Raw genomic sequence first — 71,705 nt, forward strand, 5'->3', positions numbered from 1 at the left:
TGATTTTCTAGCTGACCCAAGCGATATTCTAAATAGATGGAAGAACTACTTTAATGACCTTTTAAATGTCCATGTAGGATATAAATCAGAAGTGAATGAAGTACACACAGCAGAACCTAACATGACTTAAGTTAAAGATGCTATTAAAAAGCTAAAGAATAACAAAGCACCTGGCATTGATTTAATACCAGCTGAGTTAATTAAATATGGAGGAAATTCGTTAATATGTCAAATTCATAAATTAATTTGTTTAATATGGAATAAAGAAGAAATCCCTCAACAGTGGAAAGAATCCATTATTGTTCCTGTGTTTAAAAAATGTGATAAAATGAACTGCAATAATTACCGTGGAATTTCTCTACTCTCAACAATATATAAAATATTATCTAACATTCTTTTAACAAGACTAACCCCATATGCTAATAAAATTATAGGTGATTATCAATGTGGATTTAAACGTAACAGATCAACTACAGATCAAATTTTTCACATCAGACAGACACTTGAAAAAAAGTGGGAATGTAATCAAAATGTTCATCAGCTATTCATTGATTTCAAAAAAGCATATGATTCGGTGAAAAGAGATAAATTATACAATATGTTAGTAGACTTTTGGAATACCTAAGAAGCTTGTTAGTATGATAAAAATATGCACCAGTGAAACAGAAAGTAAAATTCGTGTGGGTATTAATATGTCTGACAAATTTACAATTCATGATGGGTTAAAACAAGGAGATGCATTACCTCCTTTGCTCTTTAATTTTGCCTTAGAATATGCTGTTAGGAAGATAAAAGAAACTAAAGAAGGACTAAAATTAAATGGTGTGACTCAGTTGTTAGCATATGCAGATGATGTAGACTTACTGGGGGATGATGTGAATACAATTAAGAATAATGCTAAAATATTTTTCAAAACTGCTAAAGAGATAGGTTTGGAAGTTAACAAAGAGAAAACTAAATATATGCTTACAGGCTGAAACCAAGTGTTAGTTAATAATCAAAATCTAATTATTGATAACAACTCGTTTGAACCAGTTTCCAAATTCAAATACATAGGAGTAATATTAACAAATGAAAATTATACTAAAGAGGAAATAAAAAGTAGGCTTAATTCAGGAAATGCATGTTACTTCTATCTTCATAAACTTTTGTCTTCTCGTTTAATATCTAAGAAACTAAAAGTTAAAATATACAAAACAGTAATTTTGACTGTAGTATTATATGGATGTGAAACTTGGTCCCTTACATTGAAAGAGGAACATAAATTGAGAGTATTTGAAAATAAGATCCTTAGGAAAATCTTTGGACCTAAAAGGGATGAGGAGACAGGTGAGTGGAGAAGGTTACATAATTTAGAACTACATGATTTATATTCATGTCCAGATATTATTAGAATAATTAAATCAAGAAGACTTAGGTGGGCAGGCCATGTGGCACGAATGGGAGAGGAAAGAGGAGTTTACAGGATTCTCGTTGGGAGACCTGATGGTAAGAGACCTGTAGGGAGGCCAAGACAAAGATGGAGGGACAACGTTGAGATGGACCTAAGGGAAATCGGTAGGGATGGAAAAGAGTATTTAGAACTTGCTCGAGATAGGGAAAGATGGAAGGCCTGTGTTGCTGCAGCCATGAACCTTCGGGTTTAAGAAGGCTAGAGCGTTAGTTAGTTAGTTATATTTTGATCATTTAAAGAGCATATTTGAGCATTTTGAAAGCATACGAGGGTGTACCCAAAAGAAAGCGGATTTTTTTGTTATTATTATTACAAAACAACCGTATCATCTTCAAAGTACTCTCCATGACACTTAATATATTTGTCCAATCTGTGATTTCATTCTTGGAAACCCTTCTGTTGTGATGGTTGACAGATCCTTCCTCGTTTTTTTCTTCACCTCTTCTATGTTGTCAAATTGCTGTCCCATCGTGTTCCTCTTCATTCGGGGAAACAAAAGAAAGTCGCATGGAGCGAGGTCAGGTGAGTAAGGGGCTTGGGGCAAGAGAGTCGTGCTGTTCTCTTACATTGGCCATCACAAAAAACGAGGTGTGAGCGAAACTGTTTTTACGAAAAAAATCACCGTGACCAGAGACAACCTTCCCCAGCAAAGCCACTGAGTGTACTGAACTCACAATGAGTTGCTCGATGCTTGCCTAGCGGGAAAAAATCGTACTATGGATGCTCCGCCCAGCGCAGTGCTATTCCGTTTATTTTTGGGTACCCGCTCGTATTTGGATGCATAGTTAAAGGTTTTTTAGTGCATAACTATCCGAAGCCTAGTAATTATTAACACAAAAACTTCATTAACCTGTTTTGCACAAGCTACTTTGGAAGATGCATCACAGGTTAATGAATATTGTGTCTATTTCTAAACTTCTTTTGCCAAACGTGTGAATGTATTGGCTTCATACGAGGAGGTACCCAAAATAAAATGGAATTTTGTCACCTTGTTTTATTTTGACCGTACATGTACATGTTGTAGGTACATTCAGGTAAGCATGTCTACTCTAGTCACCTTCAAAGTATTGCCCATGTGCTTTAATGCAATTGTCCCAACGTTTTTCCCACTGTTGAATACAGTTTTGAAACTCCTCTGGCGCAATACTCTTCAAGGTTTTATCCGTAATGTCTTTGACCTCATTGACGTCATGGAATCGCTTCCCTTTCACATTCCTCTTCATCCGCGGGAACAAAAAAGAATCACAGGGTGCTAAATCGGGTGAGTAAGGGGGATGGGCCACAAGCACCATGTTGTTCTTTGCCAAGAACTGTCGCACTGACATGGCCATGTGAGCTGGGGTGTTGTCATGGTACAGTAACCACAGTCCACTTCTCCACAGTTCTGGACACTTCTGTTGCACATTTTCACGCAGTCTTCTCAAGACATTCAGGTAAAATTGCTGGTTCACTGTTTGTCCTTGGGGAAGAAATTCCCTGTGGACAATCCCATTCACATCAAAGAAACAAATCAACATTGTTTTCACATTGGATCGAACTTGACGTGCTTTCTTGGGACATGGTGAATTTGGAGTCTTCCACTGGCTGGATGCTTGTTTTGATTCAGGATCGTACCCATAGCACCAGGACTCATCCCCAGTCACAATTTGTTTGAGAAAATTTGGGTCCTTGTGCAGTTCAGCCTTCAAGTCGCGACAAACATTCACTCGATTCTTTCTCTGCTCCTCTGACAGCAAGCGAGGCACAAATTGAGCAGACACCCGTCTCATCTTCAAATCGTCAGTTAAAATTCACTGGCAGGTACTCCAGGACAACTCCACTTCTTCAGAAATTTGCTTGATGGTCTTTCGACGATCTTCATTAATGGCATCTCGAACTTTTCCAATGTTTTCTTCATTTCTGCCTGTCGAAGGACGGCCAGGCCTTGGCAAGTCTTCAGTTGACATGTCTCCATCTTTGAACCGGGAAAACCCCTCGTAGACTTGTGTCTTTCCCAAAGCAGCTTCATTAAAACTTGGCGAAGCATAAAAACGGTCTTAGCAGCCATTTTTCCCAACAAGAAACAAAATTTAACACAGGTCCTTTGCTCCTTGTGGTCCGCCATCTCAACAATCACTCAAAAATCGCCAGACTCTTGCCGCAACACCACAAACAATGCAACACTACGAACAAACCGCTCAGCACTGAATAATGCCAATTTGTAGATTGATGCAAGATATCCTACACTAATGACACCTAGCGGCAGAAGCCGTAACTACATCGGTAATCTGCGCAACATTATGATTCCAGTTTTTTTTGGGTACCTCCTCGTATATTATGTACTGTAATATGTTTTTTTTTTTCCAAAATATATTTAACTCCCAACAGAACTCTGTGACTTTGGTTCTTTATTAGGTCTTTCTTAAAAATGAACAAGGAGATGATATATAGAAAAATTAAATTCTTTCAAAATTTGTAAAAATAATGAAATATTGTCCTTAAAGAACATAATCAAATGCTAACCTTGGCCAAGATCATTTGCTTCTATAGCTCTTTTCAGTTCTTATGGCGGCCGGTCCTAGTTCTGCCAAGGGAAGTGCGGAGCGGGGATTACGCAACAGACCAACCAGACAACAGCAGTGGCGCCGAGAGACACGTGAAACTCGTTCTACTGGCCACTACGTTTCGTATCATGCTGGATTGGTTGCTTCCCCGCTCCCCACTTCCCCTGCCAGCTTCTAGAGCGCCCGCCATAAGAACTGAAAGAGCTATAGTTAATTGTAAAATTAAAATGTGTAAAATTGTTTTTTTCCACAAAGGGGACTTTCATCTCCATAAAGTGAATTTTTAAGTCCTTGGAGTGGATTTGTGTATTATTTCCCTTTTAAGCAACCAAACTTTTTCTGTACCTAAACTATTCCTTGGTGAAAAGTAGACTTGAACTTTATTTCTTTTTGATCATAAAATTTTCATCGAAGTGAAAGCTCGATCTCATGGTATTCGTAATTTTTAACATCTTTCATGTTAATACTTGCAGTATAGCTACTTTCTTCTTTGTATAAACTTGTTTCTGGAAACGTTTCATTATCTGGTCTGATGACTTCACCAAACAAAAGGTGTTTTTTTTTCTTCTTTTCTTTTCAGTGTTATTTGTTTCTAGGCAAAGTCATCACTTCCTTCCTTGGGGTAGCAAGATATGAAATAGATATGCAGTATGAACTTTGTAATATTTGCAATCGCTGGTATTTTTCAACTTTCTGTCATAATTTTTCATTTTCCTTTTCCAAATTAGTCTTCTGTTTCAGGAATTCCATTCATATATATCATGCCCCCCCTTTTTTTTTTACCATTTTCCAAACTACTTGTTTCTGTGAAACTTGACAAAGTGGAGAAGTTTGAGTACACAAAATGTCCATATTCTATGCGAGTTCCTGGGTCTTCTTTGCTCCTTGACATTTATTTCTTGGTCCGTTGACCAAGTGCTTGATTTAACTAAGGGGTTTGGAATTTGATGAGGAGCAGAAATACTTTTCATGTTTGAAGGCAACACTTGTCAAACTCCAGGAAAAATAAATTTTAATTGCAAAACGTTACTGTGCATGTAAATAAAAAGGTACAAATCATGGCTGTATTTAGAGGGGGTGGGTTTCTAGGGTTGAAACCCCCCACCCCCTGAAAATTTTGGCATTTTTTATTAATGGAAGTTCAGAAACCAAAACCTATAACCCATTTTCAAAAAAAAATATTCGAAACTTCACAAAAATACAACAGGGAAACAATGCTGAAATGATTGAGCTAGAATTTTCAGACATTTGGAATTCTGAAACTTGATTGAAACTGCATTTATTTTCGGAATCACAGCCCACCCACGACATCTCCATTTTTACACCTGTTCTCCTGTTTCACGTGTTGTTCCTGAGTGAGACTGAAAATTCTCTTATGATTGACCCAAAATGTTCTATCCAACTTTTAAATTCCCTGTCTGATAAAGTTGAAATTCGTCCCCTTGACAGGAGTTCAAACCTAGAATCTCCAGTTTCATAGTGTATTTATTACGTTAGCGATTGAGGTTACAGTAGACACACAGTTTTCAAAATTCAAAAAATTAAGTTTTAACGTCAAACAGGAAGAACTTTATGACTAAGATTTCCATCTAACTTTTAAAGCTCTATCTTGAAGGTATTTTAAATGTAATAACAAAATATAATAATTTTGCATTTCAGTACACACTAAATGAAACATTAAAAAGAAACAAAAAAAAAAACGTGCTGGATATTCACTCATATTATTCATGATATCTCTGCTGGATTGAGTAAGCCTCCTCAAGGATATAACAACAGAAATAATAAGGTTGGAATAAAGTTGGTTTATTATTATGAAATTTTAATTATATAAGTATTGTTATTTCTTCTATTATTCAAATTTCTGGCAACGTCCATGAGAACAATTATGAATGAAATTCCCCCGAAATTTCTTTCTGTCTACCGCCATGGTACAAAGAACATGTACTTTGATTAATGGAAGTTGAAGTGTATAAAACTGAAGAGAACATGATGTAAAGTCCAGTTTAGAGGAAATGACACCACTACCTGGCATACAACAGAAAATTGATTTACCTGGTTTTTCCTCTGACCCTTGAATTTATTTAGTTTCTTACTCAGAATTAAGTAATTTTAAGAGAGTAGTCAGTTTCAGACACATTATTGTAATATGTTAAATTATCGCAGATTAATTATTTAATTATCAATAAGTTATCTTAAGCCCGCATCACACTGAACTGGATTTCCAGTAGGTATGCCCTAGTTGGCGCTGGACTTGATATCAATTTGCTAGTTTTCGCCTCTCACGATACTTATCAGTGTACTTGTCGATAGACTTTTGTTCCCATACGAGGGAAGTTGTAATGGCGGGAGCGTGAGAAGTAAACAATGTCACTTCACACTTTTAAAAGCCGATAACTATTCAACCGAGTGGAATAACGTTTCGTATAAAACGTTATTAGGTACAAAACAATTGCGCTGCTTAATTACATACTTTACAACGTTTACTGTACGCGTATGGAAGCATATTTTAGTTGTTTGAAATGTAAACACCGTGCACTCGGCATGGATGGTATAATAACTCAACGCGCCTTTCATGCTGTATACGTTATTCATTGCTGGAGTATGCAACTAAGCTGTAAAGAAAGGCCCATTTACTCATATTCGACACGCTCAACCTCAACTGCATAAAGCAGGATCTAACATACAGAGGGACAGTGAAAGCAAGCTGTTATCAGAGTCCATTATTCTAGGAAATTAGTTACGAATTCAAGACCAGAAACTTAGATCTTTTCCTTTTTATTTTAACAGTGTAAAGTACTTTTATAGAATGGTAACAATCAAAAAGTAAATATATTCTTTTTCTTTATAAATCCATAATCAGACAACTGTATGATATTCAAATTAAATTTATATTCTACAACTTAATTGATTAATAATTGGGGATAATACGTGAGTAGTGAATGCGGCCATACGACCGAGAATTCTAAGAATAGGTTCCTCAATACTCAAACTAATATTAATTTAATTAGAAGTTAGAATAACCAAAACCTAATATAGGGTAAAGAAATGAACAAATAAACTATAGAATTTAAAGGAACCATACTACATAAATTCCCCATCATATCGCCACACTTACCATACACGTTTACAGTCAGAGCCACTCCACTCTTTTCCCCTTAACGGATGCCTCCCGACTGAGCAGGCTTGATTCTTCCTCATGGCTCTGAGCATGCTAGCCAATCAAAATGAGGCAAGACGTCATACAATGATACCAGCACCTTTAGTACATTTGTGGGCAGAGGGTTATAAGTAACACTCGTAAACCACAGACAAAAACGCTCCTTTGCACACTCGCAGATTATCTTCACATAGTTCAGCACCGACTAGGGCATTCCTACTAGAAATCCAGTTCCGTGTGATAGGGGCTTTATTTATTTGGTGAACAAGAAAATAAATAAATATATTTGGATCCACAAAAACTCACTGTAAAGGGAAAACTGGGTCTAAAATTACAGTTTTCTTGTTTGTTTCAACAAATGATAAAAACATGAAATTGTCACTTTGCATTTCAGACATTCCTGAGTGTATATGTGAAGATTGACGTACTTACGGGAGCTTCCTAAGTGTGTGCGTCTTGTAACAAGACTATTAATCGGGAAATTCCACTTAGCCAACCAAGCAGTACACGTCACATGACATTCCCGAGCCAGTATTATTGATGTGACATTCTTAACAGGTTAATGCCCACACATAGCTGTAAGTGCATCAATCTCTACGCACACACTTAGAAATGTTTGGAATGCAAAGAATTCTTGTAACAAAACAAGTAATCGGGAAATTCCCCTTAGCCAACCAATTAGCACAAATCACATGACCCTCTCTCTCTTTTTTATAGAGAAAAGAGAAGGGCATAACATTCCCAAGACAGTATTTTTGATGTAACATTCTTAACAGGTCAATGCCTTAATGTTTACACACATACATAAGCGCATCAATCTCTACACACTCACACATACACACACACAGGAATGTTTGGAATGCAAAACTATTGATTTGTCTGAGTAAAAACAACTAGGTTACATGAGAATTCATGCCAACGTTTCTGTTAGTATTCAATTTGGTTAAAGTTACTGGTTAAGGAAAAGTTTTTTTTTAAAATTAGAAAAAAAAACACTACGAAAACCTATGACCTTACTTAGATTCATTTCATTCTTAACAGGTCATTGCCTCAATATTCACACGCTCCCGTAAGTACGTCAATCTTCACACACGCTCCCGTAAGTACGTCAATCTTCACACATACACTCAGGAATGTCTGAAATGCAAAGAATTCTCGTGACAAAACTATTGATTTTGTCTGAGCAAAAATAAAAAAACTAGGTTACATGAGAATTCCTGCAACATTTCTACACATTTCAAACGTAAAATTAATCAGAATACACACATTTGAAAAATAATTATATACAGCACTGTACAGCATTGTAAAATAACTCAAAATCACTATCAATATATCTATTTCTCTCAAAAAATGTAATAATTGTAAATACATGCTCAAAATATACTGATATAGGCTCAAAAAGTAAATTTTTCCCCCTATGAGTTGAGCTTTGATAAAGAAAACATAATTATTTTTTATACTATAAAAATGGTAAAAATTGGATTTTTTGGATCTTTTCCCCTTAGAAAATTAGCTGAAATCAGGGTAAAATAAATAAATAGCAAATAAATGTTCACCGACGAACCATTACCTCTACTGTGCTGCTCTCGCAAAACTCCGGAACCCACAGGGTGGAACTGGTGTCTGCCACAGAAACTGTGGACCTAAGTACTGTCGGATAGCTCCTAGGATTCGAGAATGGCACCAAGCTTGAACCTGGCATGAAGCACATCGGTGCCAACATTCCTAAATTTCTAGCCATCGAGACTCTGAACGTACACTGCAACGTTGCAGAAGGCAGACTAACCCCATATGCTAATGAAATTATAGGTGATTATCAATGTGGATTTAAACGTAACAGATCAACTACAGATCAAATCTTTCACATTAGGCAGACACTTGAAAAAAAAGTGGGAATATAATCAAAATGTCCATCAGCTATTCATTGATTTAAAAAAAGCATATGATTCGTTCAAAAGAGATAAAATATATAATATATTAGTAGAGCTTGGAATACCTAAGAAGCTTGTTAGTATGATAAAAGTATGCACCATTGAAACAGAAAGTAAAATTCGTGTGGGTATTAATATGTCTGACAAATTTACAATTCATGATGGGTTAAAACAATTAGATGCATCATCTCCATTGCTCTTTAATTTTGCCTTAGAATATGCTGTTAGGAAGGTAAAAGAAATTAACGAAGGACTAAAATTAAATGGTGTGACTCAGTTGTTAGCATATGCAGATGATGTAGAATTATTAGGGGATGATATAAATACAATTAAGAATAATGCTAAAATATTTTCAAAACTGTTAATGAGATAGGTTTGGAAGTTATCAAAGTGTAAACTAAATGTATGCTTACAAGCCGAAACCAAGTGTTAGGTAATAATCAAAATCTAATTATTGATAACATTTGAACCAGTTTCCAAATTCAACTACTAAGGAGTAATATTAACAAATGAAAATTATATTAAAGAGGAAATAAAAAGTAGGCTTAATTCAGGAAATGCATGTTACTTCTCTCTTCATAAACTTTTGTCTTCTCGTTCAATATCTAACTAAAACTTAGAATGTACAAAACAGTAATTTTGCCTGTATTATTATATGGATGTGAAACTTGGTTCCTTACATTGAAAGAGGAACATAAATTGAGAGTATTTGAAAATAAGATCCTTAGGAAAATCTTTGGACCTAAAAGGGATGAGGAGACAGGTGAGTGGAAAAGGTTACATAATTTAGAACTACATAATTTGTATTCATGTCCAGATATTATTATAATAATTAAATCAAGAAGACTTAGGTGTGCAGGCCATGTGGCACGAATGGGAGAGGAAAGAGGAGTTTACAGGATTCTTGTAGGGACACCTGATGGTAAGAGACCTGTAGGAAGGCCAAGACGAAGATGGTGGGACAACGTTGAGATAGATCTAAAGGAAATTGGTAGGAATGGAAAAGAGTATATAGATCTTTCTGAAGATAGGGACAGATGGAAGGCCTGTGTTGCTGCAGCCATGAACCTTTGGGTTTAAGAAGGCTAGACAGTTAGTTAGTTAGTTTGTTGGAAGTGCAAATTCCTACTGAGACTGTTTTTTATACAAATTACTCCTACTATATAAAAGTAGCCTACATCAACGCTTACTCAGTCTCAAATTTCACACGTCTCTTGCAAAATTTCTACAGCAAGGAGCAAAAGAGACTGGAGCTAAGAACAAACATGTTTTTATTTTCCTGATTAGGCAGAGAATCATGTCGGGCCCGACCGATTCACCTCCTTACAAAAAGTCACAACAAAACTCCGAAGAAGTCATACCTTAAACCCATAGTTCCAATTTCAATAAGAAATGTAAAAAGAAAGTCTTAAGAACGTCCGAATAATTTTAAATTCCTCAAAAACTGTGTCAATAAAACTCATACACTATTTTCATGTTTATTTTATGAATTTAATTGCAATAAATTTTGTAAAAATTGTTTTGCAATATTGTAAAAAATATATATCCTTTTAAATTACAATATTATTTAATAAAAGTGTCTCTACCCCATCTGTTGACAAAAATAATACTACGGAGAAAGATTTATATTGAAAGCCTCGTTATTCTGGACAACGAGTATGATTTTTTTTTCTAATTTTGTGAAATACATTGTATGTACTAATCAAAATGTTACAAAACTTAAGAAAATGAGTTGAAATGAGGGGGCAAAGATAGGTATTTATATATATATTTTTAGATGATCTTATAGTCCCCACTCCAATTTTTGTTTTGTGTTCATAACAATAGTTGTACCCAGTGCTGCTATTTTTTCATCTAATGAGGCATCTCTGCTGATCAGTCTTCCAAATTCCGCTTGCTCCAATTTTTGATCAGCTTCATGATGGGCATCAAGGTTAGTGTGAGTATTGTAGGCAATATCATGGTCTTTACAAGCTTTATCCAAAGGATTGATTCCTCTGTCTCCTCTCTTCAGTTGTTGTTCTAGTATTGGTAACCAGGTAAGTGCATCTGAAAAGGAAGTTGGGTGTTGATGTCATTAACCAAATCCTTACCCTTCCAGAATTTAGGGGGTAGAGTATTAATAATTTTAATTAAGTATCCTATGCCTTGACTAACATTTACAATTACATTGGCTAGTTTACTACTAATCATATCCTCAATGCCTATTTTTTTCATTATGAAAATTATTGTTGCCAACATTTTCCTCTCCTGCTATGACCAGCAATCTGTGAGTTTTCTCACTTCAGCTACCCACACAAACTCTGGGTAGAGTATTGTAGTGTTTGATGCCACTACCTTTTTTTTTTCTATATAGGTTTGATCAGATACTTGTATTTGTCCCCACTACAAGATTTAACTCTGTTCTGACTGGCATCATTGTTTTGGTACAGAGCATCAGACAGTATCAAAATTTCTGAGTAACTCTAAAAAAGGTAAAGTGTTCCCCTGTGCATAGCACCACGCCATGAAGGCGTATAGGGGTGCTCTGGTAATCTTTATCTGTATAATCTTTGGGGTGTTTCTCAGTAATGAGTTCCCACAGTCCAACAGTGCTGGGATATCTGGAACAGCTAATATTTCACCCAAATTGATTTTCACATCATCCCCGTTAGGGGATATATTAGGCTCCATGGTTGGATACAATCCAAACACCTCATCTTTGTCAACTTCCCCAGTACTCAGGTAATCTCTTGCCATGGGACCCAACTCAATTTTCTCAGCTTCTCCTATGGCCTTAGTAGGTGGTTGTTGGAGTACTAGAGGAGTGTGAATACTGGATAGTGGTGTAGCAGGAAAATCTGCTTAATTTCTATCAAAAAGAGGTACCATCTCATTTATGAGATCTTTATTTTGATCTGTAACACCCATAATTTCTCTACCAAGATTGCTAATAGCATAAATAATTGGTTGGTCTTGACGCTTGTTTTGTTCATAGTATCCTCGATTTTCGGATTTCCAGGCCTTAAATCTTTGGGCTAGATAGTCACGTAATTTAAAATTGTCTTCAATTTTATGTTTTGTCATTTTTGTTTAGAGGCTATTTTTAATGTCACAACGTATCTCATATTGTCTCAACATTTATAAAATTGTTGAATTTATTTCTGTATTTACCATTGTTTGGTTTTCGAGTCATATCAATTGTACCAAATCCAAAATCATATTTGTTTCATCAGAAACAGCAGAATTTCGAAAATTGACTGTAGTTTAAATCTCCTCCTACATAGTCATCATAGACATGTTTAAGATTGGTGTGGTCCTGACGAAACAAACAAATTAGATTTATATTATCACGAAGTAACTGTTTGGGAATCTTGAAAAAAGTCTAAACCAGATAAAAACAGTCTATTCCCCTGTGAAGGCCCTGAGTGAAAAAAATACGAATTTCATTTTGATTTTCCAAAATTACATCATCAAGGACTACAACTGAGTTCTCGTGACAATGGTCAAGTGGCTTTATTTTTTATTCAAAAGTGGCTATGCACAGTACCTCATACAGTTTCATAAGCTGCTGGTATTTTGGTTGCTCCGAACTTTTTGAGAAAACATACAAGTGTCTGTTTTTCTAGTCTAACCAATTGGGAGCAAACAGAAAATTATCTACAAGAAGTGTAGTTTTTCCACAACCAGATGGGCCTACAATAAGGCATCTAATATCAGGAAGCAATTCACCATTTATTTTTTTCCTAATTTCTAATAAATCAGGCAAGCGTCTCACCACATTCCGTGTTTCTGTCATAGAATTATCTAGTCCGTGTTGATCAAACTTTTGTCTGGAAGAGACAGCCATTTTACTAACAGCTTATTGTTTTTTCTATGAAATACTTTGTCAATAAGATATGTATCTGTGTATTTTGTTTTGCTAAGCTCCTCTTCATAAAATCTTCCTTTTAATATTTCATTGTAATTGTCTTTTATTATATATGTATGCCTGTTCCCTGGTAAATGTTGAACCACAGTGAACAAATCTGTGCTCCAATTTTTAGTGAAACCCTTTTAAAGTGGTGTTTCAATTTGCTAACCCTTACTTGATCATCTATTTTGTACTTGGTTGTATGTTAGTATTTGGGACAGTAAACAGTGAAAATTAATTGCATCTCATCAGATTTGCTCACCTCAGCAGGCTTCATATGTATGGTTCTATGTATAGAGTTATTATAATTATGAACAAGATCAGATAAAATTGTTACCCACGTATAATTACCCTGCAAACTAAACTGCTTCAACATATGATTTTTTAGTGTTCTGTTGACACGTTCAGTTATGCTGGCTTTCAGATCACTGTATGTGGAATAGTGCTGAATATTATGCTGATTCATTAATTTAGTAAACATAGAATTGTAAAATTATTTTCCTCTGTCTGTCTGTAAGTAATGGCGTATTCTGCCTTACTCAAAAATAGATTGAGGCCTCAGTGACACAAACCCCTGTTTTAGATTTCAGAGGAACAGCCCAAGCATATTTACTAAAAGTGTCTATTACAGTAAGCAAATACTTAAAACCATGATTTATTTTATGCAAATTTTTCAAATTTCCTGTGTTCATTTCAACCAGATCTGCTTCCAATAGATCATCAATTCCTTTTGTTACCACAGATAATCGTTTGTAGTTACGACGAGCTGGTCTGTGTAGTTCATTGACTATATCTAGTCTAGACATTGAGTCTGGTGAGAGAAGATTACATAAATGGGATTATCCTCAGGGTACAATTGTTTGACTTCAAATAATAATTGGTCACCAGTTTCAAGATAAAAAACAGACAATTGACTACCCTCATGTATTTATATTTGTTGGTGATATTATCCCAATATGCTATTGGTATTTGAAGTGCACTGAACACACCACCTCTTCTTTGTATGGTGAAGAGTGGCACCTCAGATTGTTTTCCCTTTTTCAAATATCCAAACTTTCAAAACCGAACAGTACCACTAACAAGAAACTCATGAGTCTGTAAATAAGGATATAATTTGTAAATATTACCAGCCTTTACATATGTCCAGTGCCTCCAGAATTTGGAACATTGTGAAGTCTAACAATCTCGACAGAGAAGAATTGACGAGATTCTGCTTCATCCAATCTGCTTAGTACTGGTTCTAGGTTTTACCTATGATGCGAACAACCTCATCATAGCTGGGTTTGATTTTTACATCGACGTACAGTTGGAGCTGGGTGGTAAAGCTTGATAATGCTGATTTTTTATTTGTTTCCATGGTCCCGATTTGAAGATTAATGTTTGAGATAATCTGTTGTCAGCTCTCCTCGAGCCTCAATTTGGAGCTCACGCTAGATAGATCATGTACTTGGCTTCGGGTTTCCATAAACAGTGAGTGGAGTTCACTGACAATCTGGTTGGTGGGCAGAGTGGTTATAGTCTTTTGAATTTGTGCAATATCCACCTGAATATTTTTGATATCCTCAGATTTGAGTATTCAATTTATTGCTCTTTTCACAGCTCTCAGTTCCTAAGAAATAGGTAAGTTAGCTACAGTATTCTGGATTGTCATCAGAGCTTCTTTTGCAGCATCTAATTTAGTGGCATCATCTACAGTACTCAGGCTATTTTGGAGTTTTGTTATGTCATTTTGTGTAGGTGTTGATTGCTGCAGTGTTTCCAATTTATTCTGTATGTCATCTATCAGATGATGGAAATGAGATAATTCAGATTCAGTATGCAGATTTTCCAGCTTAGAAATCTGTTGCTGGATTATATTCAAAGTTTCATTGATGCCAGGTATATTTGATTCCAGTGTTTCCTGGATACTTGTCAGTTCATTTTTCATGGTTGCCAGAGTATTCTCAATGTGGGCTATGGTACTTTGAATTTTCCCAAAATCCCCGTAAGCTTCAAGCTGAAGTTTGATGTTGGTAACATTACGAGCAATGGCATTGAGTTCACTGGAGGAGAGCAGATTGTTTATAAAATTTTCTAATGTTTGAAGTTTGGCTTGGACTTCAGTTATAGCTGTGTGCAGCTCATCTGTTTGTAGTTCAATTTTTATATTTTCCAGTGTAGGAATCTCAAAAGATCGAAACTGCTCTCGCAAATTAGTAATTACACTATCATAATCCTCTTGAGTTTTGATACTCTGGATGATGGGTTGTAGTTCTGTGTGAATACTGTTTGTTTGATCATTTAATTGTTGTTTCAATTGTTCTGCATTGGTGGTCTGGGTTTGTCAAAACCTCTCAAGCTCACTTTTTTAATTTGCCTACACTCTTCTCTAAGTTTTGAAGATTGTCCATTGAGGTCAAATTAGTGTATTTTTGCAGTAGGGATTTAAGTTCAGCATCGATTTTGAGAATAGGATCCAGACACTGAGACTAGAGACTAGTTATCTCAGATTGGAGACTGGAATTGAGAGTTTCCTGTAATACTAGCAGATCAGTGCGTAATTTTTTTACTCTAATATCGAGAACAAGAATCTCATTGGTGTGATCATTGTGTTTTGTATGACCAAAAATATCATTAGGCATTGTGGTGATGTTTATTTATTATAGAATAAGTGATTCTCAGGTCCAAGAACAGAGGGATTAGTTTGTCGTAATTTCCCAGCAACTCTTTATATAGACAATGATTTGCAGATATATCATATGTAGTGACAGTATCCATCTTATCATATTTAATACGATAGATATTACTTCCAGTAAATATTCTTATCTCACTCAAATTCTCACGATTTATAGTAAATTGTAGTTTTCCACCAATGGGGAATTTGTAATAAGTTAGATTGTTTTTGAAAATATAAAATATTTTACCAGTATCATCATTGTCTTCTGTTAGGATACTGTTCAGGTGGATAATTAGCAGTCCATTTAGTTTAGACAAAAGATCAGTGAGATTTATTTGGTGGGGCTATTTGAACAAGCATTTCCATAGCTTGTTTTCTAAACCCAAACAGATTCATGGTTATTTTATTGGCAAATATCCCATTGTTTGTTATTTCCCAGGCAATAGTGACCCCACGGTAATGTGTGTATCTCACATGAGAGAATCTGTCTCTTGTCATCCTTTGAATGCAGGACAATTTTCCTCACTTTATTTGTAATCAAAATGTGAACAACACTTTGGATTCTCCTTTCCACCCTCAGTTTGGGAGACTTAGTTGTGAGGCAGTGAAAATAATCGTGAAAGGAAGTTTTTTTCTCTACAATGGTTCTACCCACTCCCTTGGCTTTTCTAATAGTGTTTATCTCTGATCTAATTGTATACATCTTTGCTCGCAATCCAATAAACTCTATAATAATATAATTATTTTTCTCATCTTTTAGTTTGTCCGGTACCTTTTTGTTGTGGGAGGGGATACCAAAACTAGGATTATATGAAGATGTGTCGAAATATTCGAGCAACTCAGGGTGTCTTATGTCTTCATACAGATTAGATGTTTTAATATGAGATATAAAACTATCTGTATCCATATACAAAAGATAAATGTCACCCTTATAATAGGGCTTTTTTGTATTATAGTGAAGCTCCAGCATATGTAGCTTGGACATAATCAGGACCGCAGCTCCCACATAGATTGGTTTGTTGAATTTGAGTATTGCCTGCTTCATTTGGAAGAGTGACAAATCTTCATTATATATTTTGCGTGATTTGAATCTTGGATTTCCAACCAATTTAATACATTTTCTATGATTGGACACCAGTCTTACATATACACACTTCCTAATATTCTGCTTTTTCTTACCATAGACCGCATTATTCACCAACTTAAAGAAATCCCTATGCAAATCTTATTTGGCAGCTTTTCTGTGTCTTGTGTTGATTTCAATATAAGGCTTCAACCACTCCTTATGCCTGAATCTGAGTACTCTTCGGATTTGTAGTATATTGACCCCTTGTCCATCAAGAATCTGATATTCTTTAGACTTGAGAGTCATAATGAGCTTTTTCTGTTTTGATTTGGGTGGACATTTAAACTCGGGAGCTGGTGGCAAATTGGAAAACAGATTGTGTAAATTATAAGGGAAAGCAAGATCCATCTCGGCAAAGAAACCATGCTTGGTGTCGTCAAAATTTTGAATATCTATTGATGTGGGATCTATCCACTCGAAACCACCATAGGGGAGTTTCCGCATCATCGAATAACCATACTAATTATTTACATCTACATAGAATATATACCTGGAGGGTTTATCTGGTTTATACTCTTCTGTCATATGCGTATTTTTGGCCCTCGCGTATCCCTGTGTGCATTGTACCATACCTTCTCTATGAAGAGAAGCAGGTCCACGTCTGTATTTAGCTCGAGTTCGATTTTTGTTTTGAGCAACATAGGTGACCATGCTAACCCAGGGAGAGTATAAAATGTGCTGGATCCAATTTATAGATATCATGGACAATTTTCTAAAAGCATGAAATACGTCAGCAAGAATTGTCACATCCAATTTTAGATAAGCATCATGGTAATCTCCCAGTGTCCTACACTCTAATTTCTCAAACATTAGTTGTGCATGATGCAAATTCTGATTTGTGATATTTTATTCTCTAAGTTGGCTGTAAAACGTATCTTGAGAAGGGAGAGATTCATCATCAAATGTAGTATGGTCAGTTACAGCCGCCATCTTGGATACAAGTCTAGTTTTGTAAATGGGAAGGTAGGTATGCGGTACATGATTTTAGGCTAGAATTTGATAAGGAAAACAATGGTGAAGTCGTAATGTTGAAATCTTCATTTGTTAAAAAGTTACAGGCATTCAAATGTTGGAATCACACTTTTACATATGGTGCTCTACATGCTCTACGTGAGCGCCCTCCAGCGCCACGCACGTGTGTAGTCGTTCACCCCAATTGTCCATGACCCTGCTAAGTGTGTCAGGTAAAATATCAGCACAGGCTGCAAAGATACTTTCTTTCAGGTGAGCAACATTCCTGATCTTCTCGGCGTATACCTTGGCCTTTAAATGACCCCACAAATAAAAATCCAATGGAGTCAGATCGGGTGAACGTGCCGGCCACTCAATGGGACCACGACGCCCGATCCACCGTCCAGGAAATTGTTCATGCAGATAATCACGGACGTTTAATCCATAATGGGGAGGTGCACCATCCTGTTGGAAAAATAAGGGAAATGTGCCATCCTCGGACAACACGGACGGCAGGGTGAGATCACGCAACATTGCCAAATAATGATCAGCATTAAGGATACCAGGAATGACGAATGGACCAATTAGTTTGGTACCCCATAGGCCGCACCACACCATAACTTTACCAGCTCCTACCAATTTACAGGGGTCAACCCAGTGAGGATTGGTAGCGGACCAATACCGACAGTTTTGTTTGTTGACCTCTCTTTGCACATAAAAATTCGCTTCGTCGGAAAACAGGATTTTTGAGGCGAATGTGGGATCTGCTTCAAGTTGGGCAACTGCCCAGTCAGAATTCCAGGCGTCGATCTGGGTCGTCTTCTGATAAATAATGTTGAAGTTGCAATTTGTACGGATGCCAATTGTTTTGTTTTTCTTTAGGATGCGTCTGATGGATGTACGGCTGACACCACATGCCGCTGAGAGGCGACGAGTACTGCGGTGTGGTGATGTTGCAACAGATGCCAACACTGCTATGGTTGTGCCTTCGTCTGTTGCAGTAGTGGGTCTTCCTGACCTGGGTTTGTCCGCTACTGAACCAGTCTCCATGAATTTCTGGAAGAGGTTGGCAAGACTCACATGAGACACAGGATGTCGATCTGGGTGCCGTTCATTAAATTCAGCTGCTACAACCCTTGAACTCCTTCCACCCCATGCCCTTATTAACTCTTTCCTCTTCTGTGTGGTTATAACATTAAAAAGAGTATTTTGGTTTTGAAATGAGTTTGCCTGCTTTCGTTCAAGATACAAGCAGGATTTTTCAGTTTTTTTTTACAAAACCTGATTAAATGAGTGAAGCAAAGATGAAAATTACATTTCACATGTTTTTATTTCTCAAATTCTATTTTTACTTAAACAATCGCAAGGAGGCCCTTGTTAAGTCTCCTTCACCTGATTTACACCGGAAAATCCAGATACAGGGATATACAGAGAATGCCCTGATTGTCTCGGAGAAGTTTCAATGTACAAACCTTGAATGAAATGAACACAAAATAAAAACAATGTAACACATTGGAAATATTACTCACGGTTTTAGCTAGCTTTTTTGTAGTTCAGCGCTGTACTTGTTTACCTTATACTGATCGACGCTAATAATCCATAAACCATATTCTCGAGAGCTCTCGACACTTAAACAAGGCTCACTTATCACTAACAAAACCACTGTTGATGTATCTTCCTAATTTCTGAAATGCACTTCCTGATCATTCCGCTTTAGTCTGTAGAAGGCGATCCGATCCGGTTACGCTGCAACTCTTCCTTCTTCCAGGCTGCAAGTTCACCGTTCAAGTTCCTTTTTGGGATCGAACTCACTATCCAATTCAGCATTTCAACGTAACGAAATATCAAAATGTCAACTGCTCGCGTCACTGCAAATTTTCCAAGTTTTGCCAGCAACGAGCGCGCGAACACGAACCGCAATGACGCGACGTTATAACATCTAACCGCCGACTGCAGTCTTTGTGCGCCAAAAGTCCAGAACAGTCTATTACTTAAGAGGGGTGTGAAGTGTTCTTTCTCCTCATTCGTTCCGGAGGAAAAGTCTTACATTAATCGGTTATAGATGCCCCTTCCCCAAAAAAGGCATTAGATGGACTGATCAAGGAGAGCTAATGTCTTTCCAAGTCTCTTTATCTCCTTAAATATTTGACCAGCCCTCGTATATACATTTTTTTTTAAAGAAAAAAAATTCAGGTTACAATTTCAAAACATCTTATAACATAGTAAACACATATAAATTTTCCTTCAATTTCACATATTAATTCTGTTCAATCGTTTCTTACAATCACATAGTAAGAATAATCTCAAGAAAATATACACAATTACAATTTGTAAACATTGAAGGATAATAGGTTAAACATATTACTCAATTTCTTTTTTTTTCATTACATATATATCTTCATAGATTACATAAAATCAACTTTGAATCATTACTACATAATTTATCAATATACTACAAGTAACTTCAGTCTTTTACATATTGTCTTGCAGGTTTTCTAATTGTTTTAACTGATTTACATAAATTCTCCTCTTACTGTTTCTGCAATTCCATAATTTTAAATTTTCTAAAAGTTGTGATTCAATTATTTACTAGAGCGGGTACAGGCGGGTAAGTGTAGAACATTATAAAAATATTTTGATTTCTATCTTTACAAAATATCATCATACTCATGAAATTAATCTAACAGTAAACCTCCTTTCTCTTGCAATGATCTTTACCTTTCTTTTCTTCTTTCTTCTTTAGTGTATCAGCATGCTCAAATTACTAATTTCAGGAAATTACATCATACAATACGTCGTTTATCTCTTTAACAAACTATTTCTTAACTTGCAACAGAATTCTGGACATAATCTTTCACTTAAATATCAGCATGTTCTTTATTACATAACAACAATGATTTTCGGTTCGCCTTCGACCTACTATTTTTCATTTTTTGGTCCGCCTTCGACCTTATATTTATGTGCCTCTCTCGCACTATATCTTAATACATACTGACTTTTACCTCATATAGCTATGTCCAAGAACTCTCATCACTTCATCATTCTATTAATGCTATTTAACATTGCTTTCCAAAGAATTTCCTCAAATAACTTTCTTCTGAGCATGACTGTTCTATCTTCTTTCTCATTTGTTCTTCATTATTCTTAACGATTTTGAGGCTTACTTCCATTTTTTCTATCTTATTACTTTTCTTTTTACAAAGCTATTTTTCAATTTTACAATATCTACCCGCTCATTGACAATAATAATATTTACCAGCACATTTACTAACCATCAATACTTTTTTTTTTCATCGAACCACAACTAGTTTTCACATAATTTATACAAAACAACTGACATTAAATAACTTTTTCTTTTCATTTTCTCAATTTTCAATATACTTGGCTCATAACAACATACAAACATTTTTTTTGACAGCTTATTTACATTTGAACAATTTCCATCATTTTATCAAAATTTACATAAACTAGTGATTATCAACATTTCTACAAGTGAAATGGAAATTTCGATATTTTACATAAGATGTACCAACTTTAGGAAAACATCATTATCAATCGACTACTCAAAATATCTCTTCTTGAATTATACGTCTTGGTTGTTATTTTCACTTCTAAAGATCCCTGTTCGTCGTAGCTATCATGCCTTTTTTTCCTATTCTTCTTCTTCTTCCCTTCTCTCTGCTTTTCATTTTTCATCGTCTTCTTCCAACTTTCGTGAAGTAGAGAAACTATTAGTCTGCCAAAACTATTTGTATTATCTCTTTTTCTTAAAATCTTTTCTTTTCGTTTCTTGTTGTCCATTAGTATATTTTCCTCACTATGAGAATCATCACTAGCAACTTTCTTCTTAACTTTCTTCCATTCTATCCTGTCTCGTTTCTTTTGGGACTTTCTTTCACCCTCATCAGATGAATGCATTGCTCTCTTTTCTTGTTTCATCTTTTTCATACTTGTGTCTGATCTTTCTGCGCTAACATTCTTAGATGTTTTACGAACTTTCTTCTTCACTTTCATTGACGCTTTCTCAACTTTCTTTGCAGATTTCAATTTCTTTCTCTTCGTTTTCTTCTTTTTCTTTACAGAAATATATCTAAGCCTCATTTTACTTCTCTTCCTTCTACTGATCAGAGTCATTTCCGGTACGGTCACGTCTAAAGTTACACATTCTTTCAGTTCAGGAAACATATAATTTTTCTCAGGTTTTTCGTGAAAACTTTCTTCTTTACTTATCACTTCCTGAGATTGCTGTATTCCGAGTGACTCATCTTCAACTTGTTGATTTTTCATTCCCAACACGCACACTCGTTCCTCTAGAACCTGCACTTTCCAATCTGTCTCCCTTTGTTTACTTTCTATAGCCACTAGTAATTGATCAGAACTATCTTCTATCTTCTCACTGTTGTCACGGACCTTATTACAATCATATTTTACTTCATTAATTCCGGTCTGAAATTGACATGATACTTTATCTTCCTTCATAACGTCCTCCATTTTTTCTATCCTAGTGACTTGCACCTCCAAAACGCCTAGTTTTTCCTCAATCTTGTCATTTATTTTTTGCATGGAAGCATTTATTATTTCCTTGAGTTCCAATTTATTCTGTTCCTCTTTCTGCTCCAATTTTCTGTATAAGTCTTCCTGCAGGAGCCTATCTTTTTCCTCTTCCTGTCTCCGTTCTAACTTATTTTGTTCCATTTGTTCGTATAATCTCTCCCATTTTAGATTATCTTGTTCCTTATTTTCTTCCAATTTTAGGCAAAAGCTCTCCTGCCCTAGCCTACTCTGTTCCATAAGCGACAAAACTTTACTTAAAATTTCATTTTTCTTTCCCCGATCAATGTCAACTAGACAACCAAATTCGTCACTTTCTTTCGAAACACCCCCAGATAGCACGTAAGTTAAGTGCAAGTTTGCACTTGATTTGCATTTCTCTTGCGAGACTTGCTTGGCACTTCAAGTTGAATGCAAGTTCACTGTAAGTGTGCAGGAACCATGAGTTTGCATTTTAAGTGAATATAAGTTTGCAGCAGGTGTATAAGTGACAATTTGCATGATACTTGCGTATCACACTTGCAGCAAGCCTGGAGTTCAAGTCGTCATTAGAACGTATTGCGTACTCCGAAGGGTGTAACATTTTTACATTTTAGCTATCATTGATGCTTCTTGGCTCAACGCAGAGGTATCTCTCAGCAAGGGGACCTACAGAAGGGGACCAGGGGGCCACTTACCCCTTTGAGATATCTGGAAATATTTCATGGAATTCGAATGGTTAAATTGAAGCGATATTTAATCAAAATATTTTTTTCTGTGATTTACAGGCTGTAAAGTTTCAGCAATTTGCTACCATGTCCTACAAAATCTTGGGAGACTGTTTTCAGCTGTTATTAGAATCATGTTCACTGCTGTAATGGCATTGGGAAGGGATTTTTTAAATATAATTCTGATTTCCGATATTGAGAAAATCTCCATTTCCCCGACTAGGTAGTAAATTTTTCGAAATTTCCCAACACTGTGAAAATCTAGAATTGAACTTCCCCCCAAAGTGATTGATTTTGCACATCTGCAATAAAAATTGGCCATTTAAAGAAATTCCAGACCTTTTAAGTGCAGAAACTACGCAAGATTTGGTCACTGTTATATATGATAATTTGGAATTTCTCGACTGTTTGGAATCCCGAACACAGATTCTCGATCTCGCCCCCTCGTTTTGAGGGTGCTGTGATCAGCACCACGCTCCGGCCGCCTTTACTCTCTCTCCCAGAGTTGCTCGTTTACCCCGTTACCCATTTATTGTTATTTAACATTTACTCGGCCTATGGGTCACATGTAACCCATAGAAAATATAGGCGTAGTTGGCCGATGGTCACTGGTGCAGGAATCAAAACACAAAAGGCAATAAAAGAGGTTGGGTGGGCTGCGGCCGCAACTTGAACTTTCAATGAAAAAAATCATAAAAATACGGGAGCTTGCCCCCTCTTCCCCGCTATTTTTGGAAGGGGACGCAAACTTTAGCCTTATTTTAAAAGAATCGTCCTCTCTCAACCGAAAGAAAGTCATTTCATGTTCCTGGGTGAATTACATTATGGAATATGTGTAAAGAGTTCCCATTTTTATGATGTTTTCATTGAAAGTTGGGGGCCGCGGCCCACTCAACCCCTCTTATTGGCTTTGGCGTTTTGATTTCTCCACGGTTGAATGCCCTGTTGTTCTAGCTACAAAGCAAAAGTTACCCGAAGTAGATTGGTCAAATAGTCTACGAGTTATAACATTTTTTGTCAAATAAGTGTACGAATTTAAAATACGCGCCTAAAGGCCTCGGCGAAACCGAAAAAATGTTATAACTCGTAGATTATTTGACCAATCTACTTCGGGTAACTTTTGTTTTGCAGCTAGAACATCAGGGCATGCTTCCGTGCAGGAATCAAAACGCCAAGGCCAATAAGAGGGGTTGGGTGGGCCGCGGCCCACAACTTCCAATGAAAAATTCATACAAATGGGGAGTTTGCCCCTCTTTCCCCGCTATTTTGGGAAGGAGAGGTAAACTTTAGCCTTATTTTCAAAGAATGGTCCTTTTTAAACCGAATGAAAGTCATTTCATGTTCCTGGGTGCATTACATTATCGAATATGTGAAAAAACTCCCCATTTTTATGATTTTTTTCATTGAAAGTTGGGGCCGCGGCCCTCTTAACCCCTCTTATTGGCTTTGGCGTTTTGATTCCTGCACGACGGCACAGATGATTGGAGTACTATTTTTATATATACTATTCAGATTCTCGTTAAAAGAATATAGGTTAACCCATGATGAAATTAATATGTTCAAGAGAGGGCCACCCCGATGGCGCAGTGGTAGCGTCGTCGTCTTGTAATCAAGGTGTCCCGGGTTCGATACCCGGTGGAGGCACAAGTGGCTCGGATCCCACCTTAAACTGTAGGTCCAGTCCCGATTAGCCTTACTGTGCATAAAGTGTACTTAAAACATTAACTCAAAAATATGCTAAAGATTTATTTGTCATGTAAAATTGGTCATTACTGAAAGAAGAATGTGTTTGTCATGTAGAATTGCTCATTAATGAAAGATGAATGCAAAAGTACGCACACGGTTTCTTTTGTTTTGTGATGGCGACATGATCACAAGTACTTCAAACAAAAATCTTTCGTGTGGTTTATCAAGCCGATTAAACGAGAAAGAGAAGAATTTTGTGACCACTAAGGTAAGTAAATAATTATACAGTTCATAAGTAATAATTAAAACTGGTTTTAAACAATTCAGTAAAAACGCACACCTATGTGAGATACGAAACAATACCGTATATATTTTCACAATACTCTTAGCATTGTCTGGGAAAATGACAGAAATGATAATAAAAAATAATATTGCATTTATTTAGCGGGCGAGGTTCTTTTATGGCTTTTTTGTTAAGTCAAGTAGTTAGATTAGATTGCTCTTAAAAAGAAAAGAAAAAAAAATCAGCTGGATATGTACGCATGGCTTAGATCATGCAGTTAAAATCTGAGACTTTTTAAATTTCAACGGTGTTCATGATATATAAAGTGATTTCATTCGAGATTAATGATGGTAAGAATTGGGTCTCACTGCAGAACATGTTCCTCTACGTAGACGAACAAAATTTATATTCCCTGAAAGTACGTACATTTTGCTTCCATTTTCCGGTGTTATTTTTCCGATTAGTTTTATATTTTTGTTTTATATATTGTTTTTCCTGCTACTAAAAGCAATGCATTTCTCGGCTCATTTCTCCATTCGTGTCCATATTGTTTACGCATAGTTTCTTTCATTATTTGAGACGAGGAATGCCTACAAGGTTAGGTTAGGCCTGTTAGTTAGGTTCCAATAGCATAAATACAATGAAAAATGTTTTTCATGCTACTAAAAGCTATGCATTTCTCCATTCGTTCGCATCCATATTGTTTACGCACAGTTTTTTTCATTATTTCGACGAGGAATGCCTACAACGTTAGGTTAGGTTTTGTTAGCATAAATACAATGACAAATTATTATTTAGGCTAAGAGAATTAAACGTAGCTACCTAACAACGTACGCATTTTTTTGCTTTCACTGCATTTGTGCAGTGCCACGATTTCAAGAGCGCCCATCCTGAACTCTTATTTCTTGGTTTTTTTTTTTGTTTTTTTTTTCGAAAATTACACATTTCCGCACCTTGAAAGTTACTTTTCCTGATTAATAACTTCAAACCATTACCATAGAATTAGGAATCGCTTTCCTCCTAAGCAGCCCATATTCTGCAGTCTTACCTTTTTTTTACACAATTGGATTCCTATTTATGTCTGGTAACACTTGCTTTGGAATATGAGTGATAACTTATTCCATGCTTTCTGAAGAACGATTTTTTGGTAAATGTATGTTATATCGGAGACACACTTCTTCATTTTTACAGAAGAAACCACTGACGGAAATGAGTTTCTGTAGCATTTTGAAAGTTCTTGGGGCTAGAGTCTAGTTTACCTCCTTCTTGTCCACTCCTTCTTACCCGTTTACGTCTTTCTTTGCGCACTCCTTCTTGCCCGTTTACAAAACCGTGCTAGCAGGCAGCCGGCACTCCGGCATCCGTAGAGTAAGTAAGTTTTTCTTTTTACACTTTCTGTCACTAACCATTCACGGGAACGAGGTATGCCTACGAGGTTAGGTTAGGCCTGTTAGGTTAGGTTCCATTAGCACTCATTTCACCCCTAAATATGTGCTTCATCATCGAAAAATGTCCTCAGTACGTTCAATCATGCATATCCGGACAACATCGGTTTTTCTCGATTTTCTCCTCCAGGAAATTTTTCCTCGCCTTGAGATTTACTTTGTTGAATTCCTTATAAAATAACCTTTCCAACGATATATGACATGTATTTCTTAGGAAAAGGACGTAAACTAGACTCTTACCATTCTTGGAGGTATTTTCTCACCGTAGGATGCTGCACAACAAGAAATAAGCACTTTTGATATAATAAACTTGCATTTTGTGCAAAGCAACAACATTATGCCATTGTTTCCATTATGTACCTGCAGATGGCCGAGTGTCGGAAGTCATGCAGTCTCGCCAGTGTTTCCAAACGTCCCTTTTTTTACGAGATTTTTTTTTAGCTATGCTTACCTAACCCAACCTAACCTAACCTTGCTGGAAATGGTCCGTGGGGCTATCCGTCAATAGTTCGTGAGGCTATTGTGAACGGTTTTTGGGGCTATCCATCAATGGTTCTTGGGGCTAGCCGTCAACAGTTTGTGGGGCTATCATGAATGGTCTTTGGGGCTATCCGTCAATGGTTCGTGGGGCTATCGTGAATGAGTTTTGGGGCTATCCGCCAATGGTTTGTGATGACATAATGAACACGAAAGTTAAGAAGGTGGAAACACTGCATAGCCACTCCAAATCGACAAGACACAAGCCCGACGCGCAATGATCCACAGCTGTGTGAGCCATATTGTGTGTTCTGCAACGGAAGAAAGGAAGCAAAAGAATTACTCGTATTGTGAAAATCGTAGTTATTTTCGTGTAAAAAGCATAATGGCACCTTCAACTATGGTACGCAATACACAATTGGTAAGTACGAACCATCCGAAACACAAAATATCTGATTTTAATTTGTCTCCGATATAACAGACATTTACCCAATTTTTTTTGCTTCCGTATACTCCTATGTGATTGTTTGTGAACAGATATTCACTTAATGTAAGCTTGGATACGGGCTACCACTACCATTTACTTCACATGCGTTGGGGACAGAGCTATGATGCTTTCGTTGCTAAGTTAGGCATGTTAAGTTTAGGGCTCTAACATTCACAAACCATCTCTAAATGCTTTCTTTGTTAGGCTAGGTGAGTCAGGTTTATGGCTTTTAGAATTAAAATGACATCACTAAATGCTTCCAATGCATGCTCATGTGACATCTGGTCTCAAGCACGAACCCCCTTTGAGCCTCACATGGAAATCAGCCACAAATGTGTCAGGTATTTTAAGACACTTTTAAATACTTCTATAAAATTTGGGAACATCGTTAAACATTTGGTACCGTTACCAAATTACTTTACAAGTTCGTTGTGAGAAAAACTTAACTATTTCAGAATTCATTTTAACCCCCAAACTCCATTATTTCCATGCACCAGAAACTTCATATATATTTTTTTTTTAAACCAATCAAATTTTATGCGAGAAATAAATTCAAATGTTATAGAAGGAGCTGGTGACCAAATGTCCACTCTCGAAAATTACGTCTCTTATTATTTCAATAGGTCCATTTTTATGCTTTACACAACATAAATTTAGTGACATGTCTGTTTTGTGTATATTTTGTGTTAACATTAAAGTTGTGTGCAGAGGCCTAATTTTCATCTTGATAGATTTAATGCCACTATTGAAATGAGGAACGGACAAATATTGAGCTTCAAAAATAATTGTTTGATGTGACTCTCACTGCATCACCTCCATCGGGATTCTAAGTCTAGACTCTTTGATTACAAGATAATAGTCACAACCAAGTTTTTTCTAACTGTCACTGTTTGGTAATATAAGAGTAACTGTACCTCATTATATTTAATCTGTACTAACTAATTCTTGATTCTTTTGCAGGTGACAGATAGCTTTCCATTGGAAATGAAATTAGTCAACCTTTTTCCTGTGAGTATAATAGTTTTTGTTCTTTGCTTTAACCTTATATTTCTGGTGATACATGAAATATTTTGGCTTTCTAATATCTGTGCAACCATTTGCAATGACAGTGGCCTTCATGATCACAAGAATTATCCAGATTTACTGTGAAAACCATATTTTCAAAATTAACTCACTGATTCCATGTCATGCACTTTATTGTAACCATGCAAATGGAAAATGGTTAATATTGACAGTAAAAAAAATGTTTTTGATCTTTGTCAGTTTTTTGCAAAGCTGTCTGTAAAGTCAGATTTTTTTGTGTTTTTCACTGCAATTTGTAATATGCGATATCGCCTGAACGGATTTCTTCAAATATACAGGAGAAACTACGTACTGAAATCAGTTTCTATAGCATTGTCGAAGTTCTTCAAGGTATTTTCTTTCGCGGAAACTGAAAAGTTCACCATAGAATGCTGTAGAACAAGGAATAATCACTTTTTATGTAAAGAACTTGCATTTTCTGTAAAGCGACATTATACTGTTGTTTCCATTATGTACCTGCAGATTGCGCAAGCGTCTCGCCAGTGTTTCCAAACGTGCCTTTTTTTTTACAAGAATTTTTTTTTCTTTTTTTAACTACGCTTACCTAACCTAACCTAACCGGAAATGAATGGTCCGTGGGGCTATCGTGAATGGTTTTTGGGGCTATCCATCAATGGTTCGTGGGGCTCTCTGTCAATGGCCAGGAAAATGACATATTTTTGAGTATCATTGAAATAAAATTGTATTCATCCTAACCTATTTATGGTATATTGTATATACAGTCACGGACACTTCTGGGTTATAACAATTCCATTAACTTTCAATGGAATCGTTACAACCCACAAGTGTCCATGACTGTGCGAAGTAACCTTGTTATAGAGACATTTTAGGGCATTGACCTGTTGTAACTGCTAAAAAAATTGAATATGATAATTTATGTACAATGTTTTCTTTCTTCTTCTTTTTCATACCAAGTAACTTTTAAGTACTGTTGTGTCAGGGCTGAAGTGTACTGAAGTGTCCCTAAATAATTTAGGTTTCATTTTGTTCATAAAGTATTGAGTATTTTTTTCAAGAAACACAAAATGTTATTGTTCCAGGTGCATGCAGGACACTAGCAGTAGTATTGCAAGGGATGAGAATGTGTGGAGAAACCAGGCCAAAACGCACCAAAATAGTGAGTAAGTAGATTTACATTTCTTTTCTGGTTTTATATTCAATAAATACAGAAAAGTTGAATACATTGTTTTTGACAAACGTGAAATGTTAAATTTAAAAATCGGCTTGGCAAGCACTGGACACTAATTAGTGTAATTCAAATTGTTAAGTATTGTCTGAGTTCTTATCTTGGCAGGAACTGATAGAAGTTATGCAGAGAAACTGTTATCTTTTCATACATATACAGGAGTCCCGGGTTCGAATCCTGGCCTGGGCATGGATATTTGTGAATGTCCATTCATCAATTTCATCATTCATCTCCATGTAAATGTTCTGCACAAAATTCTACAAGACACCAATGAAGTTAGAGAACCAATTTTAGATTTTAGATTTTAACACCAAAATAGCATTTTATATTTGATTTTGATAAAAACTATGTTTAGTTTTTTTTAAAAAAAATTATTTAATTTATTATTAACCCACAAGTACTATGGATGTCAATAATCACACAACTAGTATGGAGGGGTCTGTCAGACTGCTGTTTTGATTTTGATCAGTAAAATACCTGTTTTACTATTCTCAATTTCTGAAGTGTTTTACATTACTTTACATGGTTACAGAAGACTATTTTAAAGCAGCTTTCATTTATTATTTTATAGTTAAAGAAATATAAGTTAATTTATGCAATGAGGAAGAAAATGGGCCAAAAATTGTAACAGTTGTCTTGGGGAAGGGGAGGGAGGAAATTCCAAATTCTTAAAATGTCTATATTTAAGCAGGAGTTCAAAGTTATATGTAATATTTTGCTGAAATTAAAAATTAGTAACGAGCCATTAGAAGGAGAACGTTAAAAAAAAAACAACTACTATGGTATGTCTGTCAGACAGTTCACCCAAAATATAATTCAATAAGATTTCGACAGACAAAGGCAAGTGTTCATTTATAGTTGGAGGGGTGTGAGAAATAAGCTAAAAGAGAAACTCAGAGCACTGTGCGAGACGGTAGGTAAGGGTCTTCATTAACATGCTTTATTCCAACTGTGGTGCTCAGAAATGTTACTTTTATTTTAATTCGTGGATTCTAGCTACCAAAGAAATTATTCTGATAGAAAACAATTTTTGACAAAAATATGTTGTAGTTAAAAACAGGAAGTAACAATTATACGCTCATGCTTGTATGTGTATGTATTGGGGTCTCTAGTATCCAAGTATATTGTTTCAATGATAATATTATCACTCTATGAAGCCAGAGAACCTGGGTTCTAATCTCAGCCGGGACATGGATGTTCGTTGTGAGTGTCTTTTAACCAATTTTATCATATCATCAACATTCTCATCTTTATGATTAGCCAAAACTGGCAGAAACGTGAAGTAAATAAAAGATTAACACCGCCTAGTAAAAAAAAGGTTCAAGGTTGGATTCCTTGAGAGGATGCATGGTAGTTGAGATATAACTTTAAATTGAAGGTTTAGTATCATTTGCTCTATGTGTGTGTGTGTGTAAAATCAGCTTAAAAGAACAAAGAATATGTCGCATTTTATAATGCATTGAAAACTGTCACATGTAATCAAAAAAATTAGGAATTCTTGCAATGTTGAAGTAATGAAGTATTGATAATGTCACACCTCTGGAGTACACTGTAAATTCAGCCGTACCCAGAAATGTATTTTTGTGTGTGTTTTTGTTAAATAAAATATTTTTGGAGTAATGGAACTTGAATTGATGCCACGAATCTTATTTTTTTCACCATTTTTTATTTCAGAAAAATGAAGCTGGAAGCCCACATAGACCCAACAGGAAGTGATGGAAGAGCCTGACTAAGGACCCCTTACAAGACTGAATGAATACATGATCTGTAAAAACATGAGAAATATAAATAATGAGTTGAAACTACACGTGTGTTATTTTTCTTTTATGCCTACTTACAAGCTACAGGTGAAATTTATTAACTGCAATTTTATTATAAAATGAACGAATGCCACATCTATAACACTACATCCACTTTCACTTTGATCAAATTACAATGATCTGTTTACAACCGCAGGCTGCAAATGTAGTAAAGTCTTGTCCAATATAATTTTGGGGGAAGCACATTGCTGGATTTGGGTGTAAACTCAAAATGAATATATTTAACTAGAAATTCACTTTCCCTTTGTTGAGAGATTTATTCATACTTCTCCGATTAATTAGTCCATATCTTTTGTTTCTTTTTTTAAAAAAAATAGTTCAAGTATTTTCCATGTGTTTAGCTATTTTATTTTCTGCAGCAAATTTATGTATTTTTATTGGAGACTATTAATTAGTTTGATGTGTGCATAAGAATTACAAAATAGTTCGTATATGCTTCATGTACATTTAATGGCATTGAATTTAGTTTTAGACAATTTTTTTTTGTCTTTTTTGCATTTTTCTTCATGTTACTCATTTTATCAATTAGTAGTTAGTGTCAATTTTACATATCATTCGTCCTTAGATTTGGAAATATTGGTTAAAAATGTGACTACTTGGTTCTGTGGTGGGAATATTTACCCTACTGCATGTAGTGGGTCTGAATTAGATGAAGGGCTAGTAGGAAAAAATGGTGCAGTACAGAAAATTATATCAGTAGTTACACACACTCATTAGAAACCACATTTTCTAATAAGTATGTGTAACTATTGGTTTAATTTTCTCTGATACACCATTTTTTCCTACTACTACTTTATCTTATTCGGACCCACCACCTGCTGGTATTAGTTGCCCAGCAAGATTGTGGTCAACTTGCTGCAAGTTTCAACACCTGCCTTGCAAGTTTCAGGTTAACTTCCAGCAAGCCTTAGATCTTTAACACCTACTTTGCAAGTTTCAGGTTAACTTGTAGCAAGCCTTTGAGACTTTAACACCTGCCTTACAAGTTTCATGTTAACTTGCAGCAAGCCTTGAGACTTATCGTGCAAGTTAGCTGCAGGTTACAGTTAGAACTTACTGCAATTTCAAATGTTGGTAATTAGTACCTTTGCTTTCAATTTGCTGCAAATTTACAGACTTGCTCTGAAATTTTCCTGCAAGTTCCCGTTACTTGCATTGCAAACTTAATGTGGATTTGAGGTAAGTCTACCTTGCTATCTGGGCCCTGTTCATTTTCGTCTATTTTTTCATTATCATGAACTTCATTTTCAGCTCCGTTCTTGCACTGCTTGCAGGAAAACTCTTTCTCAAGGCAGTCTTTATGCACCCATTGTTTACAGTCTAAACATTGTACAGCAGCGTCTGAAATCAACAATCTGCCGCAACAAGGAGCTTTCCGTATTGTACGAGCCATGCTGCCGACAAACACGAACGCAGGTTGCAACACTCAATGTTTACATAAACATCGCCGACAACAACGCAACACAATGCCTGTTACCCCTTTTACTTCTTCTTTCACCAAGACAATCTAAGGCACTTCCCGGGTTTCGGACACCATATAACATTAAAAAGAGTATTTTGGTTTTGAAATGCGTTTGCCTGCTTTCGTTCAAGATACAAGCAGGATTTTTCAGTTTTTTTTACAAAACCTGATTAAATGAGTGAAGCAAAGATGAAAATTACATTTCACATGTTTTTATTTCTCAAATTCTATTTTTACTTAAACAATCGCAAGGAGGCCCTTGTTAAGTCTCCTTCACCTGATTTACACCGGAAAATCCAGATACAGGGATATACAGAGAATGCCCTGATTGTCTCGGAGAAGTTTCAATGTACAAACCTTGAATAAAATGAACACAAAATAAAAACAATGTAACACATTGGAAATATTACTCACGGTTTTAGCTAGCTTTTTTGTAGTTCAGCGTTGTACTTGTTTACCTTATACTGATCGACGCTAATAATCCATAAACCATATTCTCGAGAGCTCTCGACACTTAAACAAGGCTCACTTATCACTAACAAAACCACTGTTGATGTATCTTCCTAATTTCTGAAATGCACTTCCTGATCATTCCGCTTTAGTCTGTAGAAGGCGATCCGATCCGGTTACGCTGCAACTCTTCCTTCTTCCAGGCTGCAAGTTCACCGTTCAAGTTCCTTTTTGGGATCGAACTCACTATCCAATTCAGCATTTCAACGTAACGAAATATCAAAATGTCAACTGCTCGCGTCACTGCAAATTTTCCAAGTTTTGCCAGCAACGAGCGCGCGAACACGAACCGCAAAGACGCGACGTTATAACATCTAACCGCCGACTGAAGTCTTTGTGCGCCAAAAGTCCAGAACAGTCTATTACTTAAGAGGGGTGTGAAGTGTTCTTTCTCCTCATTCGTTCCGGAGGAAAAGTCTTACATTAATCGGTTATATGGTTAGTGGCATGATTTAGGTACATGCAACAAATAAAAAATGAAGGTGTGATTCTAACATTTGAATGCCTGTAACTTTTTAACAAATGAAGATTTCAACATTTCGACTTCAGCATTGTTTTCCTTATCAAATTCTAGCCTAAAATCATGTATCGCATGCCTACCTTCCCATTTACAAAACTGGACTTGTATCCAAGATGGCGGCTTTCAAGATGGCCACCTTCAAGGGCACCCCCACCTTATGACTTCCTCCTAGGCCTAATGTGGTCACACATGGTTGTTATTCATCAATTTCCACTAAAACGATTTTTACAAGGGGTGGTAAGGGACTTTTGGCCCACCCTGTATATCACTCAAATATAGAGTCTGAGTCTTTGGAACAATAGTGATGTATATGACGTGTTTTATCAGGTTTCTCATATTTAGTGGATAGGATGATATGGAACTTAATAGATTTATTTTTAAGTTTATTTTTCATGACTTCTATTATGGAAGATTTTATGTACTTCAAGAAATTATTAATATCGCAGTGTGGCTCCGATTTGAAGGAGTGATCTTTGAGTCGACCACTGAAAGCCGTAGCACTAGGTGTGGTTGAAGTTCTATTTCTTTTGGTTCAGGACCATCGGTTGGAACTGTATCTACTTCTCTTTCTCTAGAATTGGTCTGGCTGGTTCATGGTTGAGATTCACAACTCTTGTTATGTCTGTTCAGATTGTGTATGCTAATAGCATTTCTACAATTTGGGACAGGGTTGCGTTGGTGATAGAGGATTTTTTGGTTGACCGGTGTTTTGACAAATTTGTTTTGGATATGAATTTGTCACAATTGGGGCATTCAGTTTTAGCCATTGTTTTTATTTGTTATTTATATATACATTTTTCTGGATATACTACAACTCTAGAGGGTGTCGATATTTCAATCTCACTTGGAGAAAATATATTTAGCACAAACACTTTTTAAAAATTGAATATAAACTAATCTATGCTTAAGTATATTAAGAATAGTAAATTATTTTGGATTATATATAGATTTTTTCTGAAGACACAAGTCTATACCTAAGTGTATCAAAATAGCAAAAATATTTTGGGTGCTAGTATTTTATTTATATTACTAGAGAGACAGGTCTATACCATAGTGTATTAAGTAACTATACATATGTATCACAATTGCTCACAAAAATTTGCTTACAACTACTCTCAATGACAACTGCTTTTTAACAACTGATAGCAATGCTCAAGAATATAATATATATATATATATATATATATATATATATATATATATATATATATATATTTATATATCCTCTCAACCAATCAGCAACGGGTCACGTGACCCTGGCGGGACATTCTTGAGCCAGCTTAATTTTTCAGAATTCCCACCAGAGTCACTGACGGGACATTCCCGAGCCAGCTAAATTTCTCAGAATCATCGGCCCGGGTCACTGACCTTTGCGGGACATTCCCGAGCTAGCTCAGTTCTCGTGACATTCGCGAATTTCACTTACAAATATAAGTTCCCACTCTCAAAATATGCAAGTGTGGAAGAGAGGAAAGGGAAGGGCATACTAATATATATACACTCTCAACCAATCAATAGGTAGTCACATGACACTGACACGAAATTCTCGATCTTTCTTAATTTCTCAGAATTCTCACATGAGTCACTGACGGGAAATTTACGAGCCAGCTTAATTTCTAAGAATTCCCACCAGAGTCACTGACGGGACATTCCCGAGCCAGCTAAATTTCTCAGAATCATCGGCCCGTTTCACTGACCTTTGCGGGACATTCCCGAGCTAGCTCAGTTCTCATGACATTCGCGAATTTCACTTACAAATATAAGTTCCCACTCTCAAAATATGCAAGTGTGGAAGAGAGGAAAGGGAAGGGCATACTAATATATATACACTCTCAACCAATCAATAGGTAGTCACATGACACTGACACGAAATTCTCGAGCTTTCTTAATTTCTCAGAATTCTCACATGAGTCACTGACGGGAAATTTAGGAGCCAGCCAAATTTCTCAGAATTATCAGCCCGGGTCACTGACCTTTGCGGGACATTCCCGAGCTAGCTCAGTTGTCGGGACATTCCCGAATTTCACTTGCAAATATAGGTTCCCATTCTCAAAATATGCAAGTGTGGAAGAGAGGAAAGGGAAGGGACATAAGAAGATGGAACTGGCCGATTCCAGAACATTTTTTATTTATTTATTTTACCCTGTTTTTATGCTAATCTCCAAAGCGAAAAATATCCAAAAACCTAAATTTTACCATTTTATAGTGTGAAAAATAATATATATATTTTTTAAAAAAGGGCAAAACACCTGAATTTTACCAATTTTTTTTAGTGTGAATTTCACAATTTCTATAGTCTATAGGATAAAATCACCATATTTCAAGCTATAATTTACAATTACCATATTTTTAAAAAAGAAAATTGATGTGTACAGTACTTAGAAGATTAACTAGCAGAGATGCTTCTTTGGGTGAAAGAATAACAGCATTGGGTACAACTATTGCTATGAATACAAAACAAAAATTAGGGTGGGGTTTGTAATAAATAAATATCTAATATAAATACCCTGAAAAATAATAATAATAAATAATAACAACAACATGAAGCCAAAAGGAGTTGCATACCAAATACCATATCACAGTCTTAAAAATTTAAAAATTAATTCTATTTTATCTAAAAAACAACAAGAAAAAAGAGACAATGTATAGCCAAAGGAAATGGAATGAAATTATTACTTAGTACACCACAATTAAAACGATTGCAGAATACAAGAAATAAAACACATACTGGAGGATTCATATTCAGCATTCCAGCTATTTTAGCAGCACTGGGGGCAGTTGGGAGCTTAGCTGGGGGCAGTGCGGCTATAGCCAAAACTGTAATTGATTCAAAAAAGAATAAGGCAGAACTAGAAGAGCAGAAGCGTCATAATCTTGCCATGGAGAAAAAATTAGGCAGTGGTGTGAAGTCTGAAGCACTTAAAAAAAAAGAAGAAGCACTCACGAACCAACACATTGAATTTTTAGTTAAAATATTTAAAATTAAACACTTCAGAGGGGTTTTCATGTCTGATTCTCTCCCTATAGATAGTCCCCATTCTCGAGAATGTAGTATGGTGAATTTGGACAAGTCCGAAAACATTGGTACCCACTGGATATGCTATTATAAGCAAAATAACAATGCTTTTACTTTCCATTCTATCGGAGGGGTACCGCCTACAGAATTCATTCGTTACTTAAAACATGTTAAGGTTTATTACGACGACGATCGTATTCAAGATTTCGATCAAATTATATGTGGCCATGTTTGCATTACGATGCTCACAATATTAAATAAAATACCAAACATCAAATTAAAAGATTTTCAAAAAGCTGTATTATATATTAAATATGGGAATTTTTCATCTCTCCAGCAAGACTTCGGTCTTGAAACTACATCTTCACGATATTATCTATCCAAAATTTATAGCTCTGAGAGCATTCTACAGTATGTATCTGATTCCGAATGTAACTAACTACAACAATACTATATTAGTAGGTAATGAAAAAATTATTATTCCTCCCGGACAGTATAACTTACCTACTTTACAATTTGAACTTCCAAACACTGTATTGCTATCTCGAAATTCTGTAATACACAGAGTGGAAATTGTGTCTACCAATGAAACAGTGGACCTATCTACCATGGTTGAACTTTTAGGATTCGATAATAATAGCAAATTAGAACCAGGTGTTAGGCACGTAGGTAAATTTATACGAAAATTCTTAGCTATAGAGACATTAAATATTCACTGCAACATTGCCAAAGGTATGATTATCAAAGCAGAAGAAAATTCGATTTGTAGTCACAAAGAAACAGGTATCATTGCTACATTTAAACCAAATTCTGAATTTATGGAACCCATCTTCTATTCCCCAATCCCAGTCCATTTCCCTGTTTCTATTGATAAAGTTAATTACATAGAGATAACAATTACAAATGAGAAAAATGAAATCATCGATTTTGCTGGTGCTAATAGCACTGCAATAATAGAAATTAATATTTAAAATATATAAATAAATACCAAGATGGAAAATATCGAGAGTTATGAATTACAGTCCTTCCCTCCAAACAGGAGGACATTTGCAAATTTGAATCAGCCCAGCAAAGAGATATAGTATGACATCACGGTGGGGGATGGATTCATTCATCCACATAGATGAGATCTGTATATAAAATTTGATATTGTAAAACAAAGTAATGGTGAAGAAAATCCCCCATCCGGGGCTAATGTAAAACTTATAGATAATTTTGTTCCATTCTTATTATCTCAAATTTAAATTAGGAAGCATGGTACAGTGATTGACAGGATTGATTGCCCTGGAATTACATCCACTACAGTGGGGACATTGAAACAATCCAAATCAGAGAGTGTATATTATAAAGTTGGTGGGTTCAAAGCTGGAACAAAAATTCAAGCAAAAAGTCTCACAGTACTGTTCCCCATGAGATTGCTATTTGGCTTTTTCTCTGATTATAAAGAAATTATGTGGAAAGGTGATTTGAGTGTCATGTTTCACAGATCACCCAATGATTATAATGCCATCATGAGATACAAAACTTTAAATGCAGATGGAACAGCTAATGAGGCTAGTTTACCCAAAGCTGCGAAATGTGCGATCCAGTCTATGGAGTTGCGAATGCCTATAGTTGAATATGAGTCAAATTATGCTCTCAAATACAAAGCCAACATTTTGAAAAATCCTCAAATTCCGATATATTTTTATACTTATCAATGCATACAGAAGGCTGTGGAGGGTAATTTTTTTGAATTTGACATTACTAATCAGTTTGAATATGAGTCAAATTATGCTCTCAAATACAAAGCCAACATTTTGAAAAATCCTCAAATTCCGATACATTTTTATACTTATCAATGCATACAGAAGGCTGTGGAGGGTAATTTTTTTGAATTTGACATTACTAATCAGTTTCAATCCCTACAATACGACATGCCAGAGTTTGTAGCTGTATTGTTTCAGACAGGGAGAGATGACAATCAGGAAAACAATAGCAACCAGTTTGATAATTGCAAAGTTAAAAATGTGTATCTGAAGAATGTCAGAAATGAGGTGTTCCCTCGTGAAAATTATAATTTAAACATTGCAGAACAAGATTATTTGAAGTTATATGAAGCATTTATTGCTTTTAAAAGAGTAACTGAAGGAAACATAGATATGAATTATAATCCAGTGTTCATTCTTCACAGACCAATGTTTTTAATCAATGCATCAAAAAGAAAATTGGTAGCTATTAATGATCGAACAAATATTAAGTTAATATGTGAGTTTCATGAAACTCTACCGGAAAATACCATATGCAATGCAATTTTCATTGTAGAGAAATCATACATATATGACGTAAAGAATGAAAGAGTGATAGAACAATTTTATTTTTTATACTATTTGATACTAATATATATAATAGAATATATTTTTATTTATTTTTATTTTAGAGCAAAAATTTAGCCTTAGGGCTACTCTACCACCACCTAACTTAAATAAATATTACAATAAATAAGAAAAATATTATACAAAATTTATCACAATGTTTACTTGTATTATAGTGTCCATATTCTTTAGTATGGACATTGTGATCTAATATTTGCAATTTATTATTATTACTATTAAGAGCTACTTAATTTTTGTAGTATAGACACCAGCTAAATTGCTAGTTAAATAAATATTTTATAAAATCTTTCATTGTAAGTTCTCTTGTTTATGCTCAACTTACATTTATCACAATTTTTACTTGTGTTATAATGTCCATATTCTCTAGTATGGATGTTACAATCTAATATTTGTAATGTATTGTCATTGCCATCGAGGGCTATTTTATTTTTTAATGACATATAGACAGCATCTATTTTGTCAGTAAAATGATATGCAGACATCTTTCTTGTTTTCTTTTCAAATAAACATTCTTTAAAATCTTCCATTGTAAGTTCTCTTGTACATTGTCGACTTACACGAATTCTACACGCAATTTTCATCTTAAGTGCTTGTTCTTGCACTCTTCTGGTACAAAAACTAACAATTTCCGATAAGATCCAGACATTTACAATGCAGAAAACGTCGAGAATTGACGAGTTTTTAAAATGACCATTCGTTATTTCCCGACTGCTTGGGATCCCGAAAAGTCGGGAAGTCACGCCTCTACTGCAGGGACAAAAGTTGGGGGTAATAGCCCCCTTTTTCCGCCACTGCTGAAGTAGGTTAGGATTCATAAAAAAAGGTAAAGTGCTCCGCCTGTGCTAAGCACCACGCCATGAAGGCGTATATGGGTGTGAGGGTAACGCCCCACACTTTCTTGATCCAGTCGTGAGTGTGGATGATCAGAATCATGCCCCTCACCACCTTTATCCACCAGGGTTTCCCCCAGGTACCCATATCATTGGATGCTGGGTGGGTATTATTACAGTCTGTGTCGTATAATTAACTGTTGATGTACGATATATTCTACTTAACATGTTTCGTAATTGTTGTCACATAGTACTTGCGTGACAACATTTAGATATTCTGTGTTCTATTGTATCTTCCTCAAACCGTGGAAAACGACCCAAGAAACTGGTTCCCCGAGACGATGACAAGTAGATGGCAGTGCGATCGACCCAGGTGCTAATTTTGTTATGAAAGTAATGCGGCTTAGTTAGTTTTTGGAATGTATTGTGTAGATTTGTTTCTCTAGAAAGGCGGTAAGTGAATTGATGGAAACAGTTATAGGTACCGTATTCTCGCGTCTATTAGCCGCATGCGTGCATAAGCCGCACCCCTTTTTATGGCCTTAGATTTTAGGAAAATGAAATTTCTCGTGTATAAGCCGCACCTCGTGTATAACCCGCACGATTGACTTTATTTTATGCTTAGGTAGCCAATTTCAAGTAAGTATTTTAAAAGTATTTTAACCTTTATTTTAGCGCCATGATCTACATATTAATACTGTATCATTCGGTTTGAGTCCTCAAAGCCCATTTTCACTCTCGTTGCTGCTACTCTTTGAAATATTTTCTGTACGAGAGGAATTGTCATCTTCATCACTAGCATCATCATCCCACAACATTTAAATCCTGGGTACCATCTAGGGTATTGAATATGCCGCACTTCAGAAAACCCTTCACAATTGTCTCCGACTTTACACTTTCCCATGCTGCCAGAATCCATTCACACACTTGCAAACTCTTTTGCTTCAGCAATGCACCAGACCTTCTATTCCACACTTTGTCTATCCAGTCCAATACCAGTTCTTCTTCCATCCATCCCTTCTGCTGGGCACGTATGATAATACCCGGCGGAAATACCTCCTTTGGCACATTCTTACGCTTCAGCACAACATACGGTGGCAGTTTCCTTCCATCCGCGAGAACACCCAACGTTACAGTGCATCGTTGTTTCTCTCCACACGTGGTCTTGATCGATACGGTGTGCGAGCCTCTCGGTGCAACTGTGCTGGACATAGGAATGTCCCAGTAATTAGGTGTTCCTTCCGCGTTGCCGATCTGAGACAAGCTATAATCATTGGACTTTCGCATTCGAATCACCCACTTGTAAAATTTAACAATTTTCTCGTCAATGTCTGAAGGGAAACGTTGCGCAATTGTTGTCCTACGGCGAAGCGATAAACTTCTCCTACGCATAAAACGTGAACACCATCCCGCACTAGCTCAGAAAGCTTGACCACTTATGTCTAACTTTGAAGCTTCTTCACGAGCTTTGCTCCTTTTCCACAAAATGTCTTTCTCTTTCCACTTGTTTCAGCAAGTTGTTCCTTCTGATTTCTCCATCTACGAATGTTAGACTCGTCCAATTCGTAATATCGCGCTGCAGATCTGTTGCCGTTTCCTTCAGCATATAGTATCGATTGAAGTTTAAAATGAGCATCGTAGCTGATTCTTCTGTCAGACATCCTCCCTTTGATAGTACCAACCTTGACCTCAGGCCCACAACATTCTTTAACAACTTCAATTTACTAAATGGTTTCCAGATCAATTCGACAGTAAGGATGATTCGTGTTCAAAGATAAGATATCATATTGTTGCAAGAAAAAAGTTTAAAGATAAGATATCATATTGTTCCAAAGCCTGCTACAGATGCATTGTTGATGGATTTGTTGTTAATGAATCCATTATGTGATAAAGATAACAAATCAACGTACGTATTTCAATATCCTAGCAGTAGCTGCACTTGTTTATCATTCGCGTGTATAAGCCGCAAATGTTTTCTCATTCTTGTGTATATGCCGCACATGCTTTTCTTATCATTCGCGTGTATAAGCTGCATCCCATTTTTTGGTCCACTTTTCTGAAAAAAAAAGTGCGGCTTATAGACGCGAGAATACGGTATTTGTGGAGTGATTTGCAGTCATGAAATGGCATTAATTTGGAAAGAAAAGTACAATAAAATTAATAAATACGCGTAAATAGCATGAGTAACACAAGAAGAAACATCGTAATGTGATTCCGGACGTCAGGTCTTGGACTGTGTATTAGAGTTTATTTTTCTATGTTATTAGAATATAAATAGTATCGTTTCCTCGAGGAGATTTTACACCAAAGCGACACGCGACAAACGATACGAGGATTTCACACCAAAGCGACACGGGTCATTTGGTCCAAGGCAACTTTCATACCGAAGTGACACATGTTGCTTGGAAAGGAGCCAATCAAGAGCAACATTTCACATCGTAGCGGCATGACGGGAAGCACAGGCCAGCGTTCGGTTGGTGAAATCCTCAAGCGATAAGTGTCGCGTGCCGCTTTGGTGCGCAATCTCACTAAAGCAAGACACTCATTGCATCGCGTATGCGCGAACAACAAACCATGGCAACATGTTGCAAGCTATTGAGGAAATGGCCCAGTTTGAGCGACGCAGAAGCGATAAGCGACAAGTGTGGCTTATCGTGTCTCCTAGATCTGTTGTTGTAATGTGCGGTTTATCGTGTCGCCTATCTGTTCGCAAGCAACGCTTGCTAATAGACTGAAGGCACCATGTCGCTTGTCACTTAGTTGGGAACTCCCCCTCTAGCGCGTCGCTTCGGTCTGAGTACCCTTCCTTTAAGGAGCTTTCCGACCGAAGTAACAAGTAGTACGCGAATACGCCATATGAACGTGTCGTTTGCTGTTTGGACTTTCATGTGCAATGAATGCTATTTTACAGTCTGGAAGTGTGTGTCACTAGTGTGACAGTGTGAACATCCCGTGTCGCTTGTCCCATTGGTTTTGAAAGTTGCCTTACACTCATGTCGATGGCACTAAGAAAGTTTTGTGGGGTTCCCCTTGTCGTTTCATGCAATCATCATTATCATCATCGCCGCGATTAGTTTAAAGCGGAAGAAAAGAGACGGTAAATATCCAAAATACAAATGCTTCAGTGTGTATATCTTTAAAAGAAATGATGATGATGATAATAATAATGAACCTAATTCATACACAAAAATTTAGTTGCCAAGAGCATTCCACGCGTATTTTTTCTCCCGTATTATTAACGAAAGTACGATGATAACAGGACGTGGTCGACTGTCTAGAATGTTCGTTAATATCTTCGCGACCACTGTACCAAATATCATAGTAATTATCACATTCATATAAATGCTTCATGTAAAAGAATCAGACTTTGCAGCGAAAACTCCATTTACTTCCATTATAAGCAGTCGAACACCAAGCACCGGGGTCAACACCAGCGCCTCTAGCGGATCATTTTCGAGTGGAACCAGCCTGAGAGCGCAGAAGCATGCCGTTTTCCACACTACGTTATTCTAGGCGCTGTAGCCCTGGGTAGGCCATTCCCGAGGTTCCGAGATTTTTTTCCCATGAGCCTGTGCGCGCTATGACGTCATTGAGAGGACAGAATGGAACTTGTTTCGTTAGCGTGTACGGAAGCTTGAGATAAATGGATCGATTTTTTACTTATACACACCTTTTCTTGAATGCCGGCAGAATGAGTACAAATCATCCTGTTTGTGCTCTTGCCACGTGCAATAATAGAAGAAAATCGCCTGGAATTAAGTGATCATTGCTTCCCAAAAAAACAAGTTGCTGCAGCAGGATTGATTCAACCACAGGGGGGGCAGGGGGTATTGCCCCAACCTTCGACGGAAGTCAATTCTAGCAATTTTATACAAATAAAAATACATTTCGTAAAATTTTCTTGCTCACTTCGCTTCCAATGCCTGCTTTTCTCAGTCTCGTCAAGTTCAGAGCCGTAGCTAGGGGGCGGCGGGAGTCGGCAATGGGCACCAAATGATCTAAATTAAAAAAAAAGTTGTGAAAGAGAGAATGACTTGGCGCCATGTGATATTATTTGCTCCCTATTAAATCAATATTGTTTTAAATTGCTAAAATTGGATCTAAAAATTTTATTTCTAGCTTCGCTTGCAATATAATTGTTTTCTGTAATGTAATTTATTTAAATAATATGTTTTGTATATATGTATTGAATAAACTTTGAATACGTGCATAATTTAGTGTTAGCATCTTGCATATGTATTTTCTTATTTTATGTCGATCCATGTTGCATATGTGTAAAACATATGTTGTACATGAAAGTTATACATGTTATATGTACAAAAAATATCTTCGGCATGCATTTATCATTCATTTTCTGCCATTCAAAAATACAGTTTGTGCTTGTTTTCAATTATTAGCTAATGTAAAATTGCTGGTGTTGAAAAAAGTAATCTAATTCATTCACCGGCTCGGTAGAGGATGGCGTTAAGTGGTCGACTTTCGATTTCGCCTCCGGAGTGCCCGGCTCAATTCCCAGCATGGACATAGGTGTTCTCTGCGAGTCACGTATCCAGCGATTCCTTCCGTGGGAGGGGGGGATAAACACCATATTTTTAAGGGGTATAGATAGAACCTCACAATTGTATGTTTAAGGCCAGTGGTGGCAATTGGGTTTCAAAACGGGGTGGGGAGGTGCAAGAAACGTTTACTTTCTATTGATAGACAAAGTAAAAAAGTAAAGTAAAATAAAGTACTCCCCTGTGCTTAGCACCACGCCATGAAAGCGTATAGGGGGTGTGGGGGTAATGCCTCATACTTTCTTGATCCGGTCGTGAATGGGGGTGATGTGATATCTGTTGTTATGTACTAATAAGTGATTTTGAATCAATTTTTGAAAATTTTCATTCTCCCTTTTCGAATTATGCCCCGTTACCATATGGTAACGCTATGCGTCCACCCCTACAAATTGATTTATTATTAAAACTTGGAAATTTTTGAATTAACATTAAAATTACTTTAAAAATTTGATTATTTTTTAAAAATAATACAAATATTATAGATCGATTGTAGACTAATCTCACATTTTCTGAGCTAAAGGTGCTCTGGTATCTATTTAGTACATTAGGGAACGGAACTTTATGTACTAAAAAACTCAGAAATATTTTTTTATGTGTCATAAATGTTGAAAATATGTGATAAAAACAGGAAAATATGTGACAAAAATAAAAAAATTGGTAACAGAAACAAAATATTACATGCATTTTAAACACCTGAAATCAGTTTCTAAATGCTTACCTCTTAGCGAGCTATTTTTTTTTTTTTGGAAAAATTGCAGTGGATCACCATAGTTTTTTCCAGATTCTCCATTGTAAATCTGTGACGATTATATCTAAAAAGTATCTTATATTGTGAGAAAGATCGCTCCACGTCACAAGAAACAATTCTTGCATATTTGAAGCACGAAATGTTACTAACGCTGAAGTTTTCCAAAACACCTTCCAAAACACGTGCAATTTGGCACAAACTTTGAAAACCTTGGTTTTTACCAAACATTTCTGTACATTTAGACATTAGCACTTGTGCGTTAGATCCAGTGGGATATTTTCCCCAATAGGATCTTAGGCGAGGCGCCAGAAGTCTGCCGGCGAGCGTGTTCAAAGACAAAATAAACCTAACACTCTCGAAATGAACGAGGTGCGGAGAATAAACATTTTTCCTTCGAGGATTTCGAAATAGCTGAAGTCAATGAGCGATTTTATATATTTAAAATAAAAATTCGCAAAATATGTATTTACATAAGGAAAACTGTAAAATATGTGTTTTTATGTAAAATAAAATTTGCTGTGTTGACATATAAGGCTATGATCAGAATTTTGGCACAAACGAGGGTCTCTATCTTATTGCAGAAAAAAAAATGATTTACCTAAAGTTCCGTTCCCTAATGATTACTCTATATTCACATATTGTTTATAGTTCTTGAATATTCACTTGCCATAGAAACTTTGTATTGAGTTGAATTGAAGTTTTTAAGTCCACTTTATGCACAGAATAGCTAATCGGGACTGGACCTACAATTGTCTGTCACAGCTTCCGCAGTCTTGTCATATATTGGTACGAAACAAAGTAAGTCTTCTCAAATACAGTTCGAAACAATTAATTTACAGTGAAAACTCTTCCGCTCCCAACACATCTAGTGTTTCTTCTCCCAATATGATAAAATGCTTACTCATTTATCTCCAGTGACGTGCCCAAAGGAGGGTTGGTGAGGTCATAACCCAATTTGACCAAGAATTCCTTAAAAAAAAGAACGTCAAAGAGAGGAAAAGATGGCAAAATGAGGACTGACCACCAAAAATAGTATGCATAACCCTCCTCTTCGAAAATCCTGGGAAAATTTGGTCCGGGCACAACGAACTCATCACTCAAAACTTTGATTTTCAGTTGATCTGTGCAGCTTATTTCTTTTTTAATTAACCGCTCCAATACCCGTTACTGCTTAGATATTCGCTTAGAGAGATACCTTTGATCTCTTCGGTGCCCGACCCTGTGGCCGAGTGGTGATAGTCTGGCGAGAGCTGCGATACAAGGAAGTTGTGCGAACGCTCGCTCGTACAACTCCCGATCACGCGTACGCGTAGCCAGTGCTTTACGTAAGTGTCTTGTGGAAGTTTAATACATAGGAGTCAAATGGCGATTAAAAGGGTCAACACACTGAAAAATAATTTCAGCAACTTCAGAGACAAACCCACGTCGACGGGATTAGAACAATGGATAAACGACACATTGAAACTAACACCGGATCAGGTCGTGAGTTATCGAGTTAGATCACTTTAGAAAATCTTTGTATCTGAAGCTAGTTTCGAAGTTTGTGTGTGAACGGTTGTTGAATCAATCGAATGGATGTTATGTGTATAATGATTCGGAAGGTGCCCATGAGGTTTTAATGACATGGGCGGATAATGCAACAGTAATAGTTCGACTTCATGTGATCCCAAGTGAATTAGACGATGACCCGATACGAGTAGTTTTGAACCAATATGGAACCATACATACATTAGTAGATGAGAAGTATAATGATGACCATATATATCCAGTACGTACGGGCAGAAAAATTGTAAAGATGACCTTGACCCGTTCAGTACCTTCTTACGTGTCTATAAGTGGAGGGAGGTATTGGGTCACACATAATGGTCAAGCTAAGACTTGTGCAGCGTGCGATTCCCAGGAACACTTCTTCAATCAATGCCCCAATCGACAGCGATCATCAGCAAGAGTGGGTGACAATTCGTATGCAGGAAATGTCCGACCCAGCCCGTATAACCTGAACAGCACAGAAGAAGTGATCACCAGTGAGCCTACAATTCTCTCGGGTGTAACGACCAAGAAACAAAACGAACCACCTGCATGTGTCAGTGATGAGACAATACAGGGTGTTCCACAAATGTCGACCAGAAAAGAACAAATCGCGTCAAATGATGAACGTACTGACGAATTTATGGAGAGTTCAGTGTCAACCAAAGACGAGGATCCCAGTTTGCCGATCACCAACACTTTTAAGGAAAGAGAACCAAGGGAAACACTTGAAGATGCACCGACAATAGATGAAAATTCCTTGCAGATGACTACCAGGGACCAGTCTCCAGCACGTTCATCAGTGCAGATCCCATCATCACCTACAGTGGGGAGGCAGAGACGGAGGAGGAATCGTCGCGTCGAATCGATCAATGGCCCTCCAGCAAAGTAACCAAGTGAACAACGTTCCCTTTCGCAAGTGAGGGATAACCTGGATATTGGAAAATGAATATATCTTTATTTGATGATCCACTTTTTGCTGACAAATTCCAAGAGAAATGGAAGTATTGGGAACGATTAAGGGCGAAACAAATAAATATAATTAAGTTGTGGGATGAATATCTAAAGCCAGCTATCACACGATTTTGTAGACAATATAGTAGGGAAAGGAACCAGGATTGGAATAATAAATACAATTTTTATTATAAAGTGTTGAGAGAGTTAACTGATGAAGGGGTAAGAGGGGGAAAAGTGCAACAGAACATTAAACAAGTACAGGCAATATTGTTGCAATTACACGCGCAAAAAAGAAGTGGGTGCAAAATACGTAGTAAACTTTTGCCTTTTGACCCTATTGAAATGGCCAATATTAGTCATGTTCTACATGAACGTAATCGTGGAAAACGCCAAACGATTCATAAGATAATAGACGAAGATAATTCTGAACATAGTAATGTGACTGATATAAAGGAAATCTTTTACCGCGCTTATCACTCTAGATTTCAAGGAACAAGTTATGATCCAGCTCAGGAACAAATATTTTTACAACAAGTTCCGGAAATTTTTTCTGTTAATGACAACTTGCGGATTGAAAAGACCTTTACAGCTGCTGAGGTGTACGAAGCGATTCTAGGAATGAAGAATAACTCATCGCCAGGAATAGATGGTATTCCCATATAATTTTATAAAAAATTTGGTCACTTGTAGGTAATATTGTGACAGACTGGATAAATGCAGTATATAATCAACACTGCTTGGGAAGGACGAGCAATACAGGTGTAATCGTCCTGGTTCCCAAAGTTCCTAACCCTACGATAGTAAAACACTATAGACCTATATCTTTGTTGTGCACGGATTATAAAATTTTTGCACGATGTTTACTTCGTCGTCTTTTTCCCTATATGGAAAGAATGATCGGTGTCCATCAATACTGTTATGGTAATAATAGATCGATCTTTACTGTTTTACAGACAATTCGTGATGTCATAACTAGTTATAGACATACGAACATACAAGGTCACCATGGTATAGGGGCATTGGATTTTCAAAATGCTTTTGATACTGTACAGCACGAATTTGTATATGCTGTATTTTTAAGGATGGGTTGTAGTCCAAAATTTGTAAATGCGATTAAGAGTTTATATACTGATGCCAAATCTTGTGTAAAAATCAATGGTTTTTTAACTAAGACATTTCCTATACAAAGGGGTGTCAGACAAGGTGATCCCATGTCTATGATAAGTTTTTGTGTAGCGTTAATGCCATTTTTAAAGGTACTTGAAATGCAATTGCAGGGGTTAAATATTCACTCAACAACGATAAAATTATTAGGTTATGCTGATGATGTCACTGTGTTTCTGAAATTGCCGACAGATATGGAAATACTTGAAAATGTGATAGAAAAATACAGCTCGGTGGCGGGCCTAAAGCTTAACTATAATAAAACTCATTGGATGCACTTAGATGCTACAAACCATTCGTATCAAAACGATAAAATTCAAAAAGTAAATGCACTGAAAATACTTGGAATTATTTTTACCCACTCTTTAAAAGAAATGATTGCGCAAAATTATTCAACATGTATTGCTGGACTGAAAAGTGTGCTTAAACAAAACAAACTTCGTGCCCTTAGCTTGGTTGCCAGGGTAGCCTTTGTAAATATTTATGCGAGTTCAAAGCTCTGGTTTGTGGCACGAGTGCTTCCGATGAGGAAATTGGATTTTGTACAGATAAGGAGTGCGATAAACTGGTTTGTTTGGGCACACCAAATGTTGCGGGTGAGTCACGAGAATGTATGTCAGCCGGTACGGTGCGGGGGACTTGGCTTGATTCACGTGGATTTAAAAAGCCAGGCTCTCCGAGTACAAGCAGATATGTCAATGTTAGTAAACTTCCCAGTCAGTTTAACGGGTATGATACTTAAGAAGATTTTGGACACCATACAATTGCAGTCTCCGATCGCTATAGGGGTTAGGCGTAGAGCTGACAACTCTGCACTGTAAAAAGACATGTCAAGAAACAGAAATATAAGGCCATGGATGTTCCCAAGGTAAAATATTCCGGAGGTAAAATAGTCCCCCGTTCGGATCTCCGGGTGGGGACTACTTTGGGAGGTCTCTGGACTAAGGATAAGATCTACGTTAGGAATAAGGATATTAAATTAGGCACCTGGAATGTTCTGAGCCTTTACCGGCCTGGGGCATTTCAGTGTACAGTTAATGAGATAGTGAAGTATAAATTAGATGTAGTAGCTGTCCAGGAAATTAGGTGGCCAGGAGAAGGAAATTGTAAAACTAAAAATTATACTTTTTTCTATGGTGGTACTGAAAATCATAATTTTGGAACAGGCTTTTTCATAAATAATAGAATTATCTCGGCTCTTAAAACAGTAGAATTTATTAATGATAGGATATCATATGCAGTTTTACAGGGTAGGTGGTGTAAAATTATTTTAATAAACATACATGCACCAACGGAAGAAAAAGATGATAATACTAAAGATGATTTTTATACAGAGTTAGAACAGGTCTTTGATAAATTTTCTCAGTATGATATGAAAATTCTGTTAGGTGACTGTAATGCACAGATTGGCAAAGAAGATACATTTAAACCCACGATTGGTAAAGAAAGTCTTCATGAATTAAGTAATGATAATGGTATAAGATTGATTACTTTTGCAACCTCAAAGAATTTAATTGTGAAAAGTACCACTTTTAAACATAAAGATATCCATAAATATACCTGGTCTTCTCCAGATGGTAAAACTCATAATCAGATAGATCATATTCTCATTGATAAGAGAAGGCATACTAGTATAATTGACGTTCGTACACATAGAGGTGCTGACTGTGCCAGTGACCATTATTTAGTAATTGCTAAATTAAGAGAAAGACTCTCAGTGATAAATCATAAGCAACAAAATCTAAAAGTTATAAAATTTGATACAGGAAAGTTTGCTGATGAAAGAATTAACAAAGATTACCAAATTAAACTGTCAAATAGATTTGATATTTTGCAGGATTTAAATGATGATGAAAATATAAATGAAACAGACGTAAATAAGAATTGGGAGCACATACGTAATGCAATAGAATCAGCAGCTAAAGAAAGTATAGGATACCATAAACCGAGAAAAAGTAAGCCATGGTTTGATAATGAATGTCATAATCTAATAGAAATAAGAAATCAGGCTAGACTTAGGTGGTTAAATAACTCGGATGATGCAAATCTAAACAATTATAATACAATAAAGCGAGAAGTTAACCACACGTTTAGAAGTAAAAAAAGAGATTACTTGAAAAGCAAAATTAACGAAATTGAAACAAACAGCAAAAATAAAAATATCAGAGATTTATATAAAGGTGTAAATGAATTTAGAAAGGGGTGGCAACCTAAAGTAAACTTGATAAAAGATAAAGACGGTGATTTTCTAGCTGACCCAAGCGATATTCTAAATAGATGGAAGAACTACTTTAATGACCTTTTAAATGTCCATGTAGGAGATAAATCAGAAGTAAATGAAGTACACACAGCAGAACCTTTAGTTCCAGAACCTAACTTGACTGAAGTTAAAGATGCTATTAAAAGGCTTAAGAATAACAAAGCACCTGGCATTGATTTAATACCAGCTGAGTTAATTAAATATGGTGGAAATTCATTAATATGTCAAATTCGTAAATTAATTTGTGTAATATGGAATAAAGAAGAAATCCCTCAACAGTGGAAAGAATCCATAACTGTTCCTGTGTTTAAAAAAGGTGATAAAATGAACTGCAATAATTACCGTGGAATTTCTCTACTCTCAACAACATACAAAATATTGTCTAACATTCTTTTAACAAGACTAACCCCATATGCTAATGAAATTATAGGTGATTATCAATGTGGATTTAAACGTAACAGATCAACTACAGATCAAATTTTTCACATCAGACAGACACTTGAAAAAAAGTGGGAATATAATCAAAATGTCCATCAGGTATTCATTGATTTCAAAAAAGCATATGATTCTGTCAAAAGAGATAAATTATATAATATATTAGTAGAGTTTGGAATACCTAAGAAGCTTGTTAGTATGATAAAAATATGCACCAGTGAAACAGAAAGTAAAATTCGTGTGGGTAATAATATGTCTGACAAATTTATAATTCATGATGGGTTAAAACAAGGAGATGCATTATCTCCATTGCTCTTTAATTTTGCCTTAGAATATGCTGTAAGGAAGGTAAAAGAAACTAAAGAAGGACTAAAATTAAATGGTGTGACTCAGTTGTTAGCATATGCAGATGATGTAGACTTACTGGGGGATGATATAAATACGATTAAGAATAATGCTAAAATATTTTTCAAAGCTGCTAAAGAGATAGGTTTGGAAGTTAACAAAGAGAAAACTAAATATATGCTTACAGGCCGAAACCAAGTGTTAGGTAATAATCAAAATCTAATTATTGATAACAACTCGTTTGAACCAGTTTCCAAATTCAAATACTTAGGAGTAATATTAACAAATGAAAATTATATTAAAGAGGAAATAAAAAGTAGGCTTAATTCAGGAAATGCATGTTACTTCTCTCTTCATAAACTTTTTTCTTCTCGTTTAATATCTAAGAAACTAAAAGTTAAAATATACAAACAGTAATTTTGCCTGTAGTATTATATGGGTGTGAAACTTGGTCCCTTACATTGAAAGAGGAACATAAATTGAGAGTATTTGAAAATAAGATCCTTAGGAAAATCTTTGGACCTAAAAGGGATGAGGAGACAGGTGAGTGGAGAAGGTTACATAATTTAGAACTACATAATTTGTATTCATGTCCAGATATTATTAGAATAATTAAATCAAGAAGACTTAGGTGGGCAGGCCATGTGGCACGAATGGGAGAGGAAAGAGGAGTTTACAGGATTCTTGTTGGGAAACCAGATGGTAAGAGACCTGTAGGAAGGCCAAGACGAAGATGGAGGGACAACGTCGAGATGGACCTAAAGGAAATCTGTAGGGATGGAAAAGAGTATATAGATCTTGCTCAAGATAGGGACAGATGGAAGGCCTGTGTTGCTTTAGCCATGAACCTTCGGGTTTAAGAAGGCTAGAGAGTTAGTTAGTTAGTTAGTTAGATCGCTATAGCAACGGTGCCACCGCAGTATAAATATTTACAAGAATCAGTGCTAGAAATTTATTATATACTACTTTCAGCGAAACCTCTTGAAATACCAAAAGTATCTCAATTATACCAGTCACGTTGTTTGGCAACATTGCCTAGCTGCAAGATAATGATTAATCAACCAACCCATCCCTGGCATAAAATATGGAGCAATGTTCACGCACCACATTTATTGCCCTTGGTAAAATCTGCGTGGTACTGTGTGGTACAGGATATAGTGGTGACGGAAGAGAAATTACATAAATTAAAACTGTTACAATACCCACTATGTGGTAGGTGTAAAAAATATGGTTCGATTTCACATTGGCTAAGTGAATGCATACGGACACGTGAAACATGGAAATATCTATGTGTGTTATTAGGAAAAATTTGTCGCACCCATCCCAATGCGTTTACTGTGCATAACATAATGTTACCTACGTTTTCGTATTTTCCATGTACTAAATTGCGTAGTGTACAATGGTTGGTTGGACATTATATATTGTTTGTCTGCATATATAAAGGTATAGATTTTCATGATCAATTTTTAATATATGTTAAACAGGAATATCATAAAGTGTCTCAAGATAAAAGAAAAATATTATTCGCACATTTTTTAAAGGTGCTGATGGAATGTTAAAGTACAAAGAACTATTGTTATCCAAAAAAAAAAAAAATGTAAAAATTACTGTATGAAAGAAAAATTGTAAATAAAAAAAAGTGGTTAGCACATCGCGCTGCGACGCCAAGGGTCCCGGGTTCGAATCCCGCTCGGGCTTGGTTGTTTGTGAATGTCCATTGATCAATTTCATCATTTCATCACTCATCCCCATCTTCGCAAATTAGCCAAGAGGCACAAAACGCGAAGTAAAATAAACTAAATCAAATCAAACTCTTCGGCCCTCGACCCGAACTAGCACTACACTGAAGCTCTGGAAATTCCGCTGTCGTTAATGTCTTCAGCTTTGGACCCGAACTGGAACTACTTAGTTTTTTTCATTTTCGAATCACTAGATCTTATAAAACCACCAATGGACACTGACTTTTCACTAATCCAGAGATTAAAAAATTGCAATGAATCGCCCTACTTGTGGTGCTACGTTTGCAGCTTCCAAATGCTGACAAGTCTTTGCATAGTGCTGCGACAACACCGAAAGCGCAAGAAAAGTTTTAATGCAATATTATCAATAACAGGGTTATAGAACATTCTCCGTGTTGCCTTGGTAAGTATTGCTCTCCTTATATTATCGACACACTATTCAAGAAAACAAAAACCTGATTTTATGTAGTGTAAACTGAAAAATACCTGATATCACCTTGGATATGCCTCGATAATTATTTCTCTCAAATTATCATCACATTATTCAAGAAGCCATGAACCTAATTTTATGTAGCGTAATTTCCTGAAGGGGGTGCTGGAGTCCCCTGATTTCTACCTTGGATACGTGCTTGACTCGATAATTATTTCTCTCCTTAAATTATCGTCACATTATTTTATTTCACACCACAAGAAACCAAAAACCTCATTTTATCTATTCTAAACCGAAAACTTTCGGGAGGCTCGAGCCCCCTAAGCCCCCTTGGATTCGTGCCTGCTGCGAGTGTCCCTTCATCAATTTAAACTAATCATCACTCGTCCTGTTCGTTGCGATTAGCCAAAAGTGGAAGAAGACGATAAATAACACAAACAAATTTATCCTCATCGAGGCGATCAACTGGAGAATCTGAAAAGCAACGTAAAAATATTGAAGGGAAATTCCAGGACATTCAGTAAAAATTCATATCAGAATATGCCCGGACAAAAACTTTCCTTAGAATTAGACATTTAAAATAAATGCAATAGGTTAGCTGGAAAGAAAAGCCGGCAGTGGACTAGAGCTTACAGGGACAAGATAATAATGTCTGAAAAATAAACTATGCATTGTTTCGGAATAAATGTATTCTTCTATCGTGTATTTGATCTCTTGTTATCAAATTAAATTAACATCTTTGGTGTATAATATCAAAAGATGCATGAAAACACAGCGTTTCATGGGCCATCTGCTACATTCTATGCATAGCTTTCTGCCGCTCGTGCAGGGGTTTATCCAGGATTTTTCCCTTGGGGGGGGTGTTGGAAAATTTGGGGGGTGTAAGTTTGGGGAAGTTAAGTGCATATTTTGGACCGTTTTAAAAATGTTCGCCCTAATTTAATTTGTTCATGGATGTTTCTAGAGTTTAAACCCCCCCCCCCCCGCACCCTTCTCTTCACGAAACATTTCAGAAGAAAAAAGATGGAAAATAGATTAATGTTAACATTTCAGTTTAACGTATCGAGTATTGCTTCCCTTCCGATAATGTTCAGTACTTGATTTAATCAATCGTTAGACAAAACACAAGGAATGACATTAAAAAACACAAAATTTTAACATATTATTACCAGGAATCATTTCATGCAATTCTTAAGCTAGTTATAAAGAAATTAGAAACACTTGCACAATATTTTAACTGTATTTGTATCGTTCTTGCCGTAGGTGTAACTCGGAGTTCATCTTGGGGCTGCCCAATTGAAATAGCAGTGAGAATGCATTGCATGCGTGTGCGCGCACTTGCCTGTCTGAAGTAGTAGTAATAAATACAGATATAATATGACTTAAATAAATTATGACACTGCCACCGAAGCGAGCAAGGAAATTTTTAGAACTATTTCTTTGCAAATGGATTATGCATATTATTAGTTAAACATAGCGACAGTATCCCATGATGTTTACTCTTTACAATCTTGCTTTGCTCGTTCGTTGTTGACTTCAATATGAAATTCCTTGACCGATTTCATTCAAAAGCAATATCAGGTATCTATCAAACGTGCATCCCAACTTCCCACTAAATTTTAACGTCTTCATGGCCATGCTCTAAATACGTATTTCGAGTTACATTACTTTATTTCAGTTTTTGAATCATCGTTTAAACAGAGATTTGAAAACACCAGCAGAATTTGGAACTCACTCGCTACATAGAACTATTAAAAATTATACATGCATATTTTTTAACTGTTAGAACAGGAGGGGGCAGGGGGCATGTGGTGAGGTTACGAGGATGCCGAACGAGCAAAGCAAGATTGTAAAGAGTAAACATCATGGGATACTGTCGGTATCTTTCATTAATAATATGAATATGCATTATACCCTTTCAAAACTTTGGAAAATATGCTTGGCGCTTTTGAGAGTTTATCTTTCAAATACTAAATGAGAGACTCTAAAGAATTAGGAGTCACGTGCCTCTTTGCTTTAAAAGAAAATGAAATAACATGTGCAAATAAACGCATGGCATGTTAACTGCAAAAGAAAGGCAAGGAATTTTTCACTTCTAAATTGAGGCAATGCTTTATTTTCAATTATTTAAAAATTGAATAGCATTTCTTTCACTATCCAACACAAAGAGCACAATGAACCAAACAAATTTTCTCTCTCCATGTTTTCCAGCAGGCAGTGGCAAGCCCCGTCGTGCCCTCACTGGTGCGCCTATGGTCAGATATAAATTTGTGACTTAATGTAAATTAAATTTTTTTTATGTTTAATTCCTTACACTCAGGCCCGTAGCCAGGAATACTTTGTAGGGGAGGGGGCAAAGTCAATCCTAGAGGGGGCAAATTTTTAATACATTGTGTCGCATTGGCAGATATAGCAGGGTACACAGAGGCACTTGCCCCCTCCCCCAAAAGAGATAAGTAACAGAAATGGGATAGTAGTAATGGCAGCATTATATTCCTACGCGTCAGCAAAAATTTGATGCGGCTGGTGTTATGTTACATCCGGTCGTAGCGGGCCACGAGTGGTTTTATTGTTGAGTCAGCAGAACGTGTGTGATCACCTTGAAGACATCGGAAGCGGTGGGGGGAGGGGGGTCAATGGATTTGTCACGTTGTTTCTTGATGTATGCTAACCTAACACGTGTGTGTGTGTGTGTGTGTGGAGGAAATGCGCGCGCAACCATTGCGTATGATTCAAAGACATGAAGAAATGATTTAAAGATGGCGCCGAAGGTGCTTTACCCCGAAAGTTTAGCGGCTAAGGTTATTGCTCTGTAAAACAAGAGGCGTCGAGGGTTCGATTCCTGGTAGAGTCAATATTGATCGATTGATAGATTGAGTTCGTTTTTTAAGTCCGTTTTATGAACGGCAAGACTAATCAGGAGTGGATCTACAGTTGAAAAGTGGTGATTCGGACCACTATGTGCCTCCACCGAGTATCGAACCTGGGACCCCTTGATTACAAGGTGACGATGTCAATATTGAATGGTCTCGATTAACCTGTATGTAAATAAAGGCAACAAAATGGTTGAGTTCGAAAATCGAGTTGGGTTAGTGGTTAATGTTGTCACCTGGCAATGAAGAGGTCGCGGGTTCGATTCTCTAGGTAGTTAAATTAGGCCAATTGTTTAATCCCGCCATTATAGGTTCCGATTAGTCCATCTGTGCATAAATAGTGTTTGAATAAAATCAATATGGCGGCTTTGGGTTAGTGGTTAATGTTGTCGCCTGGTAATGAAGAGGTCGCGGGTTCGATTCTCTAGGTAGTTAAATGAGGCCAATTGTTTTGTGCCGCCATTATAGGTCCCGATTAGTCCATCTGTGCATAAATAGTATTTGAATAAAATCAATATGGCGGCCGCGTTTTGTATTTAGCGGCGGCGGCGGCGGCGACCGGGGCGCGGCGCGGGGCGGAGCGGCGCGGAGCGGCGCGGGGCGGGGCGGCGCGGCGCGGGGCGGGGCGGCGCGGCGCGGCGCGGGGGGGGGGGGTTGTTTTTTTATTCCGCGAGATGTTTTAACCAAGTGGTTGAGGGTTCGATTCCCAATGTTGGTGAAAATTGGATATTCAATTGTATTTGTTTAAAAGTTCCGATTAACTTTTTGTGCACAAAGAGAAAATGAACTAATTGGAAATAGGATGTTTATGCTGTAATGAAAAGGTCTCGGGTTCGATTCACAATGTCAAATTGGCTGATAATGATGTTGTTTTTAAAATAAAAAAAAAAGAAGTGTGGTGAGTCCCCATTAGTATTTATGCAGGAACAGATATTAAAAATCAAAACAAAATGGCTGTGACTGGTGTTTAGTATTCGAAAGGTTCCAGGTTCGAGTTCCTAGTTATAATTTTTTTTTTTAGTTTACACAATTAGTCCCCATTTATTGCGTTTTGGCGAACACATCCTCCCCCCTTTGTGGCATTTGGACATGTTGGTGATATACATAGAATGTTGTCAAAGTGCCTAATAATGATTTTCTGTTTAAATAAAAAAAGAAGTGTGTTATCAGTCCCGATTAGCACGAACAGATATTCAAAAAGCAAAACAAAATAGCTGATATTGTTGTTTAGTATTCAAAAGGTTTTGGGTTCCAATGCTGGCAAATTTGCAGAATAACATTGATTTGTTTAAAAAGTGAGTTACTATTCCCGATTATTTTTGATACACAAATAGAAAATGGGGTGATTTTGGAGTTTTGCAACCAAGGGGCTAATGTTGGCGTTTTTTTTTAACGCAGTCCCGATTAACCGTAATGCATAAAGCTGTTTCAACGAATATCGAACCTGGAACCTTTTGATTACAATGCAAAGATTTTACCACTAATGTATGCTATGTTTTAAAACCAAAAATAAATAATAGTATCGAATTTTAAAAAAAAATGCGTTAACAGTCTCGATTAGCCATTATGCACAAACAGATGTGTTTTGAAACCAAAGGGGGGTCGAGGGTTCGATTACAACTGGGGTATGTGTGTTGAGGAAACTAAAGGTCAACAGGCATGGAAAGTTTTTACTCGCCATCTCAAAATAAGTTTTTGGGTTTGGTACAGGTAGCTTTTTGTAGAAAGCCCCACAACGACATCAACGTGGCTACCATCTGTGGGGGCCTCTTTTTTTTTTAAGTTGGAGAGGGGCACAAAGCCGTTTGTACCATACAACGTTGCACCGAAGAACCAACTTGTCAACTAGTCACTCACTCCATCATTAAAGTGCACAACATAATATCAGATTTGCACTGATAATAAGCAAAAAATTATAGCGGCTGCATAATTATATTTCAATGACAGCAAATGGTTTCAAATGAATGGTTTTCACTTTTATTTTTTACTAAGTAACAGATTTGGTAATGAAAAGCTTTAACATTTGCATATAATATGAGATTTCTTTTGGTATCCAGTTTGTATGTTGACCAAATCACAGATATACTATTACTAAGGATAGCATTAACTTAATCTAATAAAAATATATTCCACTGCATTACAAAATTAACTCATTCTGTTTTCTGTTGTTTGAATCCATATGGTAAAGTCTCGAAATTTGATGCACATCTTTTTCTTTTGGTATATACCACCTGAAAAACCCTTATTTCCGGCTTACTAACAACGGAATGTGTTTTTGTGCGTACGATTTTGTTCGAGTTGAGTAAAGTTAAAGAGGAGGTGTTGTTGAGAATAGCATTGGTGAGTGATTCGAAATTGATTGTGCTGCTGTTTTTATGGTTTAGACATATGCCTTTCACCTTGCAAACAGTAGTAACATTAGTATTGTCTGGATTTACTACCTCAAATGCATAACTTTTCGGCCCACTGGATGAAAATGCTCTGATATAAGCATTTTTCCCATAGAGTTCTAGTTCATTTGTTAACTCCCCTAGGTAGTCTCCAACAGGCAGATCAACATCACCTGGCCTTTGAATATAAATAACACTATCGGTATCATAGTACAATACATTTTCGCCTAATGTATCCAAATATTCATAAAGCTCTAATCGTGCATGTGTTGTAGTGTATGCTGCAATAACTACATTTACAGTCGATAATGGAAGTGCAGATTCTTCGAGATATTGCCAGTGAACTATCAACATATCTTCATTTATAGGTATAACTTGATGTACTTCAACATTGGGATTTTCTAGTTTATCGAAAAAATCCTTAGGATTGTTGATAATACTAACTTGACCAGGGTTTTCTCTCTGTCCAAATTTACCCCAAAATGAATTCAGCATAAGTTTTGCTAAGCTTCGTAATCCAGGATTAGCACATATTCTGTTTTCATCCAACAACACACCCTCCTTTTCAAAATAGTCAGCTATGTATTTTTTTTTGGATTCTTCATCAATACACCACAATGGCCAGCCGCTTGCTTCAACTTTTGCTTTGAGAAATGTATTGATGTACTCTGCAAAAACACCACCTGATTTTTTTGCAGGATCATATTGTTCAACATTATATTCCCATACCTCATGTAATTCTAAAATTTTGTATTTCTTTTGAACTGCCTTCTGAACTTCATCCACAACCCAGGTTCCAGTTATAGCTCTTTCCCTAGCAGTATGGTTACATTCCGCCTGGTTTATTTCATCGGCACAAGTTCTACATAGAGGGAAAGTTAATTTTGAATTGGTTCGATATGGTAACACAGGATGGTACAGATCTCTCGGTGGAAGTATTGTTGCTTTGACAAGCCCTTCAAAAGAATAAATATCGGGGCATTCTTCCCCCACATAAATTTTCACCGGATGGCCAACTGGAAACTTTTTAACTTTGCAACAATAAGGGTACAGGCTACATACATCCTTATATTGAATTGTTTCAGTTTCTTTCACAGTGTAATGTAGTTTGGTAGCATTAGTTCTACCACCATAAAACGCCTCCCGGGGAATTATGGGGGCTTTAATTGATAACGGATGTTTTTCAACATAATGTTTCATGGTTTTGTTATTTCTCAACTGCTGGTGAAATTCGCACCCCCACATCTCATGGACAATGTAGTTAAGTGCTTTTAATCTGGTAATTTTATTTTCTGTTCTTTCATACCGAAAAGACAAAGTATCATATGGGTCATCATGAAGAGGTTCTGTACGTGAAGTAGGGAAACATTTGACACAACCATGTGTTCTGCATCCTTGATATTCAAATACATGCTCTTGCCCTTTTTGATCTTTAAAATATCCATCTACTTTCAAATTTCCTCCAACTTTTACTTCTGGTCCTCTGGCTGCATGTTGGATTTCGATTTTATGCTTTTTTTCCTCCCATACCAACCATTGAATAGCCTCTATAGACTGAATATCACACCATCTGTATCCGTTTTTAGGAATAATTCCTATATGTTCTGCTTTCAAAAATCTTTTACGGAATACTTTATTACAAGCTGAAGCGATGGTGATGGCTTCCAATAATGGGTTCACTGTTGTTTCTTTTTCAAAAGTGGTCATGAATTTCAAACAGGCAGCACGTAGTACATTAACATCTTCTACACAGTATTTTCTCAACTCCTTCTGCATATCGAAAACTACCCCTGTTTTCTGTTGTTCACTATGCCATTCCAAAAAACTGGTTCTCTGATTCTCCATCATAGAATCAACAGCGTAAAATTCAGTACCAGGGATACATCCGACATATTCTTTATTTTTCAAAGTATTAAAAAAATGAGGAAAATACCCTTTGGACATTGGGAGATCAAATGCTTTCGGTAATTTGTTGAGCGCCATTGGAATAAAGTTGAGAGAATCTATGAAATGGATATTGTGCATCTTCAAAGATAATATTTTGGCTCCATTCATGATCACAGACGGTGTCCATTTCATTTTTTCGATCATAGTTTGCAGTACAAAGTGCGAATCATACCCTCTACTATTGTGTGCAATACACACAATATTGTTAATTTTGGTGCGGTGAGCTGAAACAAATTGCAGAAAATTGTAAACAGGTTCTGTACTATCAAAAATGTGCTGTCTTTTTCCGCATACACTGCACCATTGAGACATATCTTTGTTCTCAATGCAATTATAGCATACATTTTGGCACACCAAAAGATTTGGAATATGCAGAAATTTGTTTTCAGTGCCTTCTAGTTTTGTGTCCTGCCTCGATTCAATATCGTAGAAAACAAGCATTGCTTTTTTTGATATAAGAGAAGATATTTGTTTGCTATAAATTTTTTGGATGTGACATAGATGTTCAGATGGTACCATATTTTTACAGCTGACACAGAATTTCTCTCCACATATATGAGGATTTCTGTTTGTACGGATAGCATACGCTTTCAGGCATTTTTCACAACATTTTACTGTCTGACAAAGAGAGTTTTTTCTATTGTAACATGTTTTATGATTATTGTAACATTTTTGACCATAGAAAAATCTGTTACAATCAGTGCACTTTATTTTGGTTTCTGAAACAGTACATTTGGGCTTTTCTTGGCATTGTGAACAAACAGCTGTACAGGATCCTAGATGTCTAGAAACATGATCATATTTTTTATGGCAAGTTTCACAATAGAAATTAGCGGAGAATGCAGCTGTAAGAGATGTTATAACATTAAAATGGTTGTTTATGTACACCAAATTTAAAGTTTCGCGCCTAGGTAATAAAGGACCTTCATATATCACATCACTCCCGGAAAATCCATTATATACGGTAATCTTGAAATCAGATAAATAGTCCTGAAATTTTTGAATTTCGGTAGTTCCTCCACCACCATTCAAATTTTCCCCAGCTTCTCTGCACAGTTTATCCACTTCTTCTTCCATAACACATTTATGTTGTCTAACATATTGATAACGTTTTTTAGGTTCATTTTTGTAAACATTAATACCTCTTGCCACAACCAACGCATAAGCCAAACACCTGCTATCGGAATTTTTAATAGTTATAATTCCTTTTTTTAGTTTACAGAATTGTTCCCCATTCATTGCATTTTGGCGAACACGTCCTCCCCCTCGTGGCATTTGGACATGATGGAGATATACATAGAAATTGTTGTCAGAAAGAAATGTTGTATTGCTCTGCAATACTTTTTCCAATGCTGCCCACAATATCTCCATATTTACCGCCTGTGCTTCCCGAAAAGATAACCAAAAAGGGCGATCAGGGTGATCTTCATTTCTGATAGTAATACCAACTTGGTCATGCTCGGCCACATCACGTAGAACATATTGGACCAGTTCTTGCAATCCCTCCTGAACCCATATCACCGGATTCTCATTGTGTGGTGCCCCTCGCAACCGAGCACGCACCATTCGTCCTTCCATATTGAATCTTTGGTAACGCCTTTTTGTCTCTTCTATAACTTCAACATGATGTAACACTGCATCATCGCCACCGCCTACCTGTTTGCACACTTCCGCTTCCTGAATACAATCCCGAAGAACCATTTGGTATAACGCTGGCGAAATATGATTTGTACATTGCTCCAATTCTCTAGTGTCTAAAACAGATTCTAAATGGAAAATATCTCCACATTTTTCATCGGTTGTTCCAATACACCCAAATATCCCTGTATCCTGGTTGTTATACTTGTTAGGAAACATTTCAACATGTTGGTTGGTCTCACTAGAAATAGAGACAGAGGGTCTGGATTGATTGCTGTTAATAGCAGTAGAGGTAGAGGGGGTAGAATGTTCTGCTGACTCAACATTAAAACCGCTACGACAGAATGTAACATAACACCAGTTGCATCGAATTTTTGCTGACGCGTAGGAATGAATAATTTCTACGCCATTCCTACGCGTCAGCAAAAATTCGATGCAACTGGTGTTATGTTACATTCTGTCGTAGCGGTTTTAATGTTGAGTCAGCAGAACATTCTACCCCCTCTACCTCTACTGCTATTAACAGCAATCAATCCAGACCCTCTGTCTCTATTTCTAGTGAGACCAACCAACATGTTGAAATGTTTCCTAACAAGTATAACAACCAGGATACAGGGATATTTGGGTGTATTGGAACAACCGATGAAAAATGTGGAGATATTTTCCATTTAGAATCTGTTTTAGACACTAGAGAATTGGAGCAATGTACAAATCATATTTCGCCAGCGTTATACCAAATGGTTCTTCGGGATTGTATTCAGGAAGCGGAAGTGTGCAAACAGGTAGGCGGTGGCGATGATGCAGTGTTACATCATGTTGAAGTTATAGAAGAGACAAAAAGGCGTTACCAAAGATTCAATATGGAAGGACGAATGGTGCGTGCTCGGTTGCGAGGGGCACCACACAATGAGAATCCGGTGATATGGGTTCAGGAGGGATTGCAAGAACTGGTCCAATATGTTCTACGTGATGTGGCCGAGCATGACCAAGTTGGTATTACTATCAGAAATGAAGATCACCCTGATCGCCCTTTTTGGTTATCTTTTCGGGAAGCACAGGCGGTAAATATGGAGATATTGTGGGCAGCATTGGAAAAAGTATTGCAGAGCAATACAACATTTCTTTCTGACAACAATTTCTATGTATATCTCCATCATGTCCAAATGCCACGAGGGGGAGGACGTGTTCGCCAAAATGCAATGAATGGGGAACAATTCTGTAAACTAAAAAAAGGAATTATAACTATTAAAAATTCCGATAGCAGGTGTTTGGCTTATGCGTTGGTTGTGGCAAGAGGTATTAATGTTTACAAAAATGAACCTAAAAAACGTTATCAATATGTTAGACAACATAAATGTGTTATGGAAGAAGAAGTGGATAAACTGTGCAGAGAAGCTGGGGAAAATTTGAATGGTGGTGGAGGAACTACCGAAATTCAAAAATTTCAGGACTATTTATCTGATTTCAAGATTACCGTATATAATGGATTTTCCGGGAGTGATGTGATATATGAAGGTCCTTTATTACCTAGGCGCGAAACTTTAAATTTGGTGTACATAAACAACCATTTTAATGTTATAACATCTCTTACAGCTGCATTCTCCGCTAATTTCTATTGTGAAACTTGCCATAAAAAATATGATCATGTTTCTAGACATCTAGGATCCTGTACAGCTGTTTGTTCACAATGCCAAGAAAAGCCCAAATGTACTGTTTCAGAAACCAAAATAAAGTGCACTGATTGTAACAGATTTTTCTATGGTCAAAAATGTTACAATAATCATAAAACATGTTACAATAGAAAAAACTCTCTTTGTCAGACAGTAAAATGTTGTGAAAAATGCCTGAAAGCGTATGCTATCCGTACAAACAGAAATCCTCATATATGTGGAGAGAAATTCTGTGTCAGCTGTAAAAATATGGTACCATCTGAACATCTATGTCACATCCAAAAAATTTATAGCAAACAAATATCTTCTCTTATATCAAAAAAAGCAATGCTTGTTTTCTACGATATTGAATCGAGGCAGGACACAAAACTAGAAGGCACTGAAAACAAATTTCTGCATATTCCAAATCTTTTGGTGTGCCAAAATGTATGCTATAATTGCATTGAGAACAAAGATATGTCTCAATGGTGCAGTGTATGCGGAAAAAGACAGCACATTTTTGATAGTACAGAACCTGTTTACAATTTTCTGCAATTTGTTTCAGCTCACCGCACCAAAATTAACAATATTGTGTGTATTGCACACAATAGTAGAGGGTATGATTCGCACTTTGTACTGCAAACTATGATCGAAAAAATGAAATGGACACCGTCTGTGATCATGAATGGAGCCAAAATATTATCTTTGAAGATGCACAATATCCATTTCATAGATTCTCTCAACTTTATTCCAATGGCGCTCAACAAATTACCGAAAGCATTTGATCTCCCAATGTCCAAAGGGTATTTTCCTCATTTTTTTAATACTTTGAAAAATAAAGAATATGTCGGATGTATCCCTGGTACTGAATTTTACGCTGTTGATTCTATGATGGAGAATCAGAGAACCAGTTTTTTGGAATGGCATAGTGAACAACAGAAAACAGGGGTAGTTTTCGATATGCAGAAGGAGTTGAGAAAATACTGTGTAGAAGATGTTAATGTACTACGTGCTGCCTGTTTGAAATTCATGACCACTTTTGAAAAAGAAACAACAGTGAACCCATTATTGGAAGCCATCACCATCGCTTCAGCTTGTAATAAAGTATTCCGTAAAAGATTTTTGAAAGCAGAACATATAGGAATTATTCCTAAAAACGGATACAGATGGTGTGATATTCAGTCTATAGAGGCTATTCAATGGTTGGTATGGGAGGAAAAAAAGCATAAAATCGAAATCCAACATGCAGCCAGAGGACCAGAAGTAAAAGTTGGAGGAAATTTGAAAGTAGATGGATATTTTAAAGATCAAAAAGGGCAAGAGCATGTATTTGAATATCAAGGATGCAGAACACATGGTTGTGTCAAATGTTTCCCTACTTCACGTACAGAACCTCTTCATGATGACCCATATGATACTTTGTCTTTTCGGTATGAAAGAACAGAAAATAAAATTACCAGATTAAAAGCACTTAACTACATTGTCCATGAGATGTGGGGGTGCGAATTTCACCAGCAGTTGAGAAATAACAAAACCATGAAACATTATGTTGAAAAACATCCGTTATCAATTAAAGCCCCCATAATTCCCCGGGAGGCGTTTTATGGTGGTAGAACTAATGCTACCAAACTACATTACACTGTGAAAGAAACTGAAACAATTCAATATAAGGATGTATGTAGCCTGTACCCTTATTGTTGCAAAGTTAAAAAGTTTCCAGTTGGCCATCCGGTGAAAATTTATGTGGGGGAAGAATGCCCCGATATTTATTCTTTTGAAGGGCTTGTCAAAGCAACAATACTTCCACCGAGAGATCTGTACCATCCTGTGTTACCATATCGAACCAATTCAAAATTAACTTTCCCTCTATGTAGAACTTGTGCCGATGAAATAAACCAGGCGGAATGTAACCATACTGCTAGGGAAAGAGCTATAACTGGAACCTGGGTTGTGGATGAAGTTCAGAAGGCAGTTCAAAAGAAATACAAAATTTTAGAATTACATGAGGTATGGGAATATAATGTTGAACAATATGATCCTGCAAAAAAATCAGGTGGTGTTTTTGCAGAGTACATCAATACATTTCTCAAAGCAAAAGTTGAAGCAAGCGGCTGGCCATTGTGGTGTATTGATGAAGAATCCAAAAAAAAATACATAGCTGACTATTTTGAAAAGGAGGGTGTGTTGTTGGATGAAAACAGAATATGTGCTAATCCTGGATTACGAAGCTTAGCAAAACTTATGCTGAATTCATTTTGGGGTAAATTTGGACAGAGAGAAAACCCTGGTCAAGTTAGTATTATCAACAATCCTAAGGATTTTTTCGATAAACTAGAAAATCCCAATGTTGAAGTACATCAAGTTATACCTATAAATGAAGATATGTTGATAGTTCACTGGCAATATCTCGAAGAATCTGCACTTCCATTATCGACTGTAAATGTAGTTATTGCAGCATACACTACAACACATGCACGATTAGAGCTTTATGAATATTTGGATACATTAGGCGAAAATGTATTGTACTATGATACCGATAGTGTTATTTATATTCAAAGGCCAGGTGATGTTGATCTGCCTGTTGGAGACTACCTAGGGGAGTTAACAAATGAACTAGAACTCTATGGGAAAAATGCTTATATCAGAGCATTTTCATCCAGTGGGCCGAAAAGTTATGCATTTGAGGTAGTAAATCCAGACAATACTAATGTTACTACTGTTTGCAAGGTGAAAGGCATATGTCTAAACCATAAAAACAGCAGCACAATCAATTTCGAATCACTCACCAATGCTATTCTCAACAACACCTCCTCTTTAACTTTACTCAACTCGAACAAAATCGTACGCACAAAAACACATTCCGTTGTTAGTAAGCCGGAAATAAGGGTTTTTCAGGTGGTATATACCAAAAGAAAAAGATGTGCATCAAATTTCGAGACTTTACCATATGGATTCAAACAACAGAAAACAGAATGAGTTAATTTTGTAATGCAGTGGAATATATTTTTATTAGATTAAGTTAATGCTATCCTTAGTAATAGTATATCTGTGATTTGGTCAACATACAAACTGGATACCAAAAGAAATCTCATATTATATGCAAATGTTAAAGCTTTTCATTACCAAATCTGTTACTTAGTAAAAAATAAAAGTGAAAACCATTCATTTGAAACCATTTGCTGTCATTGAAATATAATTATGCAGCCGCTATAATTTTTGGCTTATTATCAGTGCAAATCTGATATTATGTTGTGCACTTTAATGATGGAGTGAGTGACTAGTTGACAAGTTGGTTCTTCGGTGCAACGTTGTATGGTACAAACGGCTTTGTGCCCCTCTCCAACTTAAAAAAAAAAGAGGCCCCCACAGATGGTAGCCACGTTGATGTCGTTGTGGGGCTTTCTACAAAAAGCTACCTGTACCAAGCCCAAAAACTTATTTTGAGATGGCGAGTAAAAACTTTCCATGCCTGTTGACCTTTAGTTTCCTCAACACACATACCCCAGTTGTAATCGAACCCTCGACCCCCCTTTGGTTTCAAATCACATCTGTTTGTGCATAATGGCTAATCGAGACTGTTAACGCATTTTTTTTTTAAAATTCGATACTATTATTTATTTTTGGTTTTAAAACATAGCATACATTAGTGGTAAAATCTTTGCATTGTAATCAAAAGGTTCCAGGTTCGATATTCGTTGAAACAGCTTTATGCATTACGGTTAATCGGGACTGCGTTAAAAAAAAACGCCAACATTAGCCCCTTGGTTGCAAAACTCCAAAATCACCCCATTTTCTATTTGTGTATCAAAAATAATCGGGAATAGTAACTCACTTTTTAAACAAATCAATGTTATTCTGCAAATTTGCCAGCATTGGAACCCAAAACCTTTTGAATACTAAACAACAATATCAGCTATTTTGTTTTGCTTTTTGAATATCTGTTCGTGCTAATCGGGACTGATAACACACTTCTTTTTTTATTTAAACAGAAAATCATTATTAGGCACTTTGACAACAATTTCTATGTATATCTCCAACATGTCCAAATGCCACAAAGGGGGGAGGATGTGTTCGCCAAAACGCAATAAATGGGGACTAATTGTGTAAACTAAAAAAAAAAAATTATAACTAGGAACTCGAACCTGGAACCTTTCGAATACTAAACACCAGTCACAGCCATTTTGTTTTGATTTTTAATATCTGTTCCTGCATAAATACTAATGGGGACTCACCACACTTCTTTTTTTTTATTTTAAAAACAACATCATTATCAGCCAATTTGACATTGTGAATCGAACCCGGGACCTTTTCATTACAGCATAAACATCCTATTTCCAATTAGTTCATTTTCTCTTTGTGCACAAAAAGTTAATCGGAACTTTTAAACAAATACAATTGAATATCCAATTTTCACCAACATTGGGAATCGAACCCTCAACCACTTGGTTAAAACATCTCGCGGAATAAAAAAACAACCCCCCGCGCCGCGCCGCGCCGCCCCGCCCCGCCCCGCGCCGCGCCCCGGTCGCCGCCGCCGCCGCCGCTAAACACAAAACGCGGCCGCCATATTGATTTTATTCAAATACTATTTATGCACAGATGGACTAATCGGGACCTATAATGGCGGGACAAAACAATTGGCCTCATTTAACTACCTAGAGAATCGAACCCGCGACCTCTTCATTACCAGGCGACAACATTAACCACTAACCCAAAGCCGCCATATTGATTTTATTCAAACACTATTTATGCACAGATGGACTAATCGGAACCTATAATGGCGGGATTAAACAATTGGCCTAATTTAACTACCTAGAGAATCGAACCCGCGACCTCTTCATTGCCAGGTGACAACATTAACCACTAACCCAACTCGATTTTCGAACTCAACCATTTTGTTGCCTTTATTTACATACAGGCTAATCGAGACCATTCAATATTGACATCGTCACCTTGTAATCAAGGGGTCCCAGGTTCGATACTCGGTGGAGGCACATAGTGGTCCGAATCACCACTTTTCAACTGTAGATCCACTCCTGATTAGTTTTGCCGTGCATAAAACGGACTTAAAAAACTAACTCAATCTATCAATCAATCAATATTGACTCTACCAGGAATCGAACCCTCGACGCCTCTTGTTTTACAGAGCAATAACCTTAGCCGCTAAACTTTCGGGGTACAACACCTTCGGCGCCATCTTTAAATCATTTCTTCATGTCTTTGAATCATACGCAATGGTTGCGCGCGCATTTCCTCCAAAGACACACACACACACACGTGTTAGGTTAGCATACATCAAGAAACAACGTGACAAATCCATTGACCCCCCTCCCCCCCCACCGCTTCCGATGTCTTCAAGGTGATCACACACGTTCTGCTGACTCAACAATAAAACCACTCGTGGCCCGCTACGACCGGATGTAACATAACACCAGCCGCATCAAATTTTTGCTGACGCGTAGGAATATAATGCTGCCATTACTACTATCCACACAAGATCACTTTGAAAATCTCTGAAACAACAGAAAGTGATACCAACCTATTTCCTTAATTTTATCCGTCACAAAGGAAAGATATATCAGTTTGGAGATAAAAATTACGCGGAGGAATCAGAATCATTTCAGCAGAACGAGTATGTAAATTAATATTTAAGTAATAAAGTGTCATTCAATGGCGTACCCGGGGCGAAGGGGGGGGTGAATGGTAGACATAACCCCCTTTTGGCCCAGTACATCTAAGAAAAAACGTCAAAGGAAGGAAAAGATGACAAAATGGGGTCCGTAAAAAGACCCTGGGAACACCACTTGCGTCATAATAATAGAACTTAAAACATATTCGGGCCTCCCCGATGGCGCAGTGGTAGTGTCGTCGCCTTGTAATCAAGGGGTTCCGGGTTCGATACCCGGTGGAGGCACAAGTGTTTCAGATCCCATTTTAAACTGTAGGTCCAGTCCCGATTAGCCTTACTGTGCATAAAGTGGACTTAAAACAACAAATCAATCAATCAATCAATCATTAAAACATATTCTTGTGCTCATAATATGCAGAATGTATACGATTTACTTCTATGCCATGTACAAATATCAGTAGATAGTTCTTTCTCAGATAGCTTTATTTTCACCCCAAGTTTTATTCAAAAGCAGTCAATTTATTGATTGTAAAATTTGTGAAAGAGGTCACTTGAATTACTGCCTAAATAATTTGGCAGTTGCAAACACTGGTAGCGGTCAACACTTCTGGCGTAATTTGAGCTGGACCGACCAGGAAGCAGGGTGCAGGACCAAGGTCCGTCCAATCTTCCCTCCCTCCCTGAGAAAACTCTTCACGGGGGTGCAGAAATTCCACTGCCCCAACTCCCAATGTCAACTTTTTTTACGCGTTTTACATTTCGCGAAATCTAAAATAATTTGTAATATAATATGATATATATGGAATTTAGAACAGTGATAATAACTTCTTTTAGTTATTTTATGACTAACAATTATTATTATATTTGCGATCTTGTTTACGTGTTCATGAAGACAAATATTCGTTACTAGTTTTTGCTGGCAACGTACCCATAGATGAATCCTTCTGCTTTCGGTTGAACTCGGCTATTTTCGGGAATCACGCAAGCTCGGAAAGCACAGCTTTTTGTAGAAGCTTTGTGGACGGGTTCCACCAGAATTTCACGCTTCGCCATGTGACTCCTTCGGAGGCCTTAACGGCTGCAAGCATTGAGGCTGGTGCTTGCTACAGAGCTGCTGGGGGAGTTTGCGGCCGCATTTTTTCGCGAAATCGAGTGCGATGGAAACTAAATACGGTTAGAACATTAAGTAAATTAAATGATATTCGAATTATGCAAGCAGTGCTTGCATTGCTTGTACTATATCTTCGCCTCTGCCTAGGGATATAAGTTCT

General features: G+C 36.6%; 1 long non-coding RNA gene across 1 annotated transcript; it reads left to right on the forward strand.

Moving 5' to 3' along the window:
• Nucleotides 1-24,787: 24,787 nt before the first annotated feature.
• Nucleotides 24,788-31,413, forward strand: LOC146004916 (uncharacterized). The gene is made up of 4 exons (XR_014443969.1): nt 24,788-24,921; nt 28,306-28,353; nt 29,469-29,549; nt 31,289-31,413. It is a non-coding gene; the product is annotated as an uncharacterized LOC146004916 (long non-coding RNA).
• The last annotated feature ends 40,292 nt before the right edge of the window (nt 31,414-71,705 follow it).

The sequence above is a fragment of the Lepisma saccharinum genome, chromosome 22, assembly GCF_977018435.1.
Source record: "Lepisma saccharinum chromosome 22, izLepSacc3.1, whole genome shotgun sequence".
NCBI classification, from domain to species: Eukaryota; Metazoa; Arthropoda; class Insecta; order Zygentoma; family Lepismatidae; genus Lepisma; species Lepisma saccharinum.